General features: G+C 46.0%; 1 protein-coding gene across 1 annotated transcript; it reads right to left on the bottom strand.

Moving 5' to 3' along the window:
* Positions 20,948-60,862, bottom strand: APOB (apolipoprotein B). Its single transcript, XM_018055590.1, has 29 exons — positions 60,686-60,862; positions 60,321-60,359; positions 59,216-59,331; positions 57,495-57,640; positions 55,095-55,248; positions 53,932-54,087; positions 53,126-53,250; positions 52,348-52,433; positions 50,786-51,005; positions 49,830-50,057; positions 49,492-49,609; positions 49,224-49,370; positions 47,892-48,103; positions 47,393-47,630; positions 46,692-46,868; positions 45,082-45,273; positions 44,071-44,238; positions 43,182-43,393; positions 40,352-40,534; positions 39,053-39,174; positions 36,453-36,663; positions 35,714-35,889; positions 35,401-35,588; positions 34,567-34,712; positions 33,421-33,794; positions 24,982-32,556; positions 24,130-24,244; positions 23,828-24,014; positions 20,948-22,872 (listed from the first exon to the last, which is right to left on the bottom strand). Exons 1-29 carry the CDS (start codon positions 60,756-60,758, stop codon positions 21,232-21,234), a joined length of 13,725 nt encoding a protein of 4,574 aa, XP_017911079.1. The 5' UTR covers positions 60,759-60,862; the 3' UTR covers positions 20,948-21,231.

Here is a 71,623-nt window from a genome sequence, read left to right as displayed (position 1 = left end):
TTCCAGGGTTGGTAGGTCACTTTGAGGGAATGGGAAATTCTGTTACCAAGATGAGTCAAAGCAACATTTGTTTCTTGTCTACTTGGGGTTGTTCTATTTGGGGTTTCCTAGGTGTTGCTAGTGGTAAAGAATTTGCCTGCCAATGCAGGAGACATAAAAGACACAGGTTCAATCCCTGAGTTGGGAAGATCCCCTGGAAGAGGGCATGGCAACCCACTTCAATATTTTTGCATGGAGAATCCCATGGATAGAAGGGCCTGGCATGCTATGGTCCATAGGGTCACGAAGAGTTGGACACGACTGAAGTGATTTAGCATGTAAGCAAGCTTGTTTTACTCTGCATATGAGTTAAATAAGTAGGGTGACAATATATAGCCTTGACGTACTCTTTTTCCTATTTGGAACCAGTCTGTTGTTCCATGTCCAGTTCTAACTCTTGCTTCCTGACCTGCATACAGATTTCTCAACAGGCAGGTCAGGTGGTCTGGTATTCCCCTCTCTTTCAGAATTTTCCACAGTTTATTGTGATCCACACAATAAGGCTTTGGCATAGTCAATAAAGCAGAAATAGATGTTTTTCTGGAACTCTCTTGCTTTTTCAATGATCCAGCAGATGTTGGCCATTTGATCTCTGGTTCCTCTGCCTTTTCTAAAACCAGCTTGAACATAGGGAAGTTCACAGTTCATGCATTGCTGAAGCCTGGCTTGGAGAATTTTGAGCATTACTTTACTAGCGTGTGAGATGAGTGCAATTGTGGGGTAGTTTGAGCATTCTTTGGCATTGCCTTTCTTTGGGATTGGAATGAAAACTGACCTTTTCCAGTCCTGTGGCCACTGCTGAGTTTTCCAAATTTGCTGACATATTGAGTGCAGCACTTTCACAGCATCATCTTTCAGGATTTGAAACAGCTCAACTGGAATTCCATCGCCTCCACTAGCTTTGTTCGTAGTGATGCTTTCTAAGGCCCACTTGACTTCACGTTCTAGGATGTCTGGCTCTAGGTGAGTGATCACAGCATCGTGATTATCTGGGTCGTGAAGATCTTTTTTGTATAGTTCTGTGTGTTCTTGCCACCTCTTCTTAATATCTTCTTCTAGTACATCATGAGAAATGCTGGGCTGGAGGAAGCACAGGCTGGAATCAAGATTGCTGGGAGAAATATCAATAACCTCAGATATGCAGATGACACCACCCTTATGGTGGAAAGTGAAGAAGAACTAAAGAGCCTCTTGATGAAAGTGAAAGAAGAGAATGAAAAATTTGGCTTAAAGCTCAACCTTCAGAAAACTAAGGTAATGACATCTGGTCCCATCACTTCATGGCAAATAGATGGGGAAACAGTGGAAACAGTGGCTGATTTTATTTTTCCGGGCTCCAAAATCACTGCAGATGGTGATTGCAGCCATAAAATTAAAAGACGCTTACTCCTTGGAAGGAAAGTTATAACCAACTTAGACAGAATATTAAAAAGCAGAGACATTACTTTTCCAACAAAGGTCCGTCTAGTCAAGGCTATGATTTTTCCAGTGGTCATGTGTGGATGTGAGAGTTGGACTATAAAGAAAGCTGAGTGCCTAAGAATCGATGCTTTTGAGCTGTGGTGTTAGAGAAGACTCTTGAGCCTCCCCTGGACTGTAAGGAGATCCAACCAGTCCATTCTAAAGGAGATCAGTCCTGGGTGTTCATTGGAAGGACTGATGTTGAAGCTGAAACTCCAATACTTTGGCCACCTGTGTGGAACAAGGACTGCCATCCAGGACACAGAGGAGCCCTCATCCTGAATTGCAAGGTTGGGTGTCGAGGCCAGGGGAGAAGACCCCCCCCCCACCTCTTGGGAGGACTTGGGGGTCTGAGAGTAGTTCCAGGATTAATCCATGCTTGTCCTCCATCCAGTGAGAATATGAAGTCAGCCTAATACCTGTGACCCAGGTGATGCTCTGCTGATCCTGGTCTTGAGCTGATCATTTTGGGCACCTTTTGAGCTTTGACTCAAATTTGAAAGTTGTTTTGGAGCCAACAGTGGGCCGTACCCTGAACCTCAAAGTTGTGTATAAAATATGAGTCTCCTTGGGTGAGGGATAGCTAGGGTGCCGATGTGATCTTCTCTGCTTGGAGTGGGGCGGTGCACAGGGAAGATGGAGGCGATCACTGAGGATGATGCAAGTCAACCCCTCGGAGGCAGGAGCAGTACAGGGGAACTGGCTCCCTGCCCGGACCCTTCAGCTGGTTGAACTGGAGCAAGAGGGCACAAGTAAAGAGGTGATGGGCGTGGGAGGGATACATGGGGTGCAGGAAAGGGTTCAGAACAGAGAGAGGCCTTGCCTTTATTGAGCTGATTCTGCTGAAGGCAAACAGGCAGTGTGTTTAGGGGCTCATTACTCTGTGCCTGATCCTGGGCTGGGGGTAAAGGTGTTATGGGTATGTTCATTGCATGCCGGGAGGGGTGCAGACCTCTTCCAGACTGGTGGGTGGTCTCAGTGGAGAATGGCTTGGTCCAGTGGCAGCAGCTCTAGTGAATGACTCTCAGAGTGCAGACATTTGGCTGGAAGGCCCTCCAAATAGTCCTGTTGGTCTTGGCAGCCAGGCCGTGTGTGTTCCATTCATCAGTGTCACCTGTGAAATTCCCAGGAGCCCCTCTAGGTGGAGTGAAGCAGAGACAGTGTGTGTATGGCTGGAAGTGCATTTCCCAGCAGTCAGGGTCCCGGGAGGCCCTGGAATGGAGTTCTTGGGAGGTGGGAGGGGGTGTCTTTCTGGGACATGTTACTCAAGTGAGAGACACTTCCTGGAGAAAGGTGAGCCTGGGGCTGGCGCTGGGTGGGAGTGCTTTCTCCGGCAGAGATGCTTGTCTGCTCAGACCCTCCAGGCCTGTCCTTGGAGGCTCAGCTAGCTGCTCTCCTGGCCCCGAGAAATGAGCCATCTCTGGGAGTAACCCTGATAAAAGTCTGAGCTGGGAGGGATATGAGAGACCCAGATACCTCACAGGACTCAAAGGAAGTTTGTGGCCCCAATGGAAGGAGTCAGAGGCCAGCAGATGACCTGCTGCTGCAGGAGGTGGGCAGCTTTGTAGGCAGAGACCCCCGGGGCAGAATGGAGACAGCTCTCTCCTGGAAAAGCAGCAGGCACACAGCAGGTACTCAATAAGTGTCTGTTGCATGAAAGAGCACAGCCCACCTGCACTTCTGGGCCCGTCTCAGCGTCATGTGACTGGAGGAAGAGGCAGGGAGGTGAGGTAGGCCTGGATTTGTGCTCTGGGAGAGGTGTGTGGGCTGACCTGCACAGCTGCACCTTTGAGAGCAAAGTGCTGTGACACACTCTTCAGAAAATTTGAGAACTGTTCCAGGAGCTGCACCCCATGGGGAGTAACAGGCCAAGTGAGGACTGCCCCCACCCCTGCCCCATGGCCAGTGCCTAGGGGGCCTCACCTGGAGCTGGCAGAACCAAACCTTCTTCATCTATTTTCTGATAAGAGGCTGAACCTGTGGACTTAGCAGGAACTTGGAGGCTGTGGGCAATCAGGCCATCACCCTGGCCTGCCTGCAATTGTAGGACGTCTCTCCTGGGTGAGCTGACTTCTAACAAGGGGAACACCCAGCCAGGGTGACAAAGACCTTGTTCTCAGCTCCCTTTCTGTAGGACCAGCCTGCTGACCATGGCGTGGAGCTTCAGTCTGCTTCCAGGTATCAGGTGGCATGGCCCTGGGTTCCAAGGGAGCAGCTGAATGTACCATGGAACAGGAAAGGGAGAATTTCAGAAGCAGCAGTGGGTGGTGGGCCTGGAATGGGGCCTCTCTGGCAACTAAAGGGAGGCATTGAGGAGGAAGATGTGCTGGCGGGGCGGGGGGGTGGGTGGGTATGCATGGGGTACATCTGTTCACGTGTGTGGTCTCATTCATGCAGATGCTTATATCCACTCCACGCATATTTGTGCCTGATGCCTGTGTATAGGTGTTGAAAAATACGCTGAGGCATACTAAACATTTTAACGGTTTATGGGAGCAGAAGCTGTTAGAAGAGTTCCACCAAGAGAAGCTAGGGCAAGACTTCTGTAGAGAAGAGGCAGAAGCAAAGTGAGGACGTTATTTGATTGGCTCCAGCTGAAGCGTTCGCCATGTTTGGGAGAGCCTGGTTGGCTGCTTGTGTTTGGTTGTTCTTAGGTTTTGATTTTGGTTTGCGTACATGGGCTCCAAAGGCATTGGAACCACCTTGGCATGTTTACTTTTTCATATAGGCATTTCTGCATTCCTGCGTCCTGTGTTGCACAAGTGCATAGGGCCCTGGTCAGTCAATGTAACGGGTGTGCTTACACACCTGTGTATGTGCTTGGGTTAAGGTCACCAAGGGCCTGCACTCCATCCAGCACTGGCCCTGACCAATCAGAACGGACACTGTCAGTAACATGGCCGTGGCTGGAGTCCAGGGGAGGCCCAGTGGGCCCCTGGAGCGGGTGTATAATGACGGGGGCAAGAGGCAGGTGTGTGAAGAGGTATCCTTTGGTCCAGATGTAGTTTCACTCTTTTAGCTGGTGTGGCCTTCCTAATGTTAATGGAAAGAGCATCCGTTCTGCTGTCCCCCAAACTAAATTCGGTGAGTAATTAGGAAAATACATTTTGACTAAGATGAGTTAGATTTTCAACAAAGGGAGTGATAGGATTGGATTTACATGTTTAAAAGTGTCTTCTGTTGGCTCTGGACAAGTTACTTAATCTCCCTGTAACACTGGGATGACCACACCCACCTTTATGTAAAGTTGGTGTAAAGATGAAATGAGAGAAACCAATATAGGTGCCTGGACTGGAAAGTTGTTAAAATTACTGATGGCATCATTTGTATTATAAAAATGGCCCAGTATCTGCTTCCAGGTATGGTTTTAGAGGTCACACAGATCTGGATTTAAAGCCCAGTTTTATAAATTGTAACTTTGAAGTTACTCTGGCAGCCTCAGTTTCCCTGTCTATAAAATAAAGACCACAATGGGCTACTATGGATTTGTTGTAATAGTATGAATACTGTCTCGCACATAGAAAGTAATCTACTTCCATTAATATTCCTGATGATGATGTTGGTAAAAGAAAAGAGATAATCTGTCAGAAACTGAAGGCCTTTAGAAATTACCTGGTTCCGCTGTGATCTGGAGGGATGTGGCAAGGGACTGACCTCCCGAGGGGCCCACAGAGGCATGAGAAGCCCAATGGGCCTTCGGCTTGGATGGCTTTCTTCACTTTTCCTGGGACTTAGTGACCTTGTGAACTTTGTGACCACAGCTGACCTTGGGACTTTGTGAGACGGAGGTGCCACATAGGACTTTTATTACTTCTGATCAACTTATCAATGATTGCTTGTCACTGAGAACTTAGTCCTATTCTTCATATATATATTGAGGCATCAGCCTCCCTGGAACCTGGGTTCCTAGTAACTTTGGTGGGCGGGGGGAGGAGGGCGTGACAGAGCCCCTTCTTTGCTGGACACAGCAATAGCCCGGCTGGCTTACCCAGGTTGGTGGTGGGCCTGGCCCCATTGCCTGAGAAATGTCCTTTACATGTAGTGAGGCCCACATCGATGCCGTCTTTAAGTTAGAGGCCAAAGCAGAAACTCAGCCAAGACAAGGACTCCCAGTTCACTAGGTACCAAACGTTACAGAAGCTTATGGCTCCTTTTGGGGTTAGTGAAGGAGGGAGGGACTGATGGCCCAGGAGGCATTTTATTGGTTGTCCAGGAAGAGTGGGTTTCGGAAGTCAGATCATCTGATACTAATGACAGCAAGTATTCCATAGCCTTCACATTGCATCAGTCACCACTCTAAGTAACTGACACGTTCAGTTCAGTTCAGTCGCTCAGTCATGTCTGACTCTTTGCGACCCCATGGACTGCAGCACGCCAGGCCTCCCTGTCCATCATCAACTCCCAGAGTTTACTCAGACTCATGTCCATTGAGTCAGTGATGCCATCCAACTGACACATATTAATGCCTATAATTTAACAAGAACCCTCTGAGGTAGGTATTTTTTAAAAAATTTATTTTTGAATAGAAGGATCATTGGTTTACAGAATCTGTTGTTTTCTGTCAAATGGGGTAGGCACCTTTATTATACCCACTTTATACTTGAGGAAATGCAGATTCAGAAGAGCCCAGAGAGCCCAGGAGGTCAGAGCCCTGGCACACGAGGGAGCCGGAAATACATCCAGGTGGCCAGGCCCGGGAGCCTGTTCTGTGTCTTCCCCAGGAGGATGGGATCAAAGGACAAAGCCCCTTCCTCCCCCCTGAAGGAGATCTGGGCTGACTGTTGGGAAGCTGCAAGCCTGGGTGTTTCTGATGCACAGGAAGCCCTGGAGCGCCCCTCTGGCCGGCCACTCGGAAGCTGCTTGCCCTGCATTCCACGGTGGCCACGCGCGGTTGCCCGGAGAGCCTCTGGGAGCCTCATTAATCACAGTGTGGCCCCTCATGGGGACCAGCCCACTGCGCCCCACCTCTCCTCTCTCACATGCCGAATTCTCACTTTGAAAGGGAGCATGGCCTTCCCTTGGAGGGGGGCTCCCGGCCTCCCAAAGGTGGGGAGTAGGAACCACCTCTCCCTTCATGTTGAGCTTTTAGGTTTTGCTGTGTCCCTGCCAGGGGCCCAGACCTAGGAGGCCTGGTCGTGGGCTGCAGATCGGACAAGATGTGTGAAACCCAGGCCTGGCCCAGGGCACCCACAGGCCCCACAGCCAGGAGAAGGGAGGGCAGATGGCTCACAGGAGCATTGGGGGCCCTGAGGGTTGGGGCACTGGGTCAGAGAAGGCCTCCCAGAGGAGGGGGAGTCTGGGGGCTTCGTGGCAAAGAGGATGTCACTCACCCCTCTAAGCCACTGACACACATTAATGCCTATAACTTGGCAAGAACCCTCTGAAGTAGGTAGTATTACTATCCCCAAATAATATCTCCCAGAGCAGATAGGTGTGGCATGTCACTGGGAAGGGAGTGGCGGGGCTGGGGGCTGCTGGTGAAGCCCTAGGGCCCCACCTGCTGAGCCCTTCCTTTTCCTCCCAAGTCAGGAGGGGTGAGCCTTCCTGGTGCCCAGCCCTGGGGTCCCCTGGTGCAGGCTCCTCTATTCACCCCTGTGTGCTTGCCTCACCCTTCTGTGTGCCCCATGGAGCAGGCCCCAAAGCACGGGGGCGGCACTTGAAGGGACAAAAGAACTAAGGACAAATTACAGGTTGGTGGCCCACCTGACCTTGGCGCCCTAGCAGGGCCACCTGGAGCAGATGGCATGGCCAAGCTGAGAGGACGTAAGTGCAGGCTTCCCCTCACCTTAGCCAAGTGCCTCCTCGGCCTGCATGAGCCCCAGATTCAGGTCTGGGGGCAGCTGGCCCTGGTGGCGCTGCCTTCCCCTCTAGGGTCCCCCCTAGAGCCCGGGCCCCTGGTTGGGTGCCCTGGGGAGCGCTCAGCACCCTTCCCTCTCACACCTTGTTACCAGGCAGGACTGGAGGAGATACCCTGAAGTGCCAGCAGTAGGCCTCAGCCCCTTACTCGGCTTCCAGGAGTCGGGAGGCACACTTGGCCCTACCTTGGTTTAAGCTGATCTCAGAGCAAACCCAGTTGCATCTCCTGGGAGCCAGGCCATGGAAGGAAGAAGCCTTCTCCCTCATCACCAAGGGTTGATCAGAAAATTTAGGATCATGCTTTCCTCATCCTGTCTGGAGTCTATGAATCCCTAGAAGGGAGCCATTCAGGATTTGCATAGGTGGCGCTAGTAGTAAAGAACCCACCTGTGAATGCAGGAGACATAGACCCGCAGGTTCCATCCCTGGGTCGGAAAGATCCCCTGGAGGAGGAAATGGCAACCCACTCCAGTATTTTTGCCTAGGAAATTCCATGGACAGAGGAGCCTGGTGGGCTACAGTCCATAGGGTCACAAAGAGTTGGGCATGACTGAAGTGACTTAGCACGCAGGCAACAAGGACTTTTAAAGTTTGATTTTCTGACTGTGGGCTGCTGGGAAAGCCAGTGGAGAGTCTGCCCAGTAGGCGATGGGGTCCTTCCTCTTTGCCCCTCAGGAGGCCTCAATCAAACCGAATGACCCTGTCCCTGCCAGGGTGATGACATAGGGAGGAGGTGGCTGGATTCTTGGGGGTCAGAGAGCCTTGAGAGGTAATGTCTCCCGGAGCCGTTTTACATTCTCACCTCCAGCTTTATATTTTGTTCAGAGCTGTTCACATTGCACTTCAACACTTAATTCAACAGCCATAGAAAATACGCTCTTTTTACTTTTTTCATCTTTTTGACCTAAGATCATGTTGGTGCCAAGTTCCTTGAAAATAATTCATTACCTGTAGGCCCCTGGTGGGAAATCCCAGCGGTCACCCACACCGCCCCTCTCTCTGTAATTCCGTGGCCTCCTCTCGCTCACCCTCCCCTCGGGAGCCCTGGCCTCTGTGTTTATACACTAACGTTTTTTCTCACACATCCATTGTGCGGCTTTCCTTAATTTGGTGTCCCGCCGGGCACCGGCAGGAGGCCACTCAAACATTATGTCAGTGATCTCAAAATTGAACCCCAGGGCTTTCTTCTGCCAGCGGCCCGAGCAGATGTGTGGCACACTTTATTAACTCAAGTACCCACGAGTTGAAAATTTCATTAGTTTGAGGGGAGGGCTAAGTCCCATCCAGAGACCTGGTCTGGACAGATTCTTTGTGTCGACCTGACCCCTAGCAAAACGGATTATTGTTCTAAGTGAGACAAGCGACCCAATGTTCTGCCTGTTACGCACACATGGTCTGTAACCTTTTAAAATACGAGTGTGGGAAAACAGTGCCTTCGGCCACGTCCCCGACTGCACATTCCTGACAGGTGGCAGCCGGACTCCTAGCAACGCCACCAGGGGCCTAGAATTATCCAGGGGCCACAGTGGTTCCCTTAGGGCAGGTACAGGCCGGGACAGGAAGAAGGGAAGGGGGAACCTTGCGGAACCTCTAGTGCCCCCAAGACTTGGCCCTGGTTGGGTTGTGGCCTTAGCCTGGGGTGCAGGACAGCCACCCTCCTAGGCCCTCTTGGCCTAGGTCCTGTTTTCCAGCAGTAGTGGAGGAGCTTTGCCAGGGAGCATGGGAGACAAGCAGGGGGGCGTTGATTGGTTTATTGTGTAAAGAGTTTACCAGGGTGCTGGGCATTAGGTGAACCACATCCCTGCACAAACCCACCTGCTCACCTGAGCCCCCCACCCCCATCTAAGTGATCTCGTGTTCTATCTGTTAGGCGGCCGTGCTCTGTAACCTTTCAAAGCATGAGTGGTGGTGGGGGTGTGGATAAGCACCTTCTGCCTCCTCCCTGATCACTGATTCCAGCTCAGGGGCAGCTGGCTCTAGGGGAGAAAGAGCTTGGTAAATAGCCCCTGAGGTTCCCTAGCAAGGCCCTGAATTGTGTCCCGTGTGTGAGACGGGGCTGATCCTCAGTGGCCCAGTGAGCTGCAGGCAATAATCCGGCAGTCCAGGATGAAGCAGGGCTTCCCAGGTGGCATGTGTGGTAAAGAGCCCGCCTGCCAATGCAGGAGACACACAAGATGCGGGTTCAATCCCTGGGTCAGGAAGATCCCTTGGAGGAGGAAGTGGCAACCCCTTCCAATATTCTTGTCTGGAAAATTCCATGAGCAGAGGAGCCTGGCAGGCTAGAGTCCATGGGGTCGCAAAGAGTCGGACATGACTGAGCGACTGAGCACGCCAGGATGAGAGGATGGATGAAGGGCCAGTCTGGCCAGGGGTGTAATCTCCATTTCATGGTGTGGCAGGAGGAAGCGGGCAGTTCTGACCAAGGGACTCGGAGAGCAGGAATTGAGTGAGGCTTGGACAGGCAGAGGAGTGGGCGAGGGAAGGGTCCTGGGAAAGAAAGCGACAAGGTGCGGATCTTGCTTGGAGTTCTGGGGACACTGAAAGGTGGCTATGGTGGTCTACAGCGTACTGGCTCTGGGCTGTGTGGCTCAGAGACAGGGAAGTTCCTGGGCTGAGAGAGGTTTCCACGGGGAGCCCGCAGGCAACCTTTCTGGTGGTACTGAGCTCTCCTGTGGGGCCTGTCGTGGGTGTCCACCTGTTGACCATCCCAGATTTGGTGGCTACAAGCCTTGAGGCCTAGGGACACGGCCCCCCCGGCTGGGGCTTGGCTCTCCCCAGAGGCTCCGTGACCCGGCCTCCCAGGGAGCTGAGGAGAGGGTGGCCCTGGCCTCCACCTTCTGACAGACACAAAACAGAGCTGGTTGTAAAAACTTAATTAAATGAAATATTTTAACAAGAAATTCCGAGAACAGAATGCCCTGCTCGTAAGCAAGCCCCCACCGAAATAAAAGCTGAGGGGAAGCGTGTGTTTTGTCTGACAAGAGAAAGCTTCTGCAGGATCCATGCTGATGCAGAGAGGCAGCCTGTGCTGGGCGGGTGGGTGAGCCGGCCGCCTGGGTCAGAGCTGTCCGGGGCTGGCTTGGCGTTCTGGGAAAGCCCGGACCATCCTCTTCCTACAAATGCATGGTGCTCAGCATCTCCTGTGCGCCAGGCAGTGCGCGGATGGAGTGTGCGCCATTGTTCCTGTGCTCCTGTTGGAATGATCTTTATAAGATGAAGAAATGGAGGCTCAGGGCGGATACGTGACCTCCCAGACTTAGGTCAGAGGTGCGAGTGAAGGGGAGCTGCGATCAGAGCCCAGTCCACCTGACCCCCAAATCCACTCTTGCTTCCACCTGACTTGCCCTTTCTTTCTTTTTTTAAATTAGTTTTTTTGACCGCGCTGGGTCTTTGTGGCTGCCCACGGGCTTTCTCTGTCGCGGCACGAGGGGGCTGCCCTCTAGCTGCAGTGGGCAGGCTTCTTGTTGCAGCGATTCTCCTGTTGCAGGGCCTGGGCTCTAGGGCGTGCGGGCTCAGTAGCTCTGGCACATGGGCTTAGTTGCTCTGTGGCAGGTGGGATCTTCCAGAATCAGAGATCGAACCCACGTCCCCTGCATTAGCAGGTGGATTTTTAAACCCCTGGACCACCAGGGAAGCACCTGACCTGCCCTTTCTACCACAGAGAGATTGCTGGCTGGCCCGAAGAAGTAGGGCCACCTCCAGGGTGGGATGTGCTGTCATTTCTTCTCTTGGGGAAGCACAGCAAAACTTCCTCCCCACAGGGGGCTGAGAGGAGCGGGGAACTTCATCCCCACTCTGAGGAGAGGGCCCCGGGGCCAGTACGGCTGAGGCATCACGGTGAGATCAGACTGTGTCAGGCCCAGTGGTCACATCATAGATGGAGACAGTGGGCTGCCCTGTGGGCAGATGGATGATCAAGGCTGACAGAGCTCAGGAGAGCACTGGAAGGTTCTGGAAAGCTTCCTGGAGGAGGAGGCACTCTAGGGGACTCTGAATGGTACTTACAGAGTCAGGGGAATGTGTTCCAGACTTGGGGGAGGGAATGAGCAAAGCCTGGGGGTAGGTGGCAAAGCTCGCTGAGTAGCCAAAGGAACAGGAGGAGTCAAGATCCGATGACTGACCCCTAGGATAACCTTGCCCTTGTGTATCAGTGATGATGGGGCGCTGGGAACCATCTGTCTCCCTGTCAGTCTGGGGCCTCTGTGAGGAAAATGTACCATATCTACAAATCAAGTGACCCACTTGACTTTCTAGAATAGAAGTATTTCTGTAACAGTAGAAACAAATCCTTCCCGGCATAAGCTGGTATATTTACCACATGCCATCTCAGTGACCTCAGTAGGACCTGGCTGAATACCACCCTGATTGAGGAAAGCTCTATAAAACCCTGAAAACTGCAAAGAACATTCATTTTAGGTAGAATGGTTCGCAGGACACGAGGACACTGCTTTACAAGAATCTTCTCCATCAGTTTCTCTTTTACTGTAAATTTAAAATATTCTTTGATTTATCAAAGTGAACACCTGTATTTTCTTGAACCTAGTGAATGTGTCAGAGAAGGCAATGGCACCCCACTCCAGTACTCTTGCCTGGAAAATCCCATGGACAGAGGAGCCTGGTAGGCTGCAGTCCATGGGGTCGCTAAGAGTTGGACACGACTGAGTGACTTCACTTTCACTTTTCACTTTCATGCATTGGAGAAGGAAATGGCAACCCACTCCAGTGTTCTTGCCTGGAGAATCCCAGGGACGGGGGAGCCTGGTAGGCTGCTGTCTATGGTGTCGCACAGAGTTGGACACGACTGAAGCGACTTAGCAGTAGCAGCAACAGTGAATATGTACAGTGAGTCAGGGATGTAGTTGGTTTAGAAATCACCTTCCAACAAAAGTGACTTTTTTTGCAGAAGAAAAATTGCTTGCAAATTCCATCCTCCACCGTCCTCCACCTGTTTCTTTCCCTTAGACACCAAAAGGAAACACAGAGAATATTCCATCAGGAACCTGCATCCACAGGACCCATCTCTCACCACAAAACCAAAGACTTGACTAAATCTCCTCTGTGTAAGGTTTTCATCTCAGCCTTTTGGGAGTAAGCAAATACATGCAGGCTTCCATTACCCATCTACCTTGTCCCAGGAAAACTGCATGAAGAATTCTTTTTTAAAGTTAATTTTTAAAATTTATTTATCACTGTGCTGGGTCTTTGTTGCTGTGTGAGCTTTCTCTAGTTCCAGGGAGCACAGGCTACTCTCTAGTTGTGATGCGTGGGCTTCTTATTGTGGTGGCTTCTCTTGTTGCGGAGCACAGACTATAGGGTGCGTAGGCTCAGTAGCTGTGGCGCACAGGCTCAGTTGCCCTGCAGCATGTAGGATCTTCCTGGACCAGGGATTGAACCCATGTCCCCTGTATTGGCAGGCAGATTCTTAACCACTGGACCACTGGGGAAATCCTGAGTAAAGAATTCTTGATAAACAGATTCTTTAAAAAATATGGTAGGATGAAACACTGTCCCATTTAATTTGTGAAAGGTAGAAAAAATTTTAATATTTTAAAGCTGGCTGCTGTTGGAGCCTGTTGGCCTAAAAAGAAGGCAAAGTGTTTCCTTATAAGAAGATGCCTTGATTTATCTTAAAGGAAAATAGGTCAAAGGACCTTTGGGTTATAAAACGGGAGGCCCTAGTGCCTCCCCAGACATAATCACAGAAAAGTCAAGTAGTTCTGCCCTCTGCAGTGATAGGAGTCTTCCTCGTTGGGTAGGGCAGACAGGGTTTGGAGACCTGGCGAAAGTTGAAGGGAGAGGGAGAAAGAGCGCTAGAGTGATGGGGCAGCCATGTACTAGGGGACCTTGGGTGGGGTGCTATGTGAGCTGGAGCTCAATGAGTTTCTCAATGTTATGTGGTAACGTGGATGGGAGGGAGGTTTGGGGGAGTATGGATACATGTATATGTATGGCTGAGTCCCTTTGTCATCAACATTGTCAATTGGCTCTATCCTAATACAAAATAAAAGTCTCAACAGAAAAAAAAAAAAGAGGGAGACCTTGGAGGCTGGATAATGTGGGCACATCCAACGAGCCAACACATGGTTGCATAGTGAGTTTCAGGCCTGTATTTTGTGTATATTGGATTTGCTCAAAGAGGGGCACGTCATGGTCCCATTCGATCCACAGCCTGGCTGTCAGTCCTGGAATGACCATAGGAGACAGGGCCGGGGATCTGTGCAGCTTCACAGAGGCAGTCAGGCCTGCAGCAAAGATGGAGCCAGGAGCCAGGCCTGCAGACTGTGTGGAGAAACTCTTGCAAGCTTGGAGATGGAGACTGCCCCACTGGCCAGATGGAGGACTTCTAAGGGGTAAGATTTCCACTGGGGGTTCCCAAGATATGGTGGCCTGGTGTGGAGCTTGGAGAATCTGAGTGGCCTCAGAGAAGTAGTGGGGGTTGGGGTTGGTGTGTCCCATGTTTGGCTTATTCCGTACCTTTGGTGTTATTGGGGAGTTGAGGCTTCATGTGCCTTCCATCCAGCCCCATGGCTTTCCCCCTACACGAGAGCTGAGGGGAGGCCCTTTACCCCAGCTTGCATCTGTGCCCGTTATAGAACAAGAGTCAGTCCTGCATGGTTTAGGGGACCGGTGATTGGGGAGGCTGGATGTCAGGGCCAGGGAGGAAAGGCTGAAGTGTAAAAGCACTGAATTTTGCATGGGAGCAAGAACCTAGAGGAAAGGGAAGAAGGTAGTCCAAAGTATCAGGCCCCAGTCAGTGAAGGTGACCTCCCATTATCCATCACCTGTGGTATCAAGATCGCTGACCAGAGGTCAAGATAACAAAGCAGGCAGAGGAAGTGATCTGAGACATCAGAGAAAGGAGGTTCAGTGGGAAATGCCGCAAGAAATGGACCAAAAGAACTGGCTTGAGGATCGAGAGGCAAAGTGACTCTCCCAGGACCCCACATCTCGTTTCCCTCCCTGCCCCTACTGTCCCCTGGGACCCTGGGGTGCCTGTGAGTCCTTCCCATCAGAGCCTCCCCTAGCCTCCCACTGCAGAGCCTTTCTTCATTTCTGAATGCTTAGGAGAGTGCCTGGCTTAGAGACGGGGCTTAACGAATAGCTGCTGAGGGTATGAAACAATTTTTTTTTGAAGCAGGAGGAGTTTGTCCATCTGAAAATCCCAGGTTGATGCCATAAAGAAAGGGAACCACAAATTAAATTAAGTATTTAATATGCGTCAGGCCCTTGGAAATTTTTCTTCTCTCTCCAAATTTTTGAATGAAAAAGCAGTATATTTAAATTAATTAATAACATTAAAAAATAGTTGTTCAGTCGTGTCTGGCTCTTTGCAACCCCATGGACTGTAGACTGCCAGGCTCCTCTGTCCATGGAATTCTCCAGGCAAGAATACTGGAGTGGGTAGCCATCTCCTTCTCCAGGGGATCTTCCTGACCCAAGGATCAAACCCCAGTCTCCTGCATAGCAGGACGATCCTTTACCACCTGAGCCACCAAGGAAATAGAGTAAATGGCCCTGAACTCATCACTCAGCATGAGAGTGAAAGCATGATGTAACTCACACCTACCTCTTGTGTGTCCTCACCTTTTGTGATGGTTAATTTTAAGTGTTAACTTGACTGAGCCAAGGGATATCCAGTAGCTGGTAAACATTATTTCTGGGCATCTATAAGGTTGCTTCCAGATGAGATTAGCATTTGAATTGGTAGACTGAGTGAAACAGATGGCCCTCACCTCTACATGTGAGCACCATCCAATCTGTTGAGGCCAGGATGGAACAAAAGACAGAGGAGGGTGAATTTGCTCTTTTCTGAGCAGGGATGACCATTGTCTCCTACCCTTGGACATCGTTGCTCCTGGTTGTTGGGCCTTTGGACTCTGATCAAGTCTTATACCATTGGCCACCAGATTCTCAGGCCTTCAACAGACATTGTTGGCTTTCCTGGTTCTCCAGGTTGCATATCGTAGGTCATGGGACTTCTTGGCCTCCATTTTCTAGACAATTTCTTGTTTTATCTATCAATTCTGCTTCTCCAGAGAAGTCTAATACACCCATTCTTACCCCTGTCTCTCCACCATATGTTACCTCTTTTGAGTCTTGAGTTTACCATTTCTTTCCTTCAAAAGTATAATTCCAGAAGATAAATTTAGTTTTAGTTGATTTTGACTTTATTGAGCAGGCATCATGCTGTGTTTAATCTCCTGGGACTTACTTTCTCACTCCATTTATGTTGGTAAAATTCCTCTATATGCTTGTGTGTAACTGTAATTATATTTCATTCACTTGCTTCTATCAAAGTGATGTGATCAATTAATTTACTCACCATGTGCCAGGTACTTCATGTACCTTATTTCATTTCATCTTCATTACAACCCTATAATCTAAGAGGGAACCACTGTATTCCTGCTCAGAGTACTTCAGACTATTCTTTTATGATTCCCATTTTAAAGATGAAACTAAAAATATCAAGCAACTTTCCCAAGGTTATATAACTCATGAGGAAGGAAGCCTGAATTTGGCTCCAGAGCTTAGCTTTCTTTTGAGACAAGGGAAGTAGTGGCTGGCTGCTGGACTCTGTCCTCTCTCTACTCTTCTTTCCATGAACTTCCAAGGCATTGTGTAGGAGTGTTCCAACATTCCAGGAGTGTTCTAATGACCTCAGCTCTGATCCATCTAGCCCAACCCTTGGGACAAGACTCCTGGAGCTGTCCTGGGGTCTCACTGCTCTATGGGGACCTACATGGCAGCCTGAATTGGACCCGCTTGATGGAAGAGGAGGAGTGGCGAGTCCACTTGAGGATCCAGGGGGAGCTGGGCTGCTGGCCAAGCCGCGCTTTCCTCAGTCTGCTCTCTAGCTGAGAGTCTGAACTGTGAATGTCTCTGCTCCATGTGGTGCTCATGCTACACAGCTATGGCCCAGCCACAGCTTAGAAACAAGGATGGGGACACAGCTCCTGGGCCAGCCTACGTTCCAAGGCCATAGTCGTCTTTCTTGATTAAAACTGGGCCTCAGTGGTGCCAGTAGAAGGTAAAGTTGACTCAAGGGTCAGACCTTAGTGCATAGTGCCCTGGATATCACTGACACAAGGCACTGCTCAGACTCGGAGGAGGAGTGAGCCAGTCTGTACAGGCGGAGGAGGGCAGGGCCCTCTCCTCCTAGAAACATGTGTACCTACTCCACCAGCTTTTACGAGGCCCTGGAATGTTATTTGTTGGTGACCACCCAACCATCCCACCAACAAACAGAGTGCTTGAAGGGAGTGCAGTTGACCTCTTAATGTGAAACAGTGAGACAAAGGGATGAGCTAAGAGGTAGGGTCTGTTTCTGCACATTTATCTCTGGTTATTAGACACTTTTAGAGGGAACATCTGTTTGTCCATCCTGGCTCCCATGTTACAGGCCCCATTTGAGGGCCAGCTTGGCCCCTTCTCTGACTGAATGGGGACTAAATCATAAATTAGAGGCAGAAAAGGGACCTAGAATAAAAAGTCAGAGGGGACTTCGCTCATCTCATAGGTAAAGAGCAATTGGGTTCCTCAACTGACCAGCCTTCACAGGAAAAGCAGAGAATGGACAGAGCTCCTGATGCTCCATGTGGTACCCACTCCCAAGAGACTTAATTATTACAAGGTTTATTCTGGGTACAGAGCAACTGGCCCAAGGCAGGACCCAGGAGTCAAACTAAGTGCACAGCTTGGTCATGCTTCCAAAGTTCCAGGGACCTGGGCTGGGTGCCATTATCTCATTTCTTCTTTGGTTTTCAACTTCAGATATTTGTTTTACGGGAGGAATAGCTGGGTTTATAGTAGTACTTTCCACATCATCTCACAGTATGTTCTCAGGACATGTACATGTTGGCTCACTCTCAGGTCAATAGGGCAATTAATTATACAAGAGGAAAAACTCTGTTTTCTTGTTATGTTTCTAAAGGTAGGTATAAGAACACAAAATCAATACAATTGGTTAAAATAATCCCTCATTCCCATTTCTCTGGATAGTTTCTCTAGCCCACATCACCAATATAATATTGGAGATATTTCTGCATGGACATACCATGCAAGCTGAAGCATACCATGTGATCCCACATGACCAGCTATAAGTCCATGCTTTACATTAATAATCTGTCCCCCACACATTTCTCACGTTTCTGCTGATGCCTCATAGGTCTTCAAGTTATGCAGGTTCAAATTTTCTTAACTCTGAAGTCAGCTTGGGTTATTCTGCTTCCTTATTCTTTGGTTCATCCCAGCAATTTTTGTCTCCAGTGAATTTTCCAGGCAGTTCCAGTCCTCAGAGCTTTTGTACACATCCTTTCTGTCCTTAACAATCAGCCCCACAGCTCTGTCAATTTGTCAGTTATGTCTTTCCGATGCTTCTTGTATCCACCCCACCACCATTCTCAGCAGCTATGACTTGGCTGAGATGTTCAGTATCTTTTACCTGGACCTTGCAACAGCCTCAAATCCAGATTCATCCCATGACAATTCACCCTGTAGAAGCTGGATATCAGTTTTCTTAACTCACAACTCATTTCACCCTCCTATTCAAACACTTTCATTGGATGTTCTCTCCAGCCAGGAAAGTACCAGCTTTCAAGACCTCTGCTGCCTTTCTAATCCTGTCTCCCCTCAATTTGGCTACCTCCAAACACACCTAACTCTGTTTCTTTGCTATGTTCTTTTGTAATGTCATTTCTCCCTTGCTGCTGCTGCTGCTAAGTCATGTCCTTACCTCTTGTCCTTACCTTCTTGTCAAAGTCTGTGTATCCTCAAGATCCATTTCAACAGTCTCCATGAATCCTTCTTGGTTTTTATCCTTTCCTGTGATAAACCCTCCTAATACTTTGTATATATCCATGATGGGACAGCACATTCCACCCCTGATAAAAAAATGGACAGACATCCAGGGACTGTCTTACTGATCTTTGTTTCCTCTATAGAGGTTTTGCGTGTAGCACATAGAAGCATTTAATAAATGTTCACTAAAGTGTCTGGAGAAGGCAATGGCACCCCCACGCCAGTACTCTTGCCTAGAAAATCCCATGGATGGAGGAGCCTGGTGGGCTACAGTCCATGGAGTCGCGAAGAGTTGGACACAACTGAGCTACTTCACTTTCACTTTTCACTCTCATGCCTTGGAGGAGGAAATGGCAACCCACTCCACTGTTCTTGCCTGGAGAGTCCCAGGGACAGGGGAGCCTGGTGGGCCAATGTCTATGGGGTTGCACAGAGTCGGACACGACTGAAGCAACTCAGCAGCTGCAGCAGCAAACTGTCTAGTTCTCCTTGCCGCCATTCTCTCCTTGGCATAATCTTGCTTAAGTAATCATCTAATAATAAGGCACTTGGTTTCTATACAACAATAAAGGTTACAAAATTCTTTCACATTTTATTATTTCAACTGATATTCATGAACAGCCTTTCAAGGTGAGCAGGATAGATAGTATCTTTATTTTGTAGATAACAAAACTGAAGTTCACCGAGGGAAAATTAGTGGCCCAAAGCTCCAGACAAATAAGAAATGTAGCCATGAACTGAACCCGGAGCTGTATCTTGATATGCAGTGGAAGACAAAGGAAGAGGCAGGCAAAGTCCAAGTCACTCAAGAATCCCCTCTTCCAACTTCACTGAGCATGTTAAAGATATGCTAAGGCAGCCAGGGAACCTCATACAAGGGATACCAGTAAGGGACCTGGGAAGGTGGCACTGTGTGATTCTATGGTGACTTTGAATTTGTGTCTATTTTCTTCCTCCACTCATGCCCCAGACAAAGGTATCACCACATGAGTACTAAGAACCTTGGACTTCTTCCCCTTCAAATTAAGCCATAATCCCAGGCTTCCTTTCAGTTTGAACACTCAGTAGATTCTTGCTGCTCACAGCTCATCAGGAAAATTCTCGTAGCACTATGCTGGGAACTACTCACGTGATGTTCTGGGACCTGGGCCTAATTTCCCTCCCATCTCATCCTTGGAACTAACCCCTCATTTATTCTGTCATTCATTGATTCAATGATCTCCATCCATCCACCCACCCACTCATTCATCTGCCCACACATCCATCCATCCATCTATTGATCCACTTGCCAAAAGACTTTCTTTTAGCATCAGATCCAGATGTATTCTACCTCCCTGTGACTCTCTTTGGCTCCCCAGTTATAGACAGAAGAATCCTGCAAAGGTACCGAGAGGCTAATGTGTTTCTTAATGCTTGTGCATTTTAAGAGTAGCCTTCAAGAAGGAAATGTGAAGGCTTTATGAAAGAATGGTACAGGTTGCAGGTATTTGGGAATTAGAAGGGCCTTTTCCAAATAGGCCTTGTGTAGAAGGGGTGAGCAGAGAAGGCGATGGCACCCCACTCCAGTACTCTTGCCTGGAAAATCCCATGGACAGAGGAGCCTGGTAGGCTGCGGTCCATGGGGTCGCGAAGAGTCAGACACGACTGAGCGACTTCCCTTTCACTTTTCACTTTCATGCATTGGAGAAGGAAATGGCAACCCACTCCAGCGTTCTTGCCTGGAGAATCCCAGAGACAGGGGAGCCTGGTGGGCTGCCATCTATGGGGTCACAGAGAGTCAGACATGACTGAGTGACTTAGAAGAAGGGGTGAGAGTCTGCAATTTCCTGTTCTCCAATGGTCACACCCTTCCTCTGTCCTCAAGTGCCATTGAAATGAATGTTATAGCTGCCCTTCCCGATGATATCAGCTTCTAGCCTTCCTTCACCAGAGCTCACCTTGGGTGCTCTGGCTGGATGTTGTTTAGTTGCTAAGTCGTGTCTGACTCTTTCGTGACCCCAGGGACTGTAGCCTGCCAGGTTCCTGTGTCCATGGGATTTCCCAGACAAGAATACTGGAGTGGGTTGCCATCTTCTTCTCCAAGGGATCTTCCCAACGCAGGGATTAAACCCATGTCCCCTGCACTGGCAGACAGATTCCCTACCACTCAGTCACCTGGGAAGTCCCTGACTGGATGTTGGCAGTGTTTAAGATCGGAGTTTGAGGTGAGTGGATGAAGCAAGGGAAACACTTGGGTTTTGATTACACTTAGGATGGTTGGATATGAAGTTTGGAGAAATAAAGAAACTCAACAGCATAAATGTATGCTTTATGCCCATGCCTCCTCTCCTACCCTTTCCTCCTCAGCCATGAATGGATCCTGGCCAAGCTTCAGGGAGCCTCTAGGGTCCCTACTACCATGAGGTCCTTCGGGGCTAGGACTTCTTTGCCATTCCTTCTCCATTCCTGGCAGGTGAGTAAAATAAAGGGCCTGGTGATTTATCTCAGAGCCTAGCAGAGCGCCTTGCCTGGCAAATGCAGACTGATGGCTGAGGAAGACTGTGTATCACATAATGAGATGCTCCTGTGGATCAAATTATGTGAAAGCTTCTGCAAATAATTTTTCATTCTCACTTGGCAAATACACTCTCTGAGATCAGTTACTTCCTTTCAGGTGGCAAAATATGTCCCTTCTTAAATTCTCCTTTTCCCCTATCACTCAAAACAGTATGTGTTCCAGAGGTTTTGAAATGTCAGACAGTTGAAAAAATACTCTCATTTTCTCTATCTTTCAATGCGAATGAATCACGATGAGTGTTATGATACACGATAAAGAATTTATTTGTTCTTACTCTCCCAGAGTTTAGCAAAATAACTCAGATCCTGGTTTTCTTGAACTTGCAAAAAATGTCATTCCCCAGAGTTCAGAGACTTTCAGAGAACTGATGCCAGTTTCAGCGCAGGTTCAGTTCATATGTGCTTCTGCTTGGATCCAGCTGCCTGTTACAGGACTGGCTTGGTCAAAAGTTATATTAATACATACGGTTTGAGTTTTTTCCCTACTATGTGAAAGTCTAATTGAAGAATTGCTATAAAAACTCAGAAGGTGATAGTAAACTCTCCTGGAGCAACCTTTATGTAGGGGCTCATGTCATTGACTGTGGCTGATTGTAGCTCTTTCAGTAACTCCATGATATAGTTCAGAAACATGTGGTAGTTTTGAATGGACAGGTCAATCAATCTTTTAGACTCAGAGATGAATTTTTCACAGTAATCAGAGAGCTGGTCTGAAAACTCCTGTAGTTTATATGTGAACTGCTGGTGGTAATCAGAAATGATTTCCTTCACTGCAATAGTCCAGCTTTTAATTACTTCCTGAGCACTGGTAGAAAGCTCTGTAATCTTCTCTTTTCCCCTTTCCTCTGCATTGGCAAGGATTCTAAGATACTCCTGCAAATATTTCTGTATCAATGTTTCAATCTGACTTGAGAGTTGGGAAGCAAAATCAGCAGCACCGACAGCGTATTTGGAATGGAAGTCCTTAAGGACATCTACTAGGTTCTTGATCAGGTTGACGATCTTTTCTTCAAATTCATAATATTTCACTGTCCAGCCAACCGTAGTTGGATCAAAATATTCTTGGTGAAGGGCCTGCACGTACTGATGGAGCTGCTGTAACTCTTGAGAAGCTACCTGAAGTTTGTTTTGGATTAGTTCATTAAACTCAACAAAGTTATAGTCTAGGTTTTCTTTCAGGAATCTAAAAACAAATGAAATGTATATGTCGAAGATTGTATTGATATTCTGTAGGGTTTGATTAATGAAATCAGTCAATTTCTTCTCCTTGAAGCGTTTAAGTTCCCTTTCTATCTCTTGGAAAGTGTCTTGTAGAGACCTGTGAAGATCACTTAGCATCTCTGTCATCATGGTAGATTGGAGGTAACTAAGTGCCTTTTGGATCTCTTGTGAGAAAAATATAGACATTTTCACATACTCCAAGACCATACTTATTAGTTGATTGTGCATTGATGTAAAAGAAAATTTATTGTTTAGGTCCTTGTATAATTCAGACTCTTCAGTCAAGTATAGTAAATAGGAAAACAGTATATGTAACCCATTATGGATATTTGAATGTACCTGGGACAGTCGCTTCGCTGTTTCCTGTGTGACCACAGTGCAGAGCTCATCTGCAGTGTAGTTCCTGGCTCTTCCTGGGAGCTGGAATCTGGTTACATTCAGGAGATCAACGAGCAAGTCAGTCGCACGCTTGACTGTCACGTTGTATCCCTGAGTAACTCTTATTAAGCTGTCTGACACCTTCTTCTGGAGTCTCTGGAAACCACTGCGGTCCTCCTGAGCCAACAGTTCCTGGTACAGACTCTGGGCCTTGTCCTTCCATTGCTGGTAGGTTTCAGTGGTGCCTCTGGCCATCCTTTGGAGCTCCATGTCTAGTTCATCAATCTGCCTCATGGCCCCTTGATACACCTGATCAGCGCTGTCCTGCAGGCCTCTCCTCAGTTTTAAAGAAGCATCTTTCAGATCAAGTCCCGTGTACTCTTGGTGGTACTTGTTGACATAGTCATAAAGGGCTCTCGTGGCCCTGGGCACACTGTCTTTGAGCGAGCTTAGCAACTCGGACACTGCTCCTTCTTCCCAGTTAGCTTTGATTTGAACTTCATCATCCAATTCCAGGACCCTCAACTCCATTTTGAATATGTTGAGTATTTTATCTGGAGAGGCCTATGACCAGCAGAAAAGGATTAAAGGAAAATGTTTTCAATTATCCTGATTACATAATACACTACATTAAAACTTCATTAGCAATTAAAAGTAAAGATCAGAGGATCTTTCATATTCTGATGGAGATTTATCTTTCACATGTCATATTTTTCATATGTGTTTGTCTTATGGTTAAGCAAATACACTCGTTAATTCCTCTTTAACACATGCCCCAGAAAGGATAAAATTATGTACAGCATTTGTACAGTGACATTTAACATCAAGGCTTTTCTAGGACTGAAGATCAGAAGAGGAGGAGAAAGTGGAGGAAGAGGGAGGAGGAGGAAGGAGAGAATGGGGAGGAAAAAAAAAAAAACCAGGAAAACACTAATTCAGAGAAGATGTAACAAAAATGAAAAATGTCCAGGGTCCATCTAAGAGAGACCTAGAAGACCAATATCAGGTGCCATCCATCCTCCAAGCCTATGACAAACTTTAATAATAGAACCTGATTATTTCCTCGTCTCTACTAATGGCATCTTTGATTTGGCCCCAGCAGAACTTGTATGGTAGGTGAGAGGGATTTGGCATATTTCACCTAACAGTCCTATCGTGGGGAAGAATTTTGAAGCCTCAAATACTCCAGATGCCCCAATCTGAAAAATGTACTCAGCATACAGCAGAGTTTGTCCATGATTTAGGTGATGAGGCAAAACTCTCATCTTTCTAGAATTACCCAAATGTAATAAAGTAATAGTGGTAATAGGAAGTCATATGTGCATTTCATACAATCAACGAAAGACTCCTTACACTTTCTGGAGAATAGTTCCTCAGAAGAGAAGTTTGACCAGTTCATTGCTTGTGTTTTACCTGGTTTTGGAAAGCCCAGGTAATACTTTGTATGGACTTCAATTAATCTGCCCATATTCCTTCCATGTTTGCTCTTGATATGTGTAAACCACTATATGGGACTCACCTGAGGGCGGTAGTAGAGGTTCCATCCCAATAAGGTATTGCTAATGTTTTTCACGTCGATAACCACAGTGCCTATGGCTGGGGAGGCTACTGATGAGGAGAAGTGGTTCTCACTTTCTTGGTAGTGCAGACAGACATCAGTTAATGTTGGGCTGGTGATGTTAAGGTCAACCTTTCCATTCCAGTACCTGAAAGCAAAAAAACCCCAAACCCCCCAAGAAACAGATGGGCCTTCATGAAAAGGAGGTGGAGATGGCAGACACCACAATGACTGGAAAAAAGATGAAATTAAAAGTTCCCTACCCAAGTCCTTGATATTTGCCATCTTCTTCATATTCTGCACTGAAGTCACGGTGTGCAAATGATGCGTTAGTCTTATATACTAACATGCCACCTTCGATTTTGTGTGTTCCTACAACTGTATGGGACAGATTTTATATTTCATTAGATTAGTAACTGCAGGATATAAATATTTTCCTTGTGAAAACAGAGAATTCTATCTTAACTATATGTCTTATATGTTTGTAACATGCAGTCCTCATTTGAAAAAAAAAAATAGAAGGAGACCTTATTCGTCCTAAAATGATTACAGAAACACCTATTTTCTCTGAAACTATTTCTGTAGAATGTCAGTAGGTTTTCAACAGGATGGTTTTCACACATGGAGTATAAATGTATCTCCTTCCTGCCTCTTTTAAATTTTGCTATAGAGAGCAGCTTTGCCTCAAGTCCTATCTAAATACATAATGATTTATTTGCAACTCTCATTGAAGAAATATAGCATGTGCAGAGGGTGGGGGAGCTTCCCTGGTGGCTCAGTGGTAAAGAATCCAGCTGCCAATGCAGGAACCATGGGTTGATCCCTGATCTGGGAAGATCCCACATGGCAAGGAGCAACGAAGCCTGTGTACTACAACTATTGGGCCTGAGCTCTAGAGCCCGGGAACTGCGACAACTGAAGCACATGCTCTGCAGCAAGAGAAGCCATTGCAATGAAAGCCCACGCATCACAACTAGAGAGGAGCCCTCACTCGCAACAACTACAGAAAACTCCAGGTAGCACAGCCAAATATAAGCAAAGTCTTAAAAAAAAAAAAAAAAAGAAATACAGCCTGTGTGTGGGGGGTGGGGCGGAGAGTCAGGAAATTTCCTTACCATTTAGGTCATATTCCAGGAACTGGATGGTTGAGCTGCATGTGGAGTCAAGGAATGTTTCAACATGATCTCCTTTGTTTTTCAAACCAGCACTCCAAGTGGTGTTATACAAGGGCGAGGCCACCTCAAAACGTGCGGTCAGTGTTCCAAAGGAAGGAACAAGAATTCCAGCAGGTACAGAGAACTTCATGGAAGGAATCTCAAGAGTCTGCTCAGGCACGGTGATGGTCGGCAGCTCAAAGTCTGCGATGTTACTGGCAACCGCGTTTAGATCCAGAACAGTGCTGCCAACTGAAATACTTTTGGGAAGGGTGAAGTGGGACACAGTCAACTGAGCTGCAGGCACAGTTATCTCAAAAAAGGGAACAGAGGAGGCTTCTGGTTTAGAGTATTGTATCAACACATCAACTCTGGGGAATTTTACTTTGGGTAGAGTTGATACGTTGAAGGTCAATGGAAGAATACTTAGCTTCTTGTAGATTTCTATTTCACTGAGGTCAAGTGTGTAGGATGGAACCTGAAGATCTGTAAAGGGGACTTGGAATGTAGGTGTGACATAAACGGAATTTTGATTATTTCGTTTCAGTCCAGGAATAATGAATTTATCATCCAATTCTTGCATGGGGATAGAGACAAGATAACCATTGGGGTTTTTGGTATATATGACGGCAGTTGCAGCACGCAGATACTGTTTCCTATTAAGGCTGGTGGTGACATCCAGCTTTAGGAGGTCCCATAAGCTCTTGTCATAAACCGGTAGGACAGTATCTTTGAGGAACCGTAGGTGCCCTTCTAAGGAGACTGCCATGTCAAAGCGAGCCACTTCTTGGTCATTAGAGAGCTGTATATTGTTCTGGAGAGACCCAGAATGAACCTGGACCTGACTTTTCCAGCTGATTTTCTGGTTCTCAGTGTTAACATTCAAGGAGACTTCCTGGCCAAGGTAATTGATTTTAAGGAGGGAACCGGGCTGATGTGCACGGACCTGAACAAGAGCTGATATTTTCCACAGGGAGAGCTCCAGGGTGGCTTTGCTTGTATGCTCTCCAGATGTTAAAATGAGGCCCCCTAGCTCTAAATGGTTTTTTATATTTTGTTCCCAGATGGTATATATGCGTTGGAGTGTGGTTTCTCCAGCAAAATTTTCTTTTACTTTGAGGTCCCAGAGACCATCTGCTTTGGAGGCTCCTTGCAGTGTCACAGAAGATCTGGTGCCCTTGGAATTCAAGTAAGTGCTGGCTTCACTGGCAAGAGACCCTGAATATCCCTGTGAACCAAAAGAACCCTCAACACTTCCTTTTGTAGATGACTCAATGGAAAAGTAAGAGGTGAGGCTTTCTAAGGTGAGCTTGTGGGTAACTGCTCCCATAGCAGCAGAGAGCAGTTTGGGGGAATTGAAATTATACTTTAATTCAATGACTGAAGAGACAGCAGGTTTTGACTTGGTATTCCCATGAAGCTCTTGCTTGAAAGTCATTTTCAGAATTGGAATTTGGACTCTTGCTGTTGTCGTCACTGATGCGTCCATATTTTTCTTGGTGAAACTAATGGTACTGTCATGATTGCCCTCCACAAATCTGTTACTCAGGGACAAAGCTGCGGCTAACTTCAGTCCTCTTTTCCTCGTCAAACTTGAGGTGCCCTCTAATTTGTACTGCAGTGCGTCCATGACAGAAGATGATGAAGTAAGAAAATGAGCGACAATATCTGACTGGTTATAAAGACCAATATTGGTATTCAGTGTGATGATGCTTGATTTAAAGGAAAAATCATAGGTAATATTGCCCAGGGCTGGAATTAAAATTTTGTTTATGGTACTCAATACCTTGAACTCTGGAAGAGAAAGCTCAGAAAGTTCCTTAGGGACATGAAGGGTTGGCAGCTCTAAGAATGGCAAGACTAACGTGTATGAGGGTACGTAGATGCCAGAACCCAGGACCGTGATGCTGGGGGTGCTGATCTCTTTGGGGATCATATACTCAAATGTTAACATCTTCACTGTGAAGGGAGACACTTCAATGTTGGCAACTGGAATAGTGTATCCAGGAATTTTATAGATCTTGGGCTGCTGGTTAAGGGATTTTTCAACTTTGTACTTATCAAATGTAGTTTTTGCTTCATTATAGGATTTGGTAAAAAAATCTAGTGCCTGGTTTCTGACTCTCTCAAAAAGCCTGGAGAAGGAATTGATGTTACGATGGATAAGTGTGTAGAAGGCATTCAGAGGAACTGGGATGGAGTGCTTGTCTTTGTTTTTCTTATACTGAGCTCTTACACTTAAATCAAATGATTGCTTTGTTGTTTTCAAGAAATCCTTCAAGCCTGTCTTTTCCCATAAGGAGATTTCTTTCATCTGGGGAGTTGTGAGCTTTGTGTAAGGTAGAGTCATTTCAGGGATTGTTAAAGGAATGTTTAAGAAATCCAGGTTGGCTTCTCCATTTATTCCTATGTGGGCTTCGATGCTTTTCTCATTGTTGCCAGCAGAGAAATTTTGATGGTACTTATATTGATTGAACCTGCCACTTGCTTGCCAACTGGCTTCCTGGGTACTAGGACTCAGAAACAGTGCATAATTATTCAGAAAGTCTATCTTCCCTGTCAGTTTTAATGGAAAGCTAACTCTTAAGTTCCCTTCATTGTTTGTGGATGCAGTCATCTCATATGGCTGTGCTGAAAAGAAAAGAGAATTTTTCAAAGTTCCAACAACTTTCCCATTTAAATGAGCATCATGGTTGCCAGTTATCTCCGCCTTCCCCTCTTGAAGCAGTGCCAGGCCTTTAGCAGTTAGAACACTGCGACCCACATGCTGGCATTCAGCTTGTGACTGGATTTCAAATTTAGAGAAGTTGAGGAATCGAGACTCATACAGTATTTTTTGGTTCACTCTTAGGTGTTTGCCGTTGATCTTATTAGACAATCTGAAGGAAGTGATGGACTCTTCCACAGTAAAGCTACTTTGGGATTCATGTGTTCCCTCATCTGAGAAATCGTGGCAGGCCAATTTCCAGGATGCTGTTCCAGAAGAAGCCCATGCTATGTGTCCAGCTTCCAACAGAGTCTTGAGGTCACTGTGCAGGTCAGCCTGGCTGGAGAAATCCAGCTGGGGGATGTTCAATTTGTGGAAGTACTTTGTGTTGCTGTCCAGGGTAAGCTGATTATTTATTTTGACAAGCACACCGTTACTGAGCTCCAGTGTATTTTTTTCTGTGTGTATACCTGCCATTGTGTTTGACTTTCCCTCGATAGCATTTCCAACCCAGAGCATCTCACTCTCATGCTCTGTCTTCAGGTACTTGCTAGAGAACCTCAAGGATTCCTTCAGAACCAGTGGATTAATCGTAGGGTCCGAAAGTTGTGCTTTTGCTTGAAAATCAAAATTGAGCATTTCTAATCTGGATGCTCCTTTGGCACTGATGGAAGCCTCGATCTCCGCCTGGTTTTCCGAAGCTGTTGCATTCTGAACGTCAGTATTTGCATCTAACGTGAAAAAGGGAGACTGGATTTTCAGAATGCCGTACAGCTTGCCAAAAGCAGGTATTTCAATTGTGTGTGAGATATGGGGAAGCTGGAAGTCTGGGATGTGAAGGTCAGAAACTTGAAAATCTGTGAGGTTAAGATTCGGGATGACAAATTCTGGAATAGTGATTTCCGGTAAATGGAAGTCTGGCACAGTGATTCCAGCAAGAATGGTATCCACTCCGCTCAGATTCCCCAGGTACACTTCCGGGACTGGCCACTGCAGTTCACTGTTCAGCATCTGGTCAATGGTTCTGATGATCTTTATTTTTATTTCTACGAAGTCAATTGTAAAGGAAGGGACATGGAGAGTATTAAGGATGGTAAATTCTGGTGTGGAAAAGCTAGATGGGATTTTCACATCCTTTAGTGTTTTGAAGTTGATCTGAAAGGATGGGATCCTCAGATCTGTCAGGGGAATGGTGAAGTCAGGAGTCTGATATGTAGCCTCCTGAAGGGCACGGAGACTGATTTCAAAGGCAGGTATGGTCCCAAAGGTGGTCTGGATTTCGGGAACAGTGAACCCTTTTTCTACTAATGTTTTCAGGTTTTCAGCCCAGTCTTGTATCGAATACTGTTCTGCAAAGTCAGTAAGGTTCTTAGCAGCAAGAGCCCACCAGTCAGAAATGTAGGTGACGAGTGTGTTGTAAACCTGGCCCACTAGGAACAGGTACCGCTGGAGTTCCTGACGTACATCCATTTGATATACTCGGTCTCGAAAATCTTCCAGGGTCTCCTGAAATTTTGCTTTCATGTAAGTTACAGATGTTGAACTTAGAGCCTCCTGTAGCCAATCCAAGAATAAGGTGATTTTGGTGGTCTTTAGGTTTTCCAGATAGGTTGAGACCACAATCCTAGCATCCTCTACAAGCAGTCTGAGTGCCTTTGCTTTCTGTGGGAGTTCCAGGGCCTGAATTTCATCATTGATTCGCTGAGTCACCTCATGAATTTTGTTATTGGTTTCATCTACAAACTGGTGGTATTGAAATGACCTTAATTTTTTTACCAACATGTCAAGGAATTTGTTTACTTCTTCAAGGAATTGATTAAAAGACAATGCTTCAAGCTGCTTGAGAGCATTGTCGGTAAGCCCGATCAATTTTTCAACAATTTCTGCCATCTTGACTTGCTGTAGGACACTGCTTAGCTTCTGAACAGTCTCCTGCAGCTTATATTGTTGGGCCAACTGCACTGATTTATCCATTAAAACCTGGATGTGTTGATCTATTTTATACATCTCAATGAACTCATGGACCATGACTCTGAAAGCTTTGATTTCCTCAGTTACTTCAAAACCTTCAGAAAGACTTGTAACACGGTATTTGACATGCTCAATAATTTCCTTTATTCTTTGAAATGGGATTGTAGTTCTCAACTGATCTAAAAGCACTCTGATGTCAACAGCTTCAACCTGCTGTTTGAACATTTCAGCAAGGTGATGGATGTCTACAGTCTGAATCTGTACCTTGAGCTGTTGTAATTTTTCTTGTATCTGGATTCTTATTTGATACTTAGTATCCATATTTTGAATCCAAGATGCAGTACTACTTCCAACTTTGTTAAAATCAAAATTTTCAATAAAAAAATACAGATCACGAATTTTTTTTACTAAATTGACACGGATATGATAATGTTCATCAAGAATTTTCAATTTTTCAATGATTTGATCAATAATCTTAGCAACAGTTGTCTTAAAATCATGCAAATCATAATTATCTTCAATATACTGATCAAATTGTATCACATATGTCTGCAGCTGAGACAGTTTTTCATTAAGGTTGATTTTGGCATTGTCTAATACAATTTGTAGGTCATTTTCTGTCATTCTATAATTTTCTGTGAAAGCAGTTAGTTTCTCCTTGGCACTCAAAACTTGTCTCTCCCAATTGAACGTGCTCAGATAATCACTAACTTGCTGTGAGAGTCTGTTCAAGGCTGCTATGCATTTCCTCATGTGCTGATCAATATGGGTGCGCTTCAGTTCTTTCTGTACAGCCTCCAGCGCACCTATAACTACTACCCGAGTCTTCTCAAAATATTTTGGCAGGAATTTAAAGAATGGGAGATGGATGGTGTGAGCATTTTGGTTCTTATCATATTTTACAGAAGCAACAAGAGTGAATTCTTGGGGCTGACCAACAGAGTCCCTCATCTCTAAAGTGTCGATGACGTTGATGGACTCGCTGAGTACAAGAGGCACTGCAATAGGGAAGTCCAGCACCGTGAGGTCAGCCAGGGCTCGTCCACTGAGCTCAACACCAACTTTGTCCTTTGTGTTGTAAGCACTGAAGTCCTGGCTGTATTCATTTTGGTTCAACCGGGTCCTGAGTTTCCAGTTGCCTGTCTGCTCGGCCAGAGTGAGCAGGGCACTGACTTTGTGATCAAGAGCAGTGGTGACGCTCCTCCTGGACGTGAGATGGTGACTTGTGGATCCTCTGTAATCATGGGAGAAAGTAAAGGCCAGAGGTTCTGCTTTCAACAGGAATTTGCTGTACAGCTGCCCCATGTGTTGTCCCCAGAGAACCAGCTTCCCATTGCCATTTGTATGTGTGTCGATGGTCATTGTGAATGGGGCCACTGCAGAGCGGAACGCATTGCTGAAATGCAGGGAGTCTGAATTGTAGCTTGTACTGATGTCCACAGTTGAAGCAAGCCCAGCAATGTTCGTGCTGAGCCGATGGCTAAACTCTGTTCCCTGTACCTTAGCTACAGTGTCTGCTTTATAGCTTGCAGATAAGTCAGCATAAGAAAGAGTGTAGATGTGTTTTATTTCGTCATTTTGGTAGGCTCCTTTTATGGTTCCACCCACATTCAGCTTCAGAGGTTCTAGCCTTAATTTTCCACTGTTGGTCATATCCAGAGCATTGAATTTCAAGTCACTGTTTAAAGTAGTTACCAGAGAATAGGGCTCTAACTGTAGATTAAAATTTTGCTTATAAAACTTGTCAGAGCTATAAATGTTGTCAAGTTTGGAAGAGAAGTCCAGTGAGAACCCTACAACGTTCAGATTGTTTGTGTAGTCAAGTTTCATTTCATCATATGAACCCATTATGTCATTTGAAAGCTTGAGTCCTTCCTGGTTGATTTTGAAGTAGAAGATGTTTTTGCTGTCGACACCCAGAATCATGGCCTGATAAGCACTTCCCAGCGACACCTCTGTGGGGGCAGCTTTTCCATCTAGACTGAATTTCGCATGGTGTTCTCGAAAGCGGCCGTTTGATGTTAATTTCAGAGATGCCCCCGAGAGGCTGACTGCCGCGTTGAGTTCATTCTCCAGCACCAGGGGACTATACTTCAAGCTGGTCGTTGCACTGGTGGACATTCCATCCCGGGCAATCCTGAGTGTCGCCTTGTGAGCACCACTATTAATTTTGTCAGTGCCCATGATGTCGGCATTTAACTCAAGGCCGTGAGAATTTAGAGATCCAGAAAGCAGGGTGAAGAACCTCAGTGACTTGTAATCAGCCTGATACTCAGAACGGAGCAATGCATTCTGCTTAGAGAAGGTCAGATCCACTTTGTTTGAAGTGGCAAAGTCCTCATACTTCCCGTTGGTGTCAGATTTCAGTGTCAGCTCATAGTTCTCATATTTCAGGGAAGCAGTATTTTTCACAAGGCCATCTTGCAGATCCGAGGTGGAGGTAATGGAGACAGCGCCATCATCGTACCTTCCTGTTATCTGGTTGGTGCCCTGGACGTAGGAGGAGTTAAACCTCAGGTTGGATTCTCCAGTGAGCTGGCCCGTGGCAGGATCTCTCTGATAAGACAGGTCATATGCACCTTTAGCATAGAATGCAGAGGCTCTGAACTGTCCGTCAATCTTGACTTCCTTGACATACAAATGCTCTTTCTTCTTTGAGTCCAAATGGACTGACGCAGAGATTTGTGGGCCCCAGGCACTGGATGCATCAAATGTTAGCAGACCTTTTGAGGCCGGACTGTTTCCCCTTTTCTCTACGTGATTGAATTTGACATTTGAATCCAGAAATTTGTGGTGTAGAGACCCATCACCTGATAACGTGAGTGTACTCCTGTGGTCATACGCTGTTTTTCCAGATCCTAGCATAAAAATCAAAACACACTGATTAAATGAAGTCATGCATCTCCAGAACAATTTCTACGTTGAAAGGCTTTCAGTAATAAAGTCCCACTGGTCTGGGTCAGTTGTGCCACAGTCTCCTCTATCTGTAGTGTGAGCATAACATCTGACAGCAAAAGGCCTTCCTCCCAGAAGCCCTCCCTGACTACCACAGACCTTGCTGGGTTTCCCTTTCAAGTGCTTCCACTTTATACCTAGACTGTATCACAGCATCTTTCACACTGAAATCTAACTGCTAGTTTATCTGTTCATTTTCTCTCTTACTGCCTAGTAGGATACTTGATACATATGTGTTTAATAAATATTTCCAAAAGAAGAGAGGCAGGGAGGGATAAAGGTAGGAAAGAAAAAGTATAAGGTTCCCTATTTGCAGGGCAGCAGTGGATACACAGACATAGAGAACAGACTTATGAACAAGGTGGTGGAGGGGGAGGAAGGAGAGGGTGGGATATATGGAGAGAGTAACATAGAAACATATACATGACCATATGTAAGACAGACAGCTATGGGAATTTGCCGTACCACTCAGGGAACTCAAACTGGGGGTTTGTAACAACCTGGAGGGGAGGGGCGGGAAGGGAGCTGGGAGGGAGGTTCAAGAGGGAGAGGACATAGGCATACCTATGGCCAATTCATGTCGATGTTTGGCAGAAACCAACACAATATTGGAAAACAATTATCCTTCAATTAAAATAATAATAATAATAAAAGAACAGGGTTCCAAGTAGCAAGAAAAAAGGAAGTTTTTCCCTTCCTAGAGGAGGTTCTCCCACTGGGACATGCAGCGAAGCTGTTCTGTGACCCTCCCCGTGAGTATGGCTCACCTTGCATGTGGTAGGAGAGCAGGTCGACCACAGAATCTGCCTTCACGTGGTACTGAGCCTGAAGGCTCCAGTGGTCCGTGCTGGTGTTTCCGCCAGTATAGGAGGCAGACCAGTTGTACAAGTTGCTGTAGATACTTGTGGAGAGGTCTAGCACACCCAAGAGGGGCAGCCGCAGTGGATACAAGTGGGGGATGGTAAAAGTGGGGATTTGGAACTCTTGCGACGGCAGGTGGAATCCCAGAGGCTGGAAGTTGAGGGCTGGAGTCTGAATCATCTTGAACATCTTTAGATCTTCGGAGGATTTGCCACCAAAAGGCAATGGGATCTCAATTTCCATACTGTTCTTGTTCAAGGTGTATTTGATCCGACCGTCACTGAAATGAAGAGCAAAGACAGTGCCCACAGTCAGATGGCAAGAACTTCGCTGCCTCCTGACCTTTCAAACAACAGTGCAGGTGTCCCATTCTCAATCCAGTACTGCACGCTGCTCATACTCTTCCCAAGGCCTGGAGTTCTTGGTCTTAATCCCTACCTATCAAACACTCAGATTCATTCAAATCCCTTCCAAGAACTGTGTCCTTATGACTACCATCCGTCTAAGTCACAGTTGTGTGGGCTAGGTTGCTTCAGTCGTGTCTGACACTTTGCGACCCTGTAGACTGCCAGGCTCCTCTGTCCATGGTATTTTCCAGGCAAGAATGCTGGAGTGGGTTGCCATGCCCTCCTCCAGGGAATCTTCCCGACCCAGCGATAGAACTGCAATCTCTTACAGCTCCTGCATTAGCAGGCAGGTTCTTTACCATTAGCGCCACCTGGAAGCCCAAGTCATAGTTTTTCTTGTTTTTACAGTGACACAATCACTTACCTGCAAATGCGTTTCATAACCTGTGAAACATATTAGGGACAGAGTACTAGAATCTCCTAATTACTTTCTTAGGATTTTTTTTTTTAACTGGGTTGGTGCTCACATTCTGACCTCATATTTACTAATGCAAAAATGCCATAGCATTTATGCTACAGTTACTAATAAAATGCTCACATCACTTCCATTAAAAATGTAAATTGAAAAAAGGCCTAAATCACGCTAAGTAAAATCTTCCATTTACGTCTCCTGGTTCAAGAAATTTTTCTGGTTCATTTTTTCACCTTTTCAAGAAGAGGTTTTCTGGGATGTGGAAGTTTGGCAATTTCATTTTCTGGAGGCACAACTCTTGCAGGCCACTGAGTTGATCTTGTATATTCTGGGCGTAAGGAAGACTCCTGGATGTCTCCTGGAGCCAGGTGCTTGCTGCCTACAAAATAACAGGAGTTTTAAAAGCAGTGGGCACGGACAGGCATCAAACACACTTCACATTAGGTGATAATCCAAATTTGACACTTCTATCATTAAGCAGGATGATATACTCAAAGTTAAAATATAAATCATAAAAATTATTTAATTTTGGTTGGCAGTAATCCATCTCTTCCTGTATTTTATAAAAGGAATGTATAGCATAGTCAACCCTCTAGCCAGTATCCTGAAGTTCCCTGTGATGTCTTAGGCACAGGTAACTCTTCTGCTTAGTATTCATTTGGTATTTAAAACATACAGCCTTGTGTAACTGGGTAACTAGGCACATATTAAGGGCTTCCCTGGTGGCTCAGTGGTAAAGAACCTGCCTGCCAATTTAGGAGAGGCAAGTTCAATCCCTGGGTCAGGAAGATCCCCTGGAGTTGGCAAACCACTCCAGTATTCTTTCCTGGGAAATCCCATGGACAGAAGAGCCTGGTAGACTATAGTACATGGGGTTGCAAAACAGTTGGACAAGACTTAACACCTAAACAACAAGAGTGTGCATGTCAATGCTTCTTTTTCTCCCCAGGAATTCCCTGGGGGTGGGAAGCATACCTTCTCCATCATTGGATATTCTCTTTCACCTAATGTAGGGTTGACTATGTAATTATCACTGTGTATTTATTGACTGGCTGACGTGTACTCACAGCAACTAATTTGGAACCCATGCGCCGAAAAGTCAGGTCTGTCTGAGGAACTCTGCGATCCAGGAGAATATTGGCATACGTATGCAAGCTTTTAGGAAGACCAGAGAGATCCACAGGGAAACTGGAAGTTGCTTTTTTAGTATCCACATTGGTGCCTGTGTTCCATTCAAATTCAATCTTCTCTCCATCTGAAAACAAACATGGGAAATAGCTGTCAAGAGCACCAGGTCAGTCCCTACCTATGGCTGTCAGCACTGCCCTCAAGTACACGGAGCTCTTCTTGGGTGTGCTCACGTAGGAGAGACATACACACCATAACGCCACGCCACCTTCTTGGATATTGTTGAGCCGTAAGCCGTGGCAGAGGAGTCCATCTGAAGGAGCAGTTTTGAGGGAGACCAGAGGCTGAGAATCTCACTTCTGGCTTCCGCTTGCAAACGGGGTATGGAAATCACACCTTTGATTTTGCCTTCTTCCCTCCTGTCATAGCTATTGAAAAAGAAAAGGTCAACATCAATGATTCCATTCATTCCAAGGAGATATGCAGGATGAAACATGGGTTCTATTTGTGGTGATGAAAACATGATACACGAATGGCTCAAAGAAGTGACCAGAGATTAAACTCCTCAACTTCTAAAGCCAACTCGGCACAAATTCAGGACTTTCCAGGGAGATAGGGGAGAGGTTTTTAAAAACTGAATCCTGCTCCACCCTTTACTATCTCTGCTGTCTTGGCCAAATTATTTAACCCCTCTGAGCTGCCATTCCCTCATCTATAAAACAGAGAAACTCATACCTACCTTGCAGTTTATCACGAGGGCTGAGATAATTAAAGTGCCCAGCACAGTGCCTCATGAATAGTAATACCAGTGAATGTCAGGTCTGTCCAACCAGACATGAGCAGAGAGTCAGAATGACAAGGGTTCTATCTGTCCCTTGCACTGTGGACTGTGGGTACCCCTGGCCTGGTCAGCTTTAAAGCTGAAAAGGAAGAAAGGGCAGAGCCAGGAGGGTCCATAGCTCTGGCCAGACCCCCCTGGAGAGTTCCTTACCTTATGTGGCCAGTGAGGGTGACCTCAGTGATTTTCTTGTTCTGAAAGTCCAGGGTGAGCTTGTAAGACTTCTTTTCCTTAGAAGGGTCATAACTAACTTTGAGGACTGTCCCAAGATCAACGTCAAAATCTGGAATGTGGAGTTCACTGGACAAGGTCTTACTCTGCCGATTGTATCTGAATAGCAGAGTAGCCTCGGTCTGCTTCACACCTGGGAGAGCATACAAGAATCAAGAAATGTATTCATCAGCTCCGTATAGGGAGAAAAGAGAACAAGGCAGAGAAACCTCCAGAACTTAATGCACTCAACTGAGGACACAGTTCATGGATCTTACCTTAAATTTTTAAGTCTAGGGTACCTAGACATGTGTTCAGCTTGTAAATATTTACTGATTACTTATCATGGGCGAGGCACTGCTCTTGGCACTGGGGTTCCCAGTCCTCATGGAGCTGACATTCCAGTGGGAGGTGTACAGACAATAAGCAAGTACATATGTCCGGTGGTAATAAATGTTAAGATGAAAAGTAAAACTGGATAAGATGATAAAGGACAGACAAGGACAGAAGAGGTGCTGTTTCATGCGTGGTGGCCGGAGAAGCTCTGATAAGAGGATATGTGGGCAGAGGCTTGAATGAAGAGAGAGGGTGAGGGACTTCCCTGGTGGTCCACTGGCTAACATTCCAAGCTCCCAGTGTAGGGGACCCAGGTGGCATCCCTGGTCAGGGAACTAGATCCCACATGCCACGACTTAGAGTTCGCATGTGGCAACTAAAGATCTTGCATGCCGCAGCTAAGACCTGGCACAGCCAAGTAAATAAATAAAAATGAGAAAGATGCTGAGCCAGGCTGTACCCTATGGGGAGAGCTGTCCAGGCAGAGGAAATCAGAAGTGCAAAGGGCCTGACATGAGAAACACTCAGCATCTTCAGGGATCAGTAAAGGCTTGGCTCTGTCAGGCACACATCTCCGTATGAGGACCTGCCTATGACATCCTTCCTGGCTCCCTGCCACTATGCCCTGCCTGCCTCTCTCCCAGCTCCTCCGTTCTTTGTCACAAGATTCCCAGGTTTCCTTCAGTTCACAGGTTTACCCATTTTACATCTCTTGTAAAATTGTTAAATGACTTTTTTTTTCATCCATATCCCCTGTGAGCACCCCCTTTCCTGTGGGTTTTGTTTTCCTTTTGTGTTTAAACTACAGTGAGATGTCACCTCACACTGGTCAGAATGGCCATTATCAAGAAGTCTAAAAATAATAAATGCTGGATAGGATATGGAGAAAAGAGAACCCTTCTACTGTGTTGATGGGGCTATAAATTGGTGCAGCCACTATGAAGAATAGTATGGAGGTTCCCTAAAAAACTAAAAATTATAAACATATGATGTAGCAATCCCACTCCTGGGCATACACCCAAATTAGACAAAAAACCTAATTTGAAAAGATACATGAACCCCAATGTTCATAGCAGCACTATTTACAATAGTGAAGACATAAAAGAAACCTAAATGTCCACAAACAGATGAATGGATAAAGAAGATCTGGTATACACATACAATGGAATACTACCCAGCCATAAAAAGGAATAAAACATTGCTATATGCAGAAACATGGATGGACCTAGAGATTTTGTTCTAACTGAAATAAGTCAGACAAAGCAAGACAAATATCATATGATATCACTAACATGTGGGATCTAAGCAAATGATACAAATGAATTTGCTGATAAAACAGACTCACAGAAAACAAACTTATGGCTACCAAAGGACAAAGGGGGTGGATGGGTAAATTAAGAGTCTACGATCAACAGATACGCAGTATTATATTTAAAAGAGATTAAAAAAGGATCTACTGTATAACAAGGGGAACTATAGTCAATATCTTGTAATAATCTATAATGGAAAAGAATCTGAAAAAGTATATATATATATAACCGAATCACTTTGCTAGACACCTGAAAGTAACACATTTTAGATCAAGTATACTTCAATTTAAAAAAATAGTAGCTTACTTCACTCATTGTAAAAACTAACATCCTTACACAGCCTACAAGACCATCCTTCGCCTTGCCCCTATTTCTCTGACTTCATCTTCTATAGTTTTCCTCCCTGATCTCTGATTCAGCCATACCAACTTCCTTCCTTTTCCTCAAACAGAGGCCATGCACCTGCCCCAGGACCTTTGCACCAGCTGGCCCCTCAGTCTTTACATGTGCATTATCCCCTTACCTCTTTCAGGCCTCTTGTTTATGCTCCCTTTACCAGTGACAGCTTCCCTTTTCATTCCATATGGCACTGGCTTCCCCTACCCTTCCTCCTGGCTGCCACTCCTGACATCCCCTAGGCCTCTCTGTGCTCTCTTCTCCCCAGCAGAAATCTGACCTTCTGAATATTTACTTGTTTGGTTGTTTACTATAAACTCCACAAAAGACAGTGACTTTATCTCTGTTTACTATTCTATCTTCAGCTCTTAGATCAGGCCTGACACTTAACCAGCACTCAGTAACTATTTGTTAAATCCATTAAATGAAATGCGTTCTCCTTGTGAGTCCTGGACTTGAGATTGAGGGCGGAGATGGAAGGGCCCTTTTCTGCATACTTGCCTTCAGTCTGAGTTACAAGCTTCAGCATGTCCACCAAGGCTTCACCATCTCTCCGGAGTTCATAAAATGCCTTGGCAGAATACTGTTCCACTTCTCCTGTGGGCTTCAGTTCCAGTTCAAATCTAAAGATGTTAAAATGCATGTGATGCATAACGTTAGAGCCTTCGTGATGATAATATCATCACCAAAACAACTCGGCCCCAATTGCAACAAAAATCTGGTCCTTATTTAACCCTGTCTCTTGTCCTTAACTAATGATGATCTTTAAGGTCCCTTCATTTCCTCCAAAAGCCCAAGGCAAGGGCAAATCCCAGGAGGCCTGGGGTTTTTGGACCAACAGGGGTTGGCTGGTTAAGTCAGCAAAGCTGAGAATAAGGAGTGGGAAGTGAAGTGAAAGTCGCTCAGTTGTGTCCGACTCTGCAACTCCATGGACTATAAGGTCCATGGAATTCTCCAGGCCAGAATACTGGAGTGGGTAGCCTTTGCCTTCTCCAGGGGATCTTCCCAACCCAGGGATTGAAACCACGTCTCCCGCATTGTGGGCGGATTCTTTACCAGCTGAGCCACAAGGGAAGCCACGGAGTGGGAATGGCTTCAAGAAAGATCTTGCCAGTGTGTCTGGAGGTAATGGGAACATGGATACTGAACTGGGAGCAAATCAGCATATGTCTATCATCTCCTCCTCTAATGCATGAGGGAGAAAAAGGGGGCACCACCTACAAAGAGATGCTTTTAAAGGAGTGATTCTCAGTGGCAGTGGGTAGTTTCCTTGAGGGAGTTTGATAAAATTTCCTTTGTTTATTTTTGGAGCTAAGACCTCCCTAGGGGTTATGACACCTCACCTTCCAACACTGCCCTCTCCTCTCCACCTGTGGAGATGCCAAAACCTAGCCACAAAGGTTAGGTAGGTACCCTTCTGGTGTGTAGGGCAAAGGACCACAGTTCTAAATAACCAAGGCATAGAGCAAGTTCCTGAGGCTGGTCACATGGCAATACAACACACAGCGTTCTTCCTTGGCCCTGCTTGCATGTGAACGCTCAGTCATGTCCAACTCTGGGTGACCCCCTGGACTGTAGCCCAGCAGGCTCCTCGGTCCATGGGATTTCCCAGACAAGAATACTGGGTTGTCATTTTCTTCTCCAGCGGATCTTCCCCACCCAGGGATGGAACCCGAGCCTGTGTGTCTCCCACACTGGCAGGCAGATTCTTTATCACTAGCACCACATGGGAAGCCCTGCGAGGTGGTCATAATCTAGGAGGTGAGCAGATGCTGGGCAGAGACACTGAGCATTTCTGACCTGGTGTCCCCAGTCAGCGGGTAGTAGGAGGAAGAGTCTGTGGAGCTGGCATTGGAGTAAGCACCCGTGATGCAATAGTTCAGGCCAATGAAGAAAGGTTTGCAAGTTGACCAGGACTGCCTGTTCTCAATGAGAGGTGGGATCGCTTCCGTTTTGGTGGTAGAGATCAAATGCAATGTGTTACTAGTCAAAGAAGGGGAAAAAAAACCTAGTTATTTTCAAGCCGTTGAAATGAACATCACTGATTCTCCCAATGCAAATGCCCCCTTACCCTGCTCCCCATCTTCCCTCTGTCCATATCCACCTCAAATTCTTTGATTTACTCAGAAACCCAGAACTGTAAGAAGAACATCAATAAGGCGAACAACCCTGTGACTCTTAACATTTCCCAAAACAATTTGCACTAAGACACTGCACTAAGTTGGTCACATTTCCTATCTGTAGTTTCCATGACAGTAGGAATTAAGAGTCTCCTTTTACAGATGAAAGAGACTCAGGTCAGTAATGGTCACTGGGACCTGACTTCATGGCTGCCCCTTCCTTCCTAAAGTGCAGATTAAAGGTGTCCGACTTGTTTTTCACCTGAAATCCCTCTCCACTAGCTTTCCTCCACCAGCGTTAAACATACTCAAGTCTCTTTTCCCACTGCGTACACACACTCCACACCCCTTTCCTGCCCTTCTAGCCCCCTCTTGTCTCCCTCGCAATCAAGAAATCTGTCTGCCTCTGTAGTCACCACTTTCATTCAACACCCGTCTCCTGAACAGGGGTCTGACGGCCACCCTCCTGCTGCTTCTGCAACTGCCTTCATCAGCATCTCCAGTCACCTCCAATGGACATTTTCCGGCTTTGTCTTTTTTGATCTCTTGGAAACATTCAGTAGAGTTGCTCACTAATGGCCAGATTAAGACTTTAGAGTCTGAACTAGATCTGAAAATATCTGGTATCCTCCTCCCCAGGATGCTCTTAAAAAATCAGTAAGTGCAAGAGTACTTCATAATGTCCTGATTCCACCTAAGGATGGTTTCTTTGATATATCATGTTCTTTTCTCAGGGCTGTTTTCTCATTTTAGGGGTGCGCTGAGACCAACCTTTGCTGGTGGGCTGGAACCCTGAGTGCCAGTGATGCCCCGTCCGTGAGATGATCCACCCCGTGGCTGCTCCCGGGCTTCTGTGACCGTTCATGGCTTTGGTCACCCCTTATCACTCTCTGTGGCATATGCGTCTTTTACGTGTGTATATTCTATCTGTTCCTGTCCTAGTCCCTCATGCCTTACTCTACATGAATCACTGTTTGATTTCAACAACCTCTATGTGCCAGTGATGCCCAGATATGTATTTATAGTTCAGACCTTCGCACTGAGCTCAGACCCATGGATCTGACCACAGCTGGGTATCTCAGTCTCCCAGGATTTCCAAGCCAGTGTGTTGAAAATGGCATTTGTCCTTATCCCCCTCACCAACTGCTTTGCTTCTGTGGTCTCTGTTTCAATGACGAGCACCTCTGACTCCTCCTGACTCCTTCTTTTTCCTCACCCTGCCCCCCTGCTCACTCCCTGCATCCAGTCAATCACCAAGTTCCCACCTCCTAAGGATTTCTGGGGTCAGTTCATTGCTCTGTCTGTCTGCCCTCCTCAAGTGCAGCACTACCATCTCCCCCAGTGTGCGATTGTAACCAGGCTCCTGACTCATCTTCCTGCTCTGGCCATGCCTCCTCTCGACCCATCTCCTACTCCGGAGTCAGAGTTTTCTAAAACACCAACCTTATTTCATTTACACACCCACTTTCAACCCTTTTGCCTTCAGAAGAGCCCACACTCCTGAAGATGGCTCACAAGGCTGACCCCTGCAGCCTCTCATGTCCTCTTTCACTGTATTTCCCATGCACTTGACCACATGGAACTTTTCTTATAGTTCCTGGAACCACATTTTTCCTTCAGGTCCCTGCACGTGCTTTTCTCTTTGCCTGGGAACATTCATTCTTTTCTCTTTTGTCTGGGTAGCTCCCACTCGGCTTCCAGGGATCAGCTGAAGTGTGGCTTTCTCCAGAATGCTTTCTCTAACTGCCACAGGCTCCACAATACACAACGTCATGGTCCTCTCCTGCTTCGTCTAACTCAGCCTTCACTTGACAGTCCCTGCTTATCTCACTATGTTTGAATTGATAAATTAATGTGTCCTTATATAAGTTTTATTGTGTAGGCAGAAAGAGAATGAGAGTAAAATGGTCTCCATTTGTCTTATATTTGAGAACACTCTTGCAAAGCATTCAGGGGGTTAGAGTTCAGTGAACATAATAATTATTAATTAAAAAGTGTCCAAAATATGGAAACACTAAGGTAGATCCCTCTTTGAGGATTTTATTGACCACGGAGCTCTCAATAGGAGGTTGCCTCCATAGTCAGTAGATTAGGGCTTTGATGCTTTATCCACTGTAGATGTCCACTTTTGCCATTGTAGATCAGTATGTCCTTTGGTATTTTTCTCGGGAAAAATGTTCATTTCCCAAGGATGTTTTCTCTATAGCTAGCGTTTTTTGTTTTTTTTCATTCTCAAAAGAAATCACACAAGAAAATACAATCTAATAGCAACTAGTTAATCAGTAGGTCTGAAGTCTCAGCTTAGTGAAATATGAAATGTCTAGGAAACTGTAATTATGCAGTGAGTCTAGGACAGGTAATCTAGTACCTTCTCTCACCCCATTCCCCGCCCCTCCCATCAAGATCCATTGGGGCCTGAATTTTCTCAATCAACTGTGTAGCTTGGCCAAACCCTGCAGTCATAATTTCTTCTATCAAGCTGGCTGGTCAGATCTAAATGAAAGAATTACCTGCCACTGAACAGCCTGACTGGCCTCTTGGGAGAAGGAATGATGAACTTCAGCTGCCCGGCCTTTAGGACTACTCGCGCCTCCAGGCCTGTTTCATGGAAGAAGTTGGTGTTCATCTGCACCCCGCTCCTGGCAAAGTCTGGGATGACGATGCCCATGTTTGTCACAAACTCCACAGACACAGATGGCTTTGTCACCAGTTCTGCCTGCATCTGTAAGTCAGACAATGACCTAATCAGCTTGGGTCAATAACCTCAGTCCCCTGCAGTCAGATCACCACTCCCCCAACCAGCTTCCCACTTCTGGGAAGAATCTCTGGATGGCTCACACCAGAGGAAGCGTTACTGAGATGTGTTTGTGGGAGGAAAAGCCATGTTCTCAGTCCTTCAGGGCCAGACTGATACCCAGGACCAGGAAGTGCCCAAGTTAACATTAAGCATAACAGGATACAAAGATGACTGAAACACTTAGTTCTCACGTTATGGCCATGCCTGAGCGGAAGTTGCTAGGTGCAACCTGGTGGAAGCCTAATGTTCATCAACACATACACACTACCATGTGTAAAATAGATAGCTGGTGAGAAGTTACTATATAACACAGGGAGCCCAGCCTGGTGCTCTGTGATGACCTAGAGGGGTGGAGTAGGGGGAGGGGAGTGGGGTTCAAGAGGGAGGTGATATATGTATAATTAAGGCTGATTCACGATGTTGTATGGCAGAAACCAACACAACACTGTAAAGCAATTTTCCTCCAATTAAATTTAAAAGTAAATTAAAAAAAGAAAAGTTAATGAGGTGATTCCAATGATGACGCACTTCACCTTGAATTGCAAACACCTTTTTAAATTGCACAAGACATCTGCCCTGGAGGAAAGTGAACAGATTCTTACATTGGCTACTTCTAGTTTCACTCCAGCTTTGATTCCAGGAGTGATGATGCCGGAGGAGGACACTTGCAGTTGTAATCCAAGTCCAGTGGGGAGTTCAAAGGCATTGTCCATGAAGATGTAGTGAAGGAACAAGTCACTTGTTGAACCTTTCCTTACGAGCTCTTTAATCTATATCATAGAGGAGGGAGTAAAAGTAAGCCTCATTGAAGCAGACTTTCCGAAATGCAGCCTCCCCCATGTCAGACAATAGTTATTCTTCTTTATCCAGAGTGAAAGAGACCGGCATATTTTAATTAGCTGAATAGCTTAATAAATAAAGATGAATGATTATTGATTTCAACAAATTGGAATACAAAAATTTTCCCTGGGTAGACATCATGTCATTTTCAACTGGGGATTCAAAGAGCATTTCAGACTATTTCTGGGCCTCTGAGATTTGTGAACTTTAAGTATCATTGCACGGCGTGACTTAATTCTGATTATTTGGTGTTGGAATACTTGCAGCACAATTTATTATGGTGAAACCAGTTTTCTAAAACTGACAAGCTATTTAGATGATGGACATGTCAGTATGCATTAGTGTTTATTCTTTATAACACCTCTGGAAAATAACTTGAGATCTCTTTTATGTATATCCTAGGGAGTATATTTGGATATTTTCTCCCTTTTAAATAAACTAATAATTATGAATATTTAGACAAGGGACTGAAGTTTTCTACATACTTTGTTTCATAATCACTTCATCATTTAAATATTAAAGGGAATATTTAATATTAAATATTAAATGAACAAATGAATGCTGTTAATAGATACATGATGAATAGCTGAATTTCTAAATGTTATCAATTCCTTAGGAATCCAGGAATTTTCTTCACTGACATTTAAGCCAAACTTGCCTCTCTGAAGGAAGCGCAAGCACTTTCTCTGGTCTGCATGACTGGGATCCTAAGGGAGTCTGGGAGATCTCAAAAGAGCCCAGGCTAACCCATCATCCTATGACGGTCCACTTACCATCTGGGGGATCCCCTGCAGGGTATGAACACCTTTCAGCAGCAACTTCCCCAGGAGTTGGAGGTCGTGGAGTCTGACAAAGCCAAGCTCTTCTCCCAAGATGCGGAGGTAGGCTCTGGCTTCTGGGAAGTCTTTGGATTTCAGATCTTTGACCAGCTTCTCAACATTGAACATGATTCCATTGACCATGTCCTGGGATTTTAACAACAAAATGTCTAGTGAGGTGTGAGTGCTGTCAAACACCCTTAGGTTAAGGTGTGGGACCTCTATTGCAGCTGTGATGAGCCTAAACATAAACCCTCATGGTGGGGACGTGGGGGCAGACACTGAAACCAGGCCCCCACCTTTTATCAAAAGATAGACAGCTCCTCCAAACAGACATTAAAAAAAAAAACCAACAAAAAAACAAAAAACTAAGGTCTCGTCAGGGACAATGGTGCTTCCACACTGTTCTTGAATAATGTTGGCATTCAAGTGATCTATGATGTAGGCATAGGTGATCTCTGTTCTCCAGCATGCCAGGATCCCTATGGCTCCCCAAGATTAGAAGATCCTCTGTCCCCCATCCCCTCCCCTGCTTACTCCTTCTCTCCTCCAACAAAGGAAAACACTAGGGATTTCCTGGGAAAGCACAGCTGATGTATACATTGGCCAAAAGCTTGAAACACATCTCATCTAGGGAAGCTCTGATCTAGGTAAGTTCTTAGAGATAAGAATTCCATAGACTGATGCTGAAAGGGTGATTGAGAGACCCAAAACAGATCAAAGACCCTCAGCCTCAAGTGGAGGTGAGTAAATTAGCAGATGGAGGTGAGCATCGGGGAGTAAATTACCACCCTGCTTCTCAAATTGAAATGTGTATACTGGTTACTTGGGGGTTTTCATTCAAATGCAAGTTCTGATTCCATAGAGCCCAGTAGGGCCTGAGAACCTGCATTTCTAACAAGTGTTGCTGTGATGCCAATGACTGGACCATGCTTTGGACAGCAAAGAGTTAAAGAATAAGATGGTCCAGATCACACAATCTATTTTCTGCTCCTTAAGTGGAGGCTTATGCCAACTTCAAAGAGGATTCTGCCTGCATTAGCTAGTGCACAGATGTGGGTGAGAGCCAAAGAAAGTAGTTAATAATAGTGAAAATATGAATTTCGTAATTATAATAGTATCTGCTTCTTGAATAATCAACACAAGAGTCAGGGGCTTTGTTTACCTTTTTACATACTTTAATTCATTTAGTCTTTAAATATCCTTGTGAAGGATATAGGTTATTATTAGCATTCTGGGGATGTGGAAACAGATATAACATCAAGCAACTTGCCCAGGTATGCAGAGCTTGAAGAGAGTGAGGTTAGATTTCAAACCCATGCCCCAGAGTTCACACTGTTAATCATTATACTAGTGAGCCTCTAATGAGCCTGGACTCTGGGTAGACTGAATCTCCAAAAGGCCCGTCACTGCAGAGGATACTGCCTCTTATTCCCACTGGACTGGTTAGTAATAGCCATAGTTGTCGTTTTGGTTAGATAGTGCTTTGATGATTTCCAGGCTTAGATAAGGACATTTTCGCATTGAGACCCAAAGCTTTCCTTGAAAGGATAAGTAAAACATACCTGCTCATGTTTATCATCTTTGGTGTAGCCAAAGTGGTCCACCAAGACCTTGGAGACACGATCAGGAACTCTACCATTAACCCAGTACAAAGCCTTGTTGACACTGTCTGGGAAAAATCCTTCCTTCCCAAAAAGAGCTTCGAGTGTTGGTTCAAAACCTTTTCCTTCCAAACCAATCTGAGAGAGAAAATCAGGCAAGAAACACCATCAGGTTTCTCTGTTTGTCCATCTCCCATTCCCCTATTTATGTTCAATTTATTAAACAAGTACTTGGTGAATGTTACTGGGCAGGAGCTGACCTGACCACTCACAGGAGTTGTCTTATTTAAATCTCACCAGAATCTTGCAAGACAAAACCTATTATGTGCTTGTTTCCTGGAAGAGGCAGCTAAGGTTCAGAGGGGATACATAGTTAAACTGAAGATTCTGGTTTGGGGGTGAATTTGGGGTTTGAACCCTTGGATTTAGGGTGTAAGGGCTTCTCTGAGACATCACACTTCCATTCATATAAGGAGTCGTGCTCCACACGGCCCCTAGTGGAGAGGCAGGAAGAAGAGGGAGAAGGGAAGAAGTGACGGTATCACTGCCTGATGATTCTTGCTCCTCCTGGAGCTGGCTCACGGCTCCCTTGACTTGACTATTTATGATGTAGGCCAGAATGGGCTAGAAGATATAAGACTCAGCTTCAGGACCACACATACCTCAAAGAGGTCAGCTGAAGCAAATCCAAAGACTTTGAGGGTCGTTTTCAGCATGCTTTCTTTAGGAAGGTAATTGTTTGGATCAAATATAAGATTTCCTTCGATTTTGGCTGAGACCAGGTCAAGGGATGGAAGAGAAATTGATTTGGAAAACTGATAGCTCTGGGAGAATTTCTTGAAATCCATGATAGTTGGAAGCTGAGATTTTTTCAGAGCTTCTTCCACTAAGCTTTTCAAGCTAGACAAAAAGAAGGAGAGTATTTTGAGCTGACATACATCATGTTACTCTCTCATTCCCAAGTCAATGTGGATTTCCAATCGCTACCAAACTCTTTGGGTTTTATTTGCCCCCAAAGCTTGGCTCAGATCTGCTGCACTTTCACACAGATGTTGGTTCCAGAAGAAAGAACAGCCTTAAAGGGCAGGCAGTGGCTAAATCAGAATTGAGGTTTGGAATTTCAGCCCCTTGCGGCAGATGCATGAAAATGACTTTACTTACTCCTGGACATACAGATCTTCTGAGTTTAAGATGTTGGCGATGTGGGAAGCCACAAAATTCTTCACTTGCTCATTCTGTTCCCGAGGGAGAAGTTGGGTGATTTTGCTAATATCCGACTGGGAAGGACTCCCCATCAGCATGAGATAGGCAGCCAGCCGCTTATCCCCTGGAGAGGTGTCATCGAGGAAAGTCTGAAGAAGGACTTCCCGGACCTGTAGTCCAAAGATGAGACTGTCATCACTGTCAGAACATGGAACATGGCTGGTAAACATGCCTGATCTTATTTTGCAAGTGGAATTTCTCTCTATTAATTCTTCAAATGCTGTTACTGAACCTTCTTCACCCAGAGCAACCAGCTCCAGGAAGGGTTCTCAGAAGACACATATCAAATGCATGTTGAGGGGCTTCCCTGGTGGTCAGTGGTTAAGACTATCTTCCAATGCAGGGGGTGTGGATTCGATCCCTGGTTGGGCAGCTGAGGTTCCCAAATGCTTCGTGGCCAAAAAACCAAAACATAAAACAGAAGCAATATTGTAACAAATTCAATAAAGACTTTAAAAATAGTCCACATCAAAAAGAATCTTAAAAAATATGCATGCTGAATTCAATTGCATTAAAATATACAAATTATGGCCAAGTTATGACTTGTTGGAGATCTGCCACTAACTGAAGATAAAGATGTTTTAACATAAATTATTTCAATATGAGGGTTAATGTGAGAAGGAATCAGGAAAATTTGATGCTAATAAGTAAGCCAGGTTGTCTGCAAAGCTGTGGAATCACCATCACCACCTTTGGGGGCCAGTTTGACTCTCTTAGTCTAGGGAAATAGGGGGAAAAAATCAGACATGTTTTCCAAAGATGGGAGTGATGGTCAGTCTGGTGAGAGGACAGCAGGTAGTGAAAAAAATCACACTTCGCCTGTTGAAGTAGCAGGAAGGTCAACTATTTTTCTCATGTCTGCATATGGCTAGGCAGTCAATTGTTTAGTTGGTAAGTCATGTCTGACTCTCTTGTAACCCCACTGACTGTACCTTGCTAGGCTCCTCTGAAAATGGGATTTTCCAGAGAAGAAAGGGTGCAGTGGGTTGCCATTTCCTTTTCCAGGGGAACTTTCCCACCCAGGGATCAAACCTGTGTCTCCTACATTGGCAGGAATATTCTTTAGCACTGAGCCATCTGGAAGCCCCAGGCAGTCAATAGGTGTATTGAAATTTGCAATTAAAGAGCAGTAGAATAAAGTCAGTAGAATGGTGAGATTTAGAATCTCATTCCAAATCTTTGTCAATCTGAATCAACTCGTCATTTTCGGCCCTCTTCTGTGGCCCTTACCTCATCACTAAGCTCCATTTTCCGCAGGGCCTGGATGGCAGCCTTCTGAATCACCAGGGATGGCTGTTCACTTCTGATACATTTCAGGACTGAAGATGTAAGTTTTGGGGTTAGTTGCTCCATGGTTTTACCAATATTTCCTATGACCTACATTGAAAATAAACAAGAGAGAATCAGGGCTCAGAAGGTGCAGTGAGGGGCAGACAGAAAAAGTGCGTCTGAAATGATACCAATTATACAAAACCAACAAACAAAAAACTGAAAATACCCTCAGAATCAGGTAGGTGAGATCTTCGTTCCCAGTGCAGTCATTGCCAATCTGTTCTGACAGGTAATCAGCAATTTCCAGCAGGTCCTGTGTCCATGTAGGGTTTGTCTTATGATAGCTACAGAAGAAGAGTTAGGATTCAGCAAGCATAGCCAGGCTTATCTTAAAATATACACTGATGTTCGCTGATTTCTCATTTCAAGTCATTACTCTCAAAATTGACCATTAGACAAACGAAAGGGTAAGCATCAGAATTTGCAAGTGGAGGGAGGGTACAAACAACACTGACATGCGGGGTCTTCCTTCGCTCCTATGAGGAGAACCAGTGGAAAACTCACTTGTTGATCACGTGACTCAGAGCATAAAACGTGAGCCGGCTCTGCTGCACTCTTGCGGTGTTAAAGACCTCCCGCAGCCTCTCGGCCGAGGGCTCTGGGATCAAGGCCACCAGGTAGGTCACAGCATCTATCAGAAGGGGGTTGGCTCTCTCATTTTTTAGCCACTGGAGGATGTGAGTGTAGCACTGGGGCTGTCCACACTGAATCAAGGCTTGTAAAGTGATGGGGCTGAGAAGAAAAGGGCAGAGAAAGAAAGATCACCTTCTAGGCAGCTAAAACCTCCTTGGCCCCCAGGGTTCCCTCTGTCAGGAATTCCCTTATTCAAGATCCAAATCCAACCATCTTCCAAAATCTAACTCAGATCCCTAGAGAACAGAGAAGCCTTCCCCATAAGTAGCATCCACTGGAGAAGCACCATGGAGCAAAGTCCGAAGAAGGACCCCCTGGACTTAACAGCCAGAGAGGACTGTTACCCTTTGGTCAGAAGATGGAACATGCCACATAAACACTTGCCCAGTCCCTTCTCTGACCTTCACAGCACTAAGACGGCACTGAAGTAAAGAGAAGTCATGGTATTATTTTGTTTGCTTGAGTTCTCTCTCCTCTAGCCTACAGGCTTCCAGAAAACACAGACTTCTTTTCCTCTCTCACTTCCCAGGGTACTCATTATAGAACGAGGGATTAAAGATACCCATCAAAATGTGGGAAAGATTTCCCTCCTATCTCAACATGTAAATATTTATCTACCTTGGATGCAATGTACGTGTGTGTGTTACCCATGGAACTCGAGACACCTTAGCTGACATTTCTCTATCGAGCAAACATTTACTGACTGACTCAATTGATTAAATGGGTTGAAATTTCAATGGTTCCTGAGATTCTCTGGCTGACGTCTCAGCCAGCTCTCATGGGCTCATAATCTATGAAGGTTTGAGCTGTGACTGCTCAAGAAATACCTGGACACCTCGATCAGCTTCGGCAAGAGGGAGGTGACCGCCTCACTGCTGAGGCCTCGCAGCTCGGTCACGAGTTTATGGAAGAGGTTGGCTCTCTGGGCATTCTGCTCAGAGACGTGCAGTTTCTGCAGCTCCTGGAGCGTCTTCACAATGGCCTCAGCGTGCTTTGGAGGTGACGTGGACCTGGTGCTCTCAAAGGCAAGACCCACTGCCTCAGTGCCTGGAAGGAGGAGCGTGTCAGAGGGATTCCAGCTTAGCCCTGCATCTCAGCCTCATCTTTCTTCTAGAAGCTGGAGATCCAGGAGGGGTCAGCAAGATGGGGGCAGAGAAAAGAAGCCTCTCCTGTTCTGTTCTTAGTGGCCGTTTTGTGTCTGGCTCTGGGCTAGGGGTCTGACTTCAGTGTTTCCCTAACTTGCCACTCTCTCCTTGTGATTAGCGTGAATATTGTGCGCACCTGCTGTTGCTTCAGTCATGTCTGACTCTTTGCAACCCCATAGACCGTAGCCTGCCAGGCTCCCTTATCCATGGGATTCTCCAGGCAAGAATACTGGAGTGAGTGCCATGTCCTTCTCCAGGGGATCTTCCCAACCCAGGGATCGAACCTGAGGCTCTTACATCTCCTGCACTGGCAGCCAGGTTCTTTACCACGAGCACCACTTGGGAAGTTCAGCGTTAATATTATTCCTCAATTTAAAGATAAGGGAACTAAGACCCAGAGGTGAGCCACTTACTGTGCCCAAGAGCTTTCTGGGTGTAAGAAGCAGAGCTGGGATTGAATCCAGGCTTGTTAGACTTGTATTGGATTGAATGACCTTTTTGCCTAAAAGAGCTGGTGAGGAGGTGCTGCTGACATGAGGCTAGACTCACTGGCCCTCACCCGTCCTGTCTTCCCACTGGGTCTAATGGCAGTTTGTGTCTGTGTGTGTAGGGGGGACGTTTGGTGTTCCCTCCATCACCCTGCTCTCACCTCTGCCCAGGAGGTGGGTGAATCAGTGGTGCGGAGGAAGGAGTCCTGACTTAGATTAGACCTGGAGGCCCATTCTGTACCGCCTCTAACAGTCTGTGACTTTGGATATGTCACCAAGCCTCTCTTTGTGTCCCTTTTCCTTCCATAGAATGGGAGTAAAAGCACATGCTGCTACCACCTGACATCACAGGTGGCTGAGAACGAGGTAGGGCACACGACTCATTGACATAAAGATAGGTGCAGCGCTGAGGTTGGACTAGAGGTTTCTCTAGTTCCCTTCAGCTCTAAAGACTGATTCCTGACCTTTCCCATTTGCCCCGCCTCGCTCAGGCCTGGCTGTCCGATTTACCAAAGGTAGACTTGGGAGGCCAATTTCCTATTTCCAAACCCAGGGAGCGCTAGGAGAACTCTCCCCTTTCCTTTATCCCATTGCCACCTGACATTCTGAAATGAACAGGCTTTCTCAGTAGAACGGCCCATGGCCAGAAGCCCGGAGCCCAGGACTCTCACAGGGCCCAGCAAGGAGCTAAGCCATGGTAGGTACCTCGTGGGCAGGTTTCCCAACCCTGGCAACCATGTGTACATCACATCTTACCTTCCTCAAAGAAGCGGCTGTTGATCTTAGGTGTGTCTTCAAGTTTCAAAGTCTGTGTGACCTGTGCCATCATCCCGTATTTGTTCCTGGCAACACAGGAATGTCAGCATGTCACGGATGGCCAGGCTCCCCGCAGCATCCTCTGCTCTTCATGTTGAATGTCTCCCCTATCTCCGCTCCTCCCCAAATCCTGCTCCCCTTTCAAACCATACTTATTTATATCTAGCTGTCCTTGACCGCCTGTGAACAGCAACAGCTCCTTCTGGTCATGCTGGCTGTCCTTCCATCAGAAGGACCCCTATACCTTACACTCTCCACCATTCCAGAGTGCCCAGAGGGAATGAACTAACACTAAGCTCCAAAATTCTTTTGTGATCTCCCATAGTTCAGTGCCAAGAATATAGATAGCAGTTACTCAGTCAACACTAGTTGACTGACCAGTTTTCAAAATGGATATGTAAGTCTCTAGGCCAATTCCAAAATCTTCTGTAAAGCCTTTCTAACCCGATCAGCTAGTAATGGTTCCAGTTTTTCCTGATCTCGAGCACTTGAAGCCTGGATCTCAGATATCTTTTGTTGGTTTTGAATTGTTCCTCATGCCTAAGTCTTTCCTGCCAAACGGCCTATTAGCTTGAGACAGGAGGATAGAAATACATTCTGCTTTGTACCTTTTCATACCTCCTCCCAGGCACAGCCTAGCTTGCAACAGGGCACCGAGAAGCATTCAGCTCTTAATGGCCCCATAAATAAGGAATCGGGGCTACAGCCAGGGACCTACTTGTAGGAGAAGGGCAGGAATAGGTGCTGCTCATTGCAGATGGCTTCTGACACGTGCTTTCTCCTTGGGTCCAGGGTGTACCGGCAGGACTGGCTGCTGCCAATCATTGTTGACAAGGGGCGGGTCTGTGAATGGGATCAGGGGAAAAGCATTTTCATCAGGCCCTGGGGCTTGAACCTGAGTCTTCTCCCATATGTATTTCCCTTCAGGGAAGAAAGTGGGGGAACAGGGGCTCTGTACCACTAGATAAACTCAGCGAGAGAAGAGAGCTTCATACTTGACTTTTAGTCAAGGGGATGAAAACCCAAAAGCTGAGTCCAGCTGTAGACTTTTCTTATTTCACTCCAGGAGACTTCTGATCTGTACAAAGTATTTATAACCTGGAATCCAGCACATGGGGCTTCCTAGGTGGCACTAGTAGTAAAGAACCTGCTTGCCAATGAAGGAAACACAATGAAACATGTGTTTGATTGTTCCCTGGGTTGGGGAGATCCCCTGGAGAAGGGCATGGCAACCCGCGCCAGTATTCTTGCCTGGAGAATCCCATGGACAGAGGAGCCTGGCAGGCTACAGTCCATGGGGTCGCAAAAAGTCGGACACGACTGAAGCGACTTAGCATGCATGCATGCATCTAACATGACTCCCTGTCCTGCCACACACGAACACTTCACACCTGTTCCTACTGCTCCTTATGTTTTCTCTGCCTGGAATTTTTTCTCTGGGATCCCTTCTAGCTCTAACATTCCATAATGTTAATAATGAAGAGGCTGCTGCCAGTGTGCATAGCAATGCTGATGTGAACTTACCATGCCTCTAATCAAAGCGAGTGGGCTAACTCCCGTGCTAATGGGCTGGAAGTGATCACACTTCCCCAGGTTTCTTTCAATGGATATTTCTGTTGCCACGTTTCCCTTCTTCGTTTTAACAGTAAAGTCTGTGGAGCAGTTTCCATACACGGTATCCTAGGGCAGCAGAAGATACAACAAGTGTACTCAACACAGGGAACCATCTTTAGGTGCTTGGGGTAGGGCTGGGAAATAAGCCTGTAAGAAAAGCCTATAAGAAAGAAGTCTGTAAGAAAAGAAAAGAAAAGAAAAGCTTTCTCCCAGATCTCCCATGGATCTGGGAGAAAGCTTCGTCCTCTTGGACAGAATGTGGGTGCGGTTGGTTCCTGGGCAGCCAGGGTGGGCGTGAGAAAACCTCTTAAGGGTGGTCCTGGCTCTTTGGCGTGTACTCCAATCCGTTTTGTGTTGTATATGTCTTGGTTCTCCCCCCAGATCCTGAGACCTCCCAGTGCAGGGGCCTCTGCAGAATGCAGCAGTATCTGCTCCCCGTGGAGTGCAGCACAGAGCTCAGAACATAGTAAGGGCTCAAAAGTGTTCACGGGACTGAACTAAACTGAACGCGTCCTCAGAGCAAAACCTGGGATTCTTAAAAGAGGCTAGCAAATGGTCAGTTATTTTCTGTGTTTAAAATGCACACAGGGGACTTCGTTGGTGGTCCAGTGGTGAAGACTCTGCCTTCCAATGCAAGGAGCACAGGTTCAGTCCCTGGTCGGGGAACTAAGATCCCACACGTTGCAGAGTGTGGCCAAAAATTACACACACACACACACACACACACACACACACACACACACACACATACATACACACACACACGCACAGAGGCCTTACTGTGCTCTACCTTGTGGAAACATAACAAAATCAAACAGAGGGTAGGGTGGTCAGGACTCCTCAGAAACTGCTATAAAATTAGATCCAACCTGCTCAGGCTGTGTGGGCTGGGCCCTCAGTGAGCCCAGAGATCAGGGGGGCTCTGAGCAACGTGCTTTACACCAATACAGGGCCTCCTGTGTAACTAGCCACGCAGCTGAGTCAACGATCCAGTTGACGTATAAGTGGAACCCAGCTCCACTATGTGAAGAGGAGTTCAAAGGATCACTGTTATCAGCTTTTTAAATTCTCACCAGAAATAACACTTGCTTAGCCTCTTCCGTTTCTGGGGGAAGCAGGAGGGCAGAGATGATGCCCCTCTTGATGTTGAGGATGTGTTTAGGCTCTTCTTTCTCTGGGTAAAGTAGAACTTGCTTGCCTTCAGGAACAGCCAGCTTGAGGTCATACCTGGTGCAGAGAGAGTATGGTTACCAGGGGTTCCTTCTCCACCGTGAGCCATAGGCTAGGTGGCGTTGCAGCCTCCTTTTTACATCGTTTTTTGATAAATATCAGCACATATACATATATTTTCAAAAAAGTATACAAGTATGTGTATGCTTCTGGTATTCTTTCTTTTTTTTTTTTTTTTTTGCTTTGCTTGGCTCACCCAGTCCCTCTCTCTCCCCATATGAGTCTCTGCAGTCATGCTCCCCACACAACACCCCACTGGGCCTTCCATTCATATCTCCACACTCACATGATCTTATACAGAAGCATGGGAGTGAAAACACCTTCATAGAAATAGTTTGTCGTTGCTGGTTTTATCCAAATGGCATGGCATCCTGCATACTTGTCTTTATCTTGTTCTTCTCATTTAATTCTACTCCATGAAAATCCTTGAGTCCTCTGGCAGCACTCTAACAGATTCTCTTTACAAAGCTGTGTAACAGTCCATTCTGTGGTTATATATTCTTTATTCAGATCATCTCCTATTTGATGGCATTCATCTTTTCTCTTCCTGGATGTTTAAATTTTTTTCCCCACCAACAACACCAATACAAACATTTTTATGCATCTATCTTCACATGTCACTACTTTTCTTTTTAGCTATGTCAAAGGCTCCAAGTATTTTTCATTATATTTACTAAATTGACTAAAGGCACTCCTTTGCAGCAGCAATGTGTGAGGGTATGCTTTGCCTCACAGGCTTGCCAGCAATAGGTGCTATTGCTGTTTAAAGTTTCTGTAGTCTTATGGGTATAAGTGAGTATAACGTGATAAATATCTTGTTGCATTCATTTCATCTCCTGACCACCAGTGAACTGGAGCTTCTTTCCATACATTTGTTGGACATTCCTTCACTTTCATATGATCTCAGGCTATGGCTAAAGCCTGGGTCAACTCTGATCATAGGAACCTTTCTTTGGGGACTTCCCTAGGGGATTTCAGAGAGCCTGGCACCCTCTGCTCTAGCTGAGTCATAAGAAAGAAAAAGAGATGAAGGTTGCTTCCCACAGCCCTACATCCTCTCAGAAAATTCCAGACACTGTGACACAGGCTCACAGGAGAGCCTCAAGGTGGCCAAAAGCAGGAGTCTCTTTTGTTTGGAGGAGGGTAAGGACCAAAGGAGACTTCCCTGGTGGCTCAGATGGTAAAGAATCTGCCTGCAATGTGGGAGGCCCTGTTCTCTGGGTTGGGAAGATCCCCTGGAGAAGGGAATGGCTACCCACTCCAGTATTCTTGCCTGGAGAATTCCATGGATAGAGGAGCTTGAAGGGCTATAGTCCACGGGGTTTTAAGTCGAACATGACTGAGCAACTAACAGACCAGAGAGCAACTCCTACTCCCTTCCATCACTGCAGCCCCACTCCCTCTGATGCTTCCAAGTCTTGGATGCAATAAGAGGCACTGGTAAGAGACAGAAGCACCAGGGCCTATTTTGGCTTCCGAGTCTAATGTTTAACAAATTGAAAGACAGGCAGGGAAGGAGTGTCCATTGTTACCAAATCAACCCCATGACTGTATTTGCACACACTTAGGACACTACAAGGGCTTCGCTGATGGTTCAGATGGAAAAGAATCTGCCTGCAAAGCAGGAGACACTGCAAACTGTGATCTGGAGATGAGGCAGGGGTGATGTTCAAAAAAATCTAACAACCAGCACACCGTGAACACTGATCAGTCAGAAGCGCTGCCAGCTGTAAGCAACAGGAAAGGTCTGGTCAGTGTGCATTGGCAGGACGCCGGCCCTGGAGGGGGACCCGCTCAGGCCGTGGCTCTCCCCGGACCCCTTGAAGCTAGTGTTCTCTGCTGAGCCGAGCCATGTTTGGTCACAGCAAGCCCTGCCCGGACCCTCTCTGAGGACCACCAGGCACAGTCTTGTTTCATTCTTTAAACATGACTTCACTAGTTTAAACAAACCATCTAGCTTTATTGTCTCAAGGAGTGTGAGATCTTTTAGAACCATATTTAAATGATAATTAGGGAAACTTCAGTAGAGGAGGGTAGAGACTACTTCCCTCTTTTTGATTGTTGTGAAAACTCAGCAATTTCCTGTTCTATGGTGAATAGAGAGTACAAATACTTGTACTCACATATGTGTCCAACAATAAACGCATGCTCATGTCTCCCTTGGACACACACACACTCTCGAGTGAAACACATGCCATGATGCCCGGAGCTCAGAAATTTGAACGCACAGGCCTACATCTTACTTGGACATGGCAGCAGCAAACTCCTCAGAGTTCTTGGTCTTCTTCAGCAAGGCCTTGCCCTCGGGGTCGAGGCCATACACCTCTTTCAGGGTGCAGTGACTCGTCTTCAGGATGAAGTTGCAGAGTTGGGGGACCTCCAGCTCCACCTGAGAAGACAGGGTACGTTAAGACTCTCCACCAACACTCCTCCCCAGCTCAGGGCTTTCTGACCTTTCCCATGTTCCGCGGGACACCATACTTCTGAAGTTTTCCCCTTTGTATGCAAAGGATGATAACTTTTTATTGGTTCTAAATGTACTCCCTTTAGTTATAAAGAGGTACAACTGGCTGGAAGAAATGCAGCTGAGGAGTGAGGGTTTGGAAGAAAACCAGGAGTCAGGAGGAGGGCTATCATTGGTTTCAACAGCAAATGCTTCCTTAATGTCAGTGGAAAAACTAAAAATCCAAGACCATGTGTATCTATCAGGGCCTATTTCAAGCTTCACATACAGCTGGAGTTTAAATAGTTCCCTCTGTGTTATCCAGCGTGGTTTAAAGAACTTTCTGCAGTGCTGGAGATGTTCTGTTTTCTCACTATCTAATATAGGAGCCACTAGGTATGGGGGCCAACAGAGCATTTGAAATACAGTTAGTGTGACTAAGAAACTGAATTTTTACTTTTATTCAATTGATTTTTATTTATTTAAAACTCTTTATTTTATATTTGAATACAGCCGAGTAACAACTTTTATTCAATTTAAATAGTCGCATGAGACTAAATGGCTACCTTACCTGACAGCACAGATACTGGTGCCTGAAAACTAAGAGGGCGGCCCAGTTTGACTTCTCTTTCCCACAGGAACCCCAATAGCTGCCCTTAAATCTGTTCCGCAGAACATGGATACGAGTACAGTCTGTCTCAACAACTGGTAAAGTTTTATTTGAGAACAAACTGCACGTTTAAAATTTTCTGTTCTGTTTGTTTTTAGTAGTAGATCCTATTTCAGTTAGATGATAAAAGCCACACTCCAGAATGCTCTCCTGGGATGCTCACCCATTGGACATCTCTTGAAATGTTAACTCTATTAGTCTGCAATTTTGACATTTTAGATCACATATTTTAATTACATCTTGGAAAGAAAAGTGAAAGTGAAGTCGCTCAGTCATGTCCGACTCCTTGCAACTCCATGGACTACCAGGCTTCTCTGTCCATGGGATTTTCTGGGCAAAAGTACCGGAGTGGACTGCCATTTCCATCTCTAGGGGATCTTCTTGACCCAGGGATGGAACCCGGGTATCCCGCACTGCAGGCAGAGGCTTAACCCTCTGAGCCACCAGGGAATGGAAGCTAATAGCAAAATAAACCTGGTAGGTAAAAATATTGTTTCTGTGGTAGACAACTTAAATTTTTTTTAATTTAATGTGAACCATTTCTAAAGTCTTCATTGAATCTGTTGCAATATCGCTTCTGTTTTATGTTTCGGTTTTTTGGCGTCTAGTCATGTGGGATCTTGGCCACCCCAAACAGGGATTGAATCCACAACTTCCCGCATTGGAAGGTGAGGCCTTAACCCCTGGACCAGCAGGGAAGTCTCTGTAGCAGATAGCTTCTCAGCAAAGAAGCTAACTGGCAAACTGAGGGCCAGTCCAGCACTTAGAGGTTATGATGGTCCTGGCGCAAGCCGGGTTTGCTCAGCCCTGGGCTCCAGGGTCCTCCAGTGGCCTTCCCTCTCCCCTCGTACCTTGCAGTTGATCTTAGTGGAGCTTCTTGAATCAGCAGTCCCAGGGACACCACTGGAACTCTCAGCCTCATAGTTATAGACGTATTTCCTGAGGTGCTTGAATCGCGTTGCATCTTCTACAATGAGGAGAAATCCATCAGCTACATGGCAGAAATAACTCGCCCAAGGATACTCCATCCTGGGCATAGAGGGATAGTGGCACAGATAATGAAAAACAGTAATTAAACTCCAATTATTTTCAATTAATTTTGCCTTATACTTAATTTTTCTTTATAGATTTAACTTCTCTGTTACGACAGTGCCTTGAATATATAATCTGAAGCACAAGGCAGGGAGTGTCAAGTGATGAGGCTCAGACAGTCTACAGGAAAGACTCCTTGGAAAATTAAGAGTTGACAGAATAAAGCAAATATATCTTTCACTGACTTTTCAGAATGAAAATACTCTATGGCTCTTTTTAGATTCTACCAAATATCTGAGGCAAAGTTCACTAAGCGTCAAGGATATCTGGCTGACTTAAGAAACCCCCAAGAAGGAATTTCTGGAGGTTTCCGCTGTGCTTGAGAGAAATTTCCTGAACAATTTGAGAGAAAGAACATCTGGGTTCCGAGTCCAGATGCAGTGATGCCAGACGCCCACGAGATGGCAGTGCTGCCCCATCAGAAGTTAGCATCCCGTTGTCTCTGGAGAAAACAGGGTACCACTGCAAGGCCGGCTCCTTTGACCCCTAGGGGTCAGGTAAATACAAATCCCAGGGTGAGCATCTACAAAGGTTAAAGTCAGCATTTCTTCACCCTCTTGTGCTTCAGATTAATGATTAGTCCCTGACAAACAGTCTCTTTAAAGTGCCCATGGATCAACAGGTCCCCTCCCCACCCTATCCCCAGGCTGAACGTTTGGGACAGAGGGGAAGGGTGGGTAAAAGAGCTGAGATCCCCTCGCAGGGGCAGAGGCTCCAGGAACTGGTTTCTTGGGGTCAGAGCGGTGTACACCAATTACAGCATCACGGTGTTTCAGTGATCCGAGGTGCAGAGGGAGGGGTTGGGGGTCGAGGGTTGAGGGGTGGGGTGGGGCGCCCTTCTCAGCTCAGGGGGAAATGCCTTACTTGGACAACTGGGGCTGACATTTTCCAGCACTTCATCTCCTGTAAGAAAGGGAGAAAGGCAACTGTAGGTTTTCCCTTTCTTCCAGCTGGGGCCTAGGGTCTGGCCAGGAGGACCACTGCATTAACCTCTAGCAGGGAAGAAGGCTTTGAAGAATCCTCCGTCCCTCCCATCACCTCCCCCACTCCCACCCTGAGTCTAGAGGAGCTCCTCGCAGCTGGTCCTGTGCCCCTGTCCTTCCATCCTCGGGCTGCCCTCCCTCTGTCCCAGGACCAAGCTGCCCCAGCCACCACTCCGGCCCGGGCTTTGGGGCCCCTGGTCCCCCACCCCTAGCCCTGCACCCTGGCGGCTGGGTGGCCTCACTCACTGGCCTGGGTGCTGGCAGCATCCAGGAACAGCAGCAGCAGCAGCAGCAGCACCGCGGGCCTCGGGGCGCCCATGGCCAACCTGGGCGGTGTCTCCCTGCCGCCTGCTGTCTGGGCCTGGCCTCGGCGCTGCTCGCTGGCTCCAGGGGACGGGCGCCCACAGGCAGCCCCGCACCCACACTTGCACCTGCAGTGGGAATGGACGGCCGGCGCCCGGGGCTCTATTTATACGAGGCCTGAGGCCGCCTGCCTAGGGCCCCAGCTGAAGGAGCACCGGGCAAATTGCACAAGGTCCAAAGGGCAGCGACCGGGGCCTGTTTGCTTTTCCGCACCAGGCCGGGCTCTGAGCCCTGAGAAGGGGCCGGCGAGGGGGCTCAGCCCAGACTCCACCAGGGCCACTGGGGCCTGGCCTCTCCCCTGGCTTGTCCTCAGGGGTCTCAGAGCCCGAGGGGCCTGCCCTGACCCAGGAAGACGACCGAGCGCAGGATGAAGCCTACCCCTGCTCCATGCACGGACTCTGTAGCCACTGGATGGCCAGTCCTTCCCAGCGTCTAGGTGGAGACCTTCCCCCGACCCCCACTTCCTTCCTACCTGGGTGGACTTTGAGGTTGCCTGGGGGCCTCTAGCCCAGATCAGTACCCAAGGCTCTGGGTTGCCTGCCCTAGACTCAGTTCATCTGGAGGAAGCAGAGAGAGAAGAGAAGGAGAGAGGGGTCTGGAGAGGGACTGACCCCCTCTCGACCTGAGGGACCACATCTCTGTCAAAGCAGAAATCCAGGGGCCGGAATCCTGTGGAAGCCCCAGTGAGGAAGTGCCTTTGGAAAAGGCCAGCTTCCTCCCTCTTCTCCTCTGCCCACCCCAAAGGTCCAATTTCTTTTTGGGAAGTTGAGGGGAGGAGGCTTTTCTCTGCATGAACTGCCTTTGGGTTTCCTCAGGAACAGGGGAGGCCAGTGAGGAGAAGTGAAGTAGTGGGTGGATGCAGAATATTTCTCCTAACACATCCCAGAATCTTCTCCACGAATCGGTCCCTTCCTCTCTAGGTCCTGTCCATGTCCCACAGGAAACTTTGACCAAGGCTCTTCTCCCACTTTTCCTTGCCCTGTCATAGGCAATCAGGCACAGCATAAGTATTTCAGCATCCTACTGATGTCTTGGGCTTCCCAGGTGGCCCAGTGGTAAATAATCTGCCTGCCAATGCAGGAGACAAGGGTTTGATCCCTGGGTTGGGAAGATCCTGTGGAGGAAAACATGGCAACCCACTCCAGCCTTCTTGCTGGGAAATCCCACAGACAGAGGAGCCTGGCAGGCTACAGTCCATGGGATGGCAAAGAGGTGGACACAAACGAGTGACTGAGCCTACACACTCATACACTGATGTCTTACTGACCCAGAAACAATCATAAAGGGTGATGGATGGGGTGGTTTTGTGATGGGATGGATGAATGTCTGAGACTGGCCATGTCTACAAGGCACCTGCAATCTGACTGGGGAGAGAAGCCGCGTAGACAGGAGACAGATGGTAAGCAATACAGGCAGGCTGCAAGCAAAGCTCAAGGATGTAGACCCGCTGGAGGAGAGCCAAGGGAGGAGTCGGGGGTGGGCAACAAGCAATGAAGTGAGACTATAGACTGAAGGGGACACGGAGCACCCGAGGCGCAAGTCAGTATATGTTGTTACAATCTGTTATTTATGAGATGCATCCAGAGGTAGCGAACCACATGTGAAGTCTTTTAAATTTTGTGGTGCCAAGACTGACAGTTCCAGAAGGGTCATGTTCTGAAACAGTTCAGTTCAGTCGCTAAGTTGTGTCCAACTTTTTGCGACTTCATGGACTGCAGCATGCCAGGCTTCCCTGTCCTTTACCACCTTCTGGAGTTTGCTCAAACTCATGTCCATTGAGTCGGTGATGTCATCCAACCATCACATTCTGTGTCAACCCCTCTCTGTCTTTCAATCTTTCTCAGCATCAGGGTCTTTTCCAGTGAGCCAACTCTTCACATCAGGTGGCCATAGTATTGGAGCTTCAGTGTCAGTCCTTCCAATGAATATTCTTGGAAGGGTTGATTTCCTTTAGGATTGACTGGTTTGATCTTGCAGTCCAAGGGACTCTCAAGAGTCTTCTCCAGCACGACAGTTCTGAAATAGTGTATGCTGCTGCTACTGCTAAGTTGCTTCAGTCGTGTCTGACTCTGTGTGACCCCATAGATGGCAGCCTACCAGGCTCCCCCATCCCTGGGATTCTCCAGGCAAGAACACTGGAGTGGGTTGCCATTTCCTTCTCCATAGTGTATAAAGACCCCCATTTCCTCAAAGGACACTTGAAGGTTTGTCTTGTTCCCAGAACCTGGGCCTTCACATTTCTCCTCATTCATGTATTGTCCTTAGCTGGGAACTCTCCATGAGCAGCTAAACTCCCTTCAGTGATTAGCTTCTTTGTATCCAAGGTATATTCATATCGTTAAAAGTGGGTATTACAAAGGCTTCAACCCAAAGCTGGTCATACCTATACCACTGAGTTGTACAAGATCTGGAAAAAAAAAACTGCCCCCAAACCCCATTTCTCTGAGTATTTTATTTGAACTATTTTATGTGGAGTGTTGCTCCACAGGAGGAGCTGCTGTCAGAATTTCAGGAAATGGTCCTGCTCCTATACATTTTTACTTTAAGGAGAATGGGCAAACATTTGTAGGTACAAGGAAACCAAAAGGAGATGGTTAACTTCAGTTTATGAACACAAGTCCAGGCTTCCTCTGCTGGATGACAAATGAAGCCACTGTCTTATAGTGTGTCAGTGGAAAACATTAATAAGTCTTGGAGATTAACGTACAGCATTATGAATGTGGTTAATAGTACTGCTTTGCATATTTGCAAGTTGCTAAGAGAACAGATGGGACTTCCCAGGTGGCTCCCCAGGTGGTAATGAACCCTCCTGCCAGTGCAGGAGACATAGGAGATGCGTGTTCAGTCCCTGGGTCCGGAAGATCCTCTGGAGGAGGGCAGGACAACTCACTCCAGTATTCTTGCCTGGAACATCCCATAGACGGAGGACCCTGGAGGGCTACATTCCTTAGGGTCGCAAGAAGTCAGACATGACTGAAGTGACTTAGCACACAAAAGAGTAGATTATAAAAGGATCACAAGAAAAGAAAAAAAAAAAACTTGGTAATTGCGTACAGTGTTGGAGGTTGACGTTTTGTGATCATTTTGCAATGTGTACAAACACTGGATTACTCCATTAGAAAAGGTAGAGAACATAATTTTTATGATTTGAGACTAAAAAAATGAATCTGCTGACTTGGATACAGGAAAACTCTGTGGGTTGTTTCTATGCCCTGAGTTGACTGTCACCGTCTCTAAAGGAGAAACCCTAAGACTTGGAAGCATTGGGCTCAGCTTCTGTTTCTTTCCCTGATTTTCTCTGTAAAGTCACCTCAGTTCTGGGCTTCAGCCAGCAGTACCCATGCTCTGACAGGGTCAGGGACACAAGCACTACAGAGGGAGGGTTGACTGTTGAGTTGATTTGGGTACACTCCCCGGTGGCTCAGAGGTTAAAGCGTCTGCTTGCAATGCAGGAGACCTGGGTTTGATCCCTGGGTCGGGAAGATCCCCTGGAGAAGGAAATAGCAACCCACTCTCATATTCTTGCCTGGAGAGTCCCATGTACGGAGGAGCTTGGTTGGGCTACAGTCCAGGGGTCACAAAGAGTCGGACACGACTGAGTGACTTCACTTTCACTTTTCACAGGAATACTGTAAGGATTAATATGAAGACTTTTCTGAAATTACTAAATCCACTTAGACCTTGTGTAAAACACTATTTCATTTAAAAAAAATTACTTATTTATTTATTTTTGGCTGTGCTGGGTCTTCATTGCTGTGCAGGCTTTTCCCTAGTTGCATGAGTGGGGGCTATTCTCTAGGTGCATGAGTGGGGGCTATTCTCTAGTTGCATGAGTGGGGGCTATTCTCTAGTTGCATGAGTGGGGGCTATTCTCTAGTTGCATGAGTGGGGGTTATTCTCTAGGTGCATGAGTGGGGGCTATTCTCTAGGTGCATGAGTGGGGGCTATTCTCTAGGTGCATGAGTGGGGGCTATTCTCTAGGTGCATGAGTGGGGGCTATTCTTTAGGTGCATGAGTGGGGGCTATTCTCTAGTTGCATGAGTGGGGGCTATTCTCTAGCTGCATGAGTGGGGGCTATTCTCTAGTTGCATGAGTGGGGGCTATTCTCTAGCTGCATGAGTGGGGGCTATTCTCTAGTTGCATGAGTGGGGGCTATTCTCTAGTTGCAGTGTATGGGCTTCTTGTTGCACTGGCTTCTCTTGCTGCAGAGCCCAGGCTTCGGTAGCTGCAGCATGTAGGCTCAGTAGTGGCTCACTGACTCTGGAGCACAGACTCAATAGTTATGGTGCACAGGCTTAGGTGCTCCAATGGCATGTGGGATCGTCCTGGACCAGGGATCAAACCTGTGTCTCCTGCATTGGCAGGCAGATTCTTTACCACTGAGTCACCACGGAAGCCCGTAAAACACTATTTTAAAATACAGCATTATCTGTGACCATAGCTATCACTCTTCATCTCTTTAAGTAGAACATTTCTCAGTTTGCTCTCCTAAACATGAAGTTTCAAAGGATAGCAAGCTGTTTTCACAGACATCAAATGGTGTCAGGAGTCAGGCAATCTTCTAGTATAAGCTATTCACTGAATGGAGAAACCCCAGGTCCTGCGAGGTCAGTTGATGTAAAGGAAAGCAGTGTGTGTGTTGGAGTCAAGAAGACCTGGGATTGAGTCCTATCTGGGTTTCTTGTGGGGTTTGTAACCTTGGCTAAGTGACTTCACTTTCCCAAGTCTCTGTTTAGTCATCCCTAGAACAGGATTAAAAATATACACCTCCCTCAGAGGAATCTTTCTGAGAATTAAGTGAAACAATTATGTAAATGATTGCATTGATAGCAGGATGTCCCGCGAAAGAAGACAATACATGGTAAATTATCATTTAATATGTGTGCGCATTGGAGTGGAAATATATTTGGAGGGTACCTACTGAGCTAGCTAACCACAGCAGATATAGAGACAGAAATAAATAGAACAAAAATAGGAAATCAGGCTAAGGAGAGAGAGCAGAAACAAAACAGGGCATCCTTGAGGGCGACGTACAGCAGACACAGAGCGCCTGTTGGTCACTGATGATTCCTAACTTCTCTGGGGACCTGAAATCACTCTCTTTTCTGGAGTGAATGGAGTTCTTCCTATAGCAAGCAGACGACTGAGTGACTAGGATAGACACACATTCTGAAGTTGTGGAGATTAATCTCAGCTGGCAGCTATGATTTACCAGTTTGTGAAGGCAAAGTCCCATTGGGTGAACCATTGGTCTGAGTAATCACAGAGCGCAGGGTCCCCATTAGAAAGCCATCTGATGAATGGAATTTCAAGGAATTAGATAATGCTGAATATCCCAGTTACAGTCTTCAGAAACGAAACTATGCATTCTGTTTATCTGCAGGTGACCAGAAGGGTCCTGGTCAAGTTCAGGGACCTATAGGAACTATTCAAGGCCCCTCGGCAGCCCACTATCCTGAGTTCAGCATAGTTTATATATTGAAATGTGTTCAATATAAATTTGCTGAAAACAAATGAATGAATTTCTGACATTCGGTTTTACCTCTGTTGCTTCCAGGACATTCAGGGACAGCGACCATGATGTTAAATATATCTTTTCAGGGACATAAAACAAGGAAATACAATCTGATACAAATTATTTCCAGCTATACTGTTCAAATAACTCATCTGGCAAATAGGGACCAGAATTGACAATGATTAATTGGCTCATTTCTTTTCTGCCTATGACAGCATTATAATTGCTAAATGATGCCCAGGAGCTGAAAGTAAACTTCAAGAATTATAGATGGAGGGATTTCCCTGGTGGTCCAGTGGTTAAGAATCTGTCTGCCAATGCAGGGGATATGGGATCAATCCCTGGTCTGGGAAGATCCCACATGCCACAGGGGATGAACCCACATGCTACAGCTGCTGAAGGTCGAAACCATAGAATCTATGCTCTGCAATGAGAAGCTGCAGTAATGAGAGATGAGTGCACCACAATACAGAGTAGCCCCTGCTAGTCACAATTAGAGGAAGCCCACACAGAAATGAAGACTCAGTGCAACCAAAAATAATAAATAAATAGATCAATTGAAGAAAAAGAATTGTAGATGGGGCCGTTCCCAATATGGTCTGTGCCTGCTGATAACAGAGTGCAGCCACACATATACACAAACACATACAGAAACGATAAATGTCAAGGAAAAAAAAAAAAACAGTGCTAAATGGTGTAAGTGAAAGATGGTGGGAAGGGCCAGCATCAGTCAGATGAAGACATGACTGATGGATGATTCATTTCTGGTGCAGAAGTAAAGAGAAACCTTCCTACTCAGTTATTCTGCTATCCAAGAGATAAGGTCAGACTGTTGAGCAGCAGTGCTTACCGAGGAGAAAAGTCCGAAGTCAGCATGGTTCAGTGTGCAGTCAGGTCGTATGGGTGTGTAGCTATCCCTTCCATGACCATGCAGATCTCAGCCCTCCACCCTGCCAGGGCAGCTCCAGCCCCACCTACTTCCAGGAGCCTTTCTCTGGCTCCCATTGTTAGACCTCCTGGCTTCTGATCCTGGTCTCTCAAGGGTCAGTTTCTTTATAGGGCAACAGTTCCTAAAGGACCTCCATACAGACATCCTGTTGCCCTGAATCTGTATTTGTCTCTGGTGATATTATTTAATTTTTTATGTGTTTACATATTATCTTGCCAACTGGAGAGATAAGCTTGGAGGACAGGACTGTGTGTTGTTTTCACCTTTGTATTTCTTTTCCCTCTTCCTTGCCAGCACCTCAGAGGGCCAGGCAGGTAGGGCCAGTAAACACTGTGACTGTTATATGAGATGGTCCTTGTGAGACAGGTTTTTTTTCTTTTAATTTTTCCATACCTACAACTCAATTTTACTCTTCATTGCTGCTGTATATGCTTATATGTTAATTTATTGGGTTGGCCAAAAAGTTCGTTTGGATTTTTCCAAAAGAAACCCGAACAAACTTTTTGACCAACCCAACCAAATGAGTGGTGGATCTGAATCAGCATAAGATAGGCAGGATCTCAGAGCCGGGATCATGGGACAATCTCAGACTGAGTATTGTCCCTCACCTGTGAGATGAGTAAACACGATTAGGTGACCTTTTAAACTCATTGCAGCTCTGACTACTTGATTCTGTGGACACTTTGGAACTTAAGGAAAACAACCTACAAATGATCCTGGGTTCCGACCTCACTGTGATGAGGAACTGGGGCTGAGGATTTGGAATCACTGAGCAGGATGCATTTCCAGGAGACCTGAACTCATACTGTGCAAGAAATATAACTCTTCATCTGTTTTAAACAGATTTCCAAATAAGGAGAGGTCCTGCCCTCCTGGGGGTAGTGGGGGCTCTTAGGAAGTCCTTCCTCACGTATAATTTTAGGCTTCATCCTTGCCTTTTGTTTTTTTTAAATTTTGACTACACTGGGTCTTCATTGCAGTGCATGGGCTTCTCTCGTCGTGGTGTTTGGGTTCAGTATTTGCAGTGCATGGGCTTAGTTGCTTAGCAGCGTGTGGGATCTTAGTTCCAAAACCAGGGATCAAACCGACATCCCCTGCATTGGAAGGCAGATTCTTAATCACCGGACCACCAGGGAAGTCACTTGTCTTCTTTAGATGTACCTTAGTTTTTCCTTTGAAAGGCTTTTTGCTGGCTTTGGTCAGCTGCTCTTTACTGATTTTTTTTTTTTTTTTTAAGTTTTGTGTTCTCACAGGACCAAGGTTTAAAACACGCTACCCTCAAAGAGCTGACCAGCACTAATGATAAAGAAATGGCTGGATAGCTAAACTAATCCCACCTCCCCCACCCACACAACTGCAGGTTCTCGTCAAGTATTCAGGGAGCCTCTGAGCACTTCACCTTCTGAGAGCTTACAGGTGAGGAGAAGGGCCTGAATGCACATCACAGCTAATAAAAAGAAAGAAAAAGCTAAAGTGTAGGGTCTACACAGCAGGCTACAGTGGTCCAGTGTGGATCTCTGAGGTCCAGGAGGAGGTGGGTCTTGAGTAGATCTTGGATGATGGACAGGATTTGGGTTCCTTGACTGCGGGGTACCACTGAAAGCGCAAGGGCTAGAAGCTGAGTCTCTGATGTGGCTGACAGTCTGTAACCCAGCCAGCCAGCTGAGTTCATGGAGAAGGCTGGGGAAAAGTGGGATGCGAATCAGGACGGAGCACAGGGCACTGTGCCCGGGACACAAACAGCTGGCTGGCTAATTCAATCTTTGATTTAACTGTGAGTTACTGTATAAATGGAACACTACATGTTTGTCATTAAAAACGGTACTTATGGCGTTAAGTGGGGCTTCCTTGGTGGCTCAGATGGTAAAGAATCTGCCTGCAATGCAGGAGACCCTGGTTTGATCCATGGATCAGAAAGATCCCCTGGAGAAGGAATGGCTACCCACTCCAGAATTCCTGCCTGGAGAATGCCATGGACAGAGGAGCCTGTTGAGCTTCGGTCCATGAGGTCGCAAAGAGTTAGACATGATTGAGTCACTTTCACTTCACATGGCATTAAACGTCTAGCTAATGAGAACGCAATGATTATATTGGGCTGGATTCTCCTTGTCCACAGCTGTGAAAGGAAATGGAAGGACAGGGATTCCTAGAGTGTAAAGGCACAGAATATATTAGAGGGTGACTCCAGACAATATTGTTACTCTATAGATAGAGAAACTGAGGCCTTGACAGCCTGAGGTTCTTTTTTCTTTTTCTTTTTTTTTCCAGACAAGGGCAAAGATGGGGTAAGAACTTGGATCTCCTAATTTATAATCTAGAATATTCATTATTCTCTAATTGCATTATATCTATGCTGACTACATAAAATTGCTTGCAGACACTTTATGAAAATGAATCTTCTATCTCAGTGTATTTCATTGTAATCTATTGCTCATTAAAAGCAGAAAACTTAATTAATATTTTTGTGGGTTTGTGTTCAGAATAAATGTTGTTATGTAACAAACTACACAGAGTCACAGAGATTTAGGGTTTCATAGGGCCATTACAGTCATTGCATCCAACTCATCTCCCAACATGGGTATCTCATCAAACTCAAAATACCTGGGAGCCCGTTAGCAAGCTGCCTAAAAATGCTCTAGTTAGCAGAGCAATTAAAATTCCCTTAAAGGGACACTCCCCCAGCCTGCTTATCTGCAGAGGACCAGCTGGGCCCTATGTATGGACAGCAATGCCTGTGGTCATATCTCAGGTCTCTTCTGTTTCTGGCCTCTGCCCAGACCGTCCATCACTGGGAAAACTGAGAAAGATGCCCATTTGGGGATGGAAGTTTCTCTGATGCAGTCTTTATCTGTGTTTTGGTGTGAAGAGCAAATGACTGTCAGACTGACTGATATTATTTTCATCTGCACCTCCTTTGCTGTCTATTAGCTTAGGGGGAGGAGTCAGGCCATTCCCAGAACTCAGTCTGCTTTGGTGTTTTGTTATCCAAAACAGAAAGTGGGTAGACACATGTGCTGTTTAGTATCTGGGGTTCTTTGCCTTTCTTCTTTTTAATGGTGGCACTTAGCTTTTAATTGTTATTTTAAAAAATAAAGGTCACCTTCAGCTATTTTGAGATCTATATTGGAAAAGAATTTTTTAAATCAGGTTTATTGAGATAAGATTCATACCATAAAATACACCCATTTCAAGTGTATAATTCAATGTTTCTTAGTGTAATCAGAGAATTGTACTACCATTACCTCAACAGGTTTTTAGAAAAATTTTAATACTTCTGAAAGAAATCTTGTTCCAATTAGCCAGCAACCCCCTAAACTCTGTATTCCTTCAGCCCTGTGTGTGTGAGCTAAGTTGCTTCAGTCGTGTCTGACTCTTTGTGACCCTACAGACCATAGCCAGTCAGGCTCCTCTGTCCAGCCACAAACTGCCTATGTTAGACATTTTGTACAAATGGGGTCATAAATGCATTGTCTTTTTGGGACAGGTTTCTTTTACTTAGTATAATATTTTCAAGGGTCATACATAATGTAGCATCATTCCTTTTTAGTGGCAAATAATATTCCATTGTTTGGATTTACTACAGTTTATCTATTCATCAGTTGATGGGCATTTATGTTGCTTCTACTTAGTGGCTATTATGAATAATGCTGCTATGAATATTTGTGTAAAAGTTTTTAGATGGACATATGTTTTCATTTCTCCTAAGAATATGAACAACAACACTTGTTGATTACAGCCACTCTAGTGGGTGTGAACTGGTATCTCATTGTGACTTTCATTGGTATTTCCATGAGGGCTAGGATATTGAGCATATTTTTTGTGTTCTCACTGGCAATTTGTATATCTTCTTTGGAGAAACATTTATTCAAATCCTTTGGATTTCAAACTTTTTAATTGAGTTATTTTTATTACTAAGTTGCAAGAGTTCTTTGGGGCTTCCCAGGTGGCTCAGTGGTAAAGAATCTGCCTGCCAATGCAGGAGATGTGGGTTTATCTCCTGGGTCAGAAAAAATACTCTAGAGAAGGAAATGGCAACCCACTCCAGTATTCTTGCCTGGAAAATCCCATGGACAGAGGAACCAGTGACCTGCAGTCCATGGGGTCACAAAAGAGCCGGATGTGACTCAGTGACTAAACAACAAAACAAGAGTTCTTTACATATAATAGACACAAGACCTTTATTAGACACAGGATTTGCAAATATTTTTTCTCATTTTGTGGACTGTCTTTTCACTTTCATGGTGTCCTTTGAAGTACATTTTAAATTTTGGTAAAGTCTGCTTTATTTATTTTTGTTACTTGTTCTTTTGGTGTCTTACCTAAAAATACTGCCTGAAACAAGGTCAAGAAAATTTAC

Source organism: Capra hircus, chromosome 11 (genome assembly GCF_001704415.2).
Source record: "Capra hircus breed San Clemente chromosome 11, ASM170441v1, whole genome shotgun sequence".
Classification (NCBI taxonomy): Eukaryota; Metazoa; Chordata; class Mammalia; order Artiodactyla; family Bovidae; genus Capra; species Capra hircus.
This window is presented reverse-complemented; position numbering and strand designations above follow the sequence as displayed.

Bases quoted from the DNA above. Each gene is read 5' to 3' on its own strand.
- APOB (XM_018055590.1), bottom strand. From the start codon at position 60,758: ATGGGCGCCCCGAGGCCCGCGGTGCTGCTGCTGCTGCTGCTGCTGTTC. The intron at 24,245-24,981 runs GTAAGGAAATTT...TGTCCCATACAG, and splicing joins CCTGGAATATGACCTAAATG to TTGTAGGAACACACAAAATC. The intron at 22,873-23,827 runs GTGAGTCCCATA...TGCTGGTCATAG, and splicing joins ACCTCTACTACCGCCCTCAG to GCCTCTCCAGATAAAATACT.